The sequence below is a fragment of the Saccostrea echinata genome, unplaced genomic scaffold (assembly GCF_033153115.1).
Source record: "Saccostrea echinata isolate AGI-Se365-2 ecotype Australia unplaced genomic scaffold, CSIRO_AGI_Sech_v1 ptg000029l, whole genome shotgun sequence".
Lineage (NCBI taxonomy): Eukaryota > Metazoa > Mollusca > Bivalvia > Ostreida > Ostreidae > Saccostrea > Saccostrea echinata.
In genome coordinates, this window is record NW_026889778.1 from 42,617,159 (window position 1) to 42,689,247 (window position 72,089).

Genomic DNA, 72,089 nt, shown 5'->3' on the forward strand with positions numbered 1-72,089 from the left:
GTGATTTTCCTCTCTAAGTAATCGGTGACTACTTTGCCTATGTGAAAAAAAGAAAAATTTAAAAATACGAAGCATATAAAATAATAATTAATATTTCCTAAATATTTAAGAAAAATAGAGGAAATTAGGATTAGCTAATTATATTTTAGTTAAATTATTAATGTCAGTTTGGTAGTATCCTGTGATAAACGTGGTATGGTTACATCTTTTTATGCAAAAATAAAAAAATAATCTTTTGAAATAGAAGCAGGCATCATATGATAGGCAACAATATTTTTTTTATTCTTCATGTCAAGGAAAAAGAGAATGACATTAAGCTCACCTTGCTTCGAAAGAAAAAAAAAACCTGTCAAATTTAATTTAATTAGTACCATCATTTAGTGTTAATGTCTTCTTGAATCTCTGAAAATTTCATCAATTTTTTAATACAAGAAAAATTAGAAGAATCCCTCCATAAGCCGTTTCCTGTTTCTATATTTTTTACGAATCACATTTTCTTAAAAAAAACTTCATGAGAAGAACAAAAATCTTGCTGTGGCCTTCAACCTGACATTCAGATATATTGCTCAGTGATCGGGAGGTCGTGAGTTCGAATCTCGGCCACGACTGACCTAAGTCGATAAAAAATGGGTAGCAACTGTTCCTTCGCCATGCGCTCGGCACTTGAAGTGAAAGTTGCGGGTCCTTCGGATGAGACTTTAAAAACCGAGGTCCCGTGTCACGACAGGCGTTGCCACGATAAAGATCCCTCATTGCTCAATGGCCCTGAGTGCCGAGTAAAGGTCCAAATTTGAAGCACTTCACCGGTATATAGTGACGTCTCTATATGAGTGAAAAATTCTCGAATGGGACGTAAAACAACATATAATCAATCAATCAATCAATTAATCAGATATATCGACGACATTTTATCAAATAACAATACTTACTTTCATTCACATGTTGACTCGATATATCCCATTGAACTCTAAATAAAAGATACCAGAGTCTGTCACATCTGTTTCACATTTCGATGTGTTACTGACTATAGACTTTAATGACACTGAAACACGTGTACTACATGTTCAATTCAACTTTGCCCTCGTCAGCTCCCCGTATTCATGTAAATATAGTAATATTCCACCATCATTTGCATATGGTGCAGGTCTCCAATGTGAAGATGATAGCGCAAGAGCATGACTCTACAATCAATTTTTAAAACTGGAACAAACTACTCTCAAATAAGTTGATTTTACAGGGCTCTCATTAACTTCGTAGAAATCCTAAACAAAAAAATTGTTCTAATAACTTTACTTTATAATAGTTAACTATAATTTAGTATATTTCATAAATACTTTAATTTACTATGAAACTTTGATACTTGATTTACGGTTATACTTTGACATTTTACTATCACACTTTATAGCATTTTGAAACGTTTCTCTCGAGCTCCTTCAAAGATTTGGTGCATTTATATTTCTCAAATTAACGATGGACCGCCGATATTTGGGTGAAATACTTCCGATTCGGTGTCAACAATAATCAAACAATAAAGCAAATTAACGATGGAAGCTTAGGAATAAATATTTGAATACACAATTTAAATATTATGTCATCGCCCGCATGGCGCAGTGGTAGAGTGTCTGCTCTAGAGTCGCAGAGTAAGGAGTTGATCCTTAAGTCGGGGGTTCGAATCCCACTGAGGGACGTGGAGACCAGTCCTTCGGATGAGACAGTATAAACCGAGGTCCTATGTCGCAGTAGGTGCTGGCACGAAAAAGATCCCTCACTGCTCAATGGCATTGAGTGCCGAGTATAGGTCAAAATTTGCAGCTCTCCACCGGCAAGTGGTGGCGTCTCCATATGAGTGAAAAATTCTCGAGAGGGACGTTAAACAACAAACAAACAAACAAATATTATGTCTAATATAAAACGTTGCATTGAGAATCGGAATACTAATAATGAAAAGGGTAAAAACGAACAATGATCGAAATGTATAAAAGTATAGTGACTTGGATTCCGTAGTAAAAATACATGTACTTAATTTTGGTAAAAACTTTTATTCTCTGACATTATATGTTTGTAAGGTTACTATAGTTTATATTAGTTATTTTATTTGTTACACAGATGCTTCAGATTGTCTGAGGAAGAGGAGGTAATAAATAAAGAACCCACAATTATGATTATTAATAATTTAATATTTATGAATAGGTACAAGTATAATAGACAAAAATCTTATCATTTGATCGGTAAGGTCAAGGTTATACAAAGCAACAACAAAAGCATCAACAAAAATAACAAAAAAGTCGCATTCAAAATAGGATATAGCAGCATACTAGTATGCCGCAATGGAAGAAAAACGTCAGGAAAAAAAAACAAAGGGGTGAAAATCTAAAAAAAAAACAATGACAAGGATATTTTAGAAATTACTTTCATTTCAAGTAAAAAAAAGTTTTATTCCAGATCATCGATTATGTATGTGGTCTTCAATTGATCAAAAACGTTATTTGGCAGAGTCAGAGTTCGACCAGAAGAAATACACTTGACTTAGTTTTCAACAAGTAGAACCTCACAGATGATGAAAGATGAAGGAGCATATGGTTTGAAATGAAATGAAAAAAATCTAAATGACATACCGTTTTTTAACACTTCAGATCAAATGACATTTGGGATTAACTTTTCATTATATGTAAAAATAATAAAATAATGCAATACGCCACACAAAAATAAATTGTTACGAAGTAATAAACGTTATGTGGTGGGAACTCTAATCAGAAGATTCTAATGTTTGTTAGTGAACACATTCAAAACACTTCAGGCTAGACAATGAAATGGGCGGATAAAATTCGGCACAAGCGTCTGCGAAAACATTGGATTGAAATTCTAGTTTGAAATTCATTTTCAATCTAACTCATTCAGCTATGCTCGTAAGCACAGTGTTACTGATTGATCCAGAAGACAAATAATTTCAGTTTCGAAAAAGTTTGAAATTTATATAAATTAGAATTATTTGTCCAGGGTTTTTAAAGAAATAAAAAGGGTACGACCATTTGATTTCTGTTTGGGGGGAGGGGACTGAAAAGATCTTGGAAATAAAAACGAAAGTTATTGTCTTTGGACAGCCCCTCCTTCCGTGTCAAACATTTTATGTGAACAAGAACAAATATACTACATATTCCGGTGTATTTCCTGTCATTCTAGAAATACATATATCCCATGAACATAAGAAAACTGATAAATAATTTGTAGAACCCCCCTAGAATAACAAGGAATGCAATTTTTTAAGCTGTTGTGTACTCGTAAGTGCACTCTTTAAATCTGGACGCGAGAGAGAAACAATATGATCCCAGATGGAACAGTCTACTTTGTTGTGAAAATCGGACATATTTATCACTTCTATACACCACCATATGTATCTTAAATCTTTAGGCATATTTTCAGTAGAAATATCATCTTTCATTAAAACAATGATAGATTGCTCTTTGTGGTTATGAAAAGCATGAGTAACTGTCATTTGAACAGCGTAAGACTCCCATCCACTCTTCAAGAACTCCTCTGTGACGATAAAAATTACTTTTCGACTGTTATCGATGCACCTTAACATTTCTTCAGCTTTAGAAAGGCCGGGAATAAAATCTTTCTCAGGTAGACTTACACAGATGCGTTGTTTCGTTAATTCTTCGTACAATATATCAATCACCCATGCGTAGTCGTGCTCAGAATACGACAAAAACACATCAAACTCATGATCTTCATTTGATCTATTTTTCATGACACCTTTCCATCTGTTGCGCAATCGTAAGATGACGTAATCTACGTGCACGCGATATCTTTTCACTGCACCCGCTGAAATCAATATGATAATGATGACAAAGAGGACAAAAGTTGTGTATATCAGCCATTCTTTGGATTGGCAGTTCAGTTCAAGTGTTCTGAAGGTATCATCATGAAAAAGGTCCGACAAAGTTTGATTGCTTTGAATGCATTTTGTAATTTGCAGATCTGCAATGTGTATTTGGTTTTCCTTCATCCACTTCAAGGTTAAAAGTTTTGAGCATGCGCAACTAATTGGATTACCTTCGATGAAAACTCTTACTTTTTTCAGCTGATTCAAGATGGCAATATCAGATGACTGGAACGAAGAGAACCTATTGTAACGAAGTGACAGATTTGAAAGGTTTTTCAACAGTGACATTGTAAATGGAATGGACGAAAAGAAATTGTTGTCGAGGTTGATAGTGTGTATTGATTTGTTTTGGTCACGAAGAAGATAAGATGGTAAGAATTTTAGTGAATTCATACTCAAATCCAACGTTTGGAGTTTTGAAAGATTATTGAATAAATATTGACTTTCAGAATATTCTCCAAGTCTCAGCTGAACATTCGACGCTCTTATAGATTTTAAATTAATGGAGAATTTGAATATTTGGAAATGCATTTTGTTACACTGATTAACTGAAATATCTAGATTTTCTAATTTAGGGGTATACATGGAAGTCAAAGAATTGCAGGGAAAGTTTGTATTTCTTAAGAACATTTTTTCCAGATTACTTCCAAAAATTCTTATGTTTAAGTCCTTATACGGTACCTGTATGTTGTGAATGTAATTATTTGAATAATCGAAGAGACGCAAATGCTTTGAAATTCGTATTGTAATTGTTGAAGTATACCAAGGTGAAGATGATACAGAATATGACACTGGTGCCTGTCCTTGGTTGTTTCGTTCGGCTCTTATGACTGCAAGTTTTGGATAATTACTCAACAGATGTAAACCAAGTTCTGCATCTATTTGCACGATATGGTTATACGATATGTCCAATTTTTCTATACATTGGCTCAGCCGTGTATTGCAAGGATCAACAGACACCCCTACTATTGAGTTTCCACTAATATCAAGTGATCTTGCACAAATGTTAAACAAATATTCACTATTCCATTTAGAAAGTATGATATTGCTGCCTAGAAATGTTTTTTTGTTCTCATGCAGGTTGAGATATTCTAAAGATCTGTTTTTAAGGCATTTTAGAGCCCGCAAACAGGGAATTAAGTCACAATCTCCTCCAAAGTCGATATCAACTCCCTTCACAAACGGAAATGAACAAAATAAATCTTCACTTACGTCACAAAATACATGATGTTTAAACTCCATGGTTAGATAGTATATAGGTGACTCTGATAATCCGTAAAACGTTACATTTGTCAAATGAAAAGAAGATCCTATGAGGTTGAATTCAACACTGCGCAATTTTTTCAATTTTTTAAAGGATTCATTAAATTGGAATCCATAAAAAACATCAACAAAAAGGCGCTGTAAAGCGACCAAACGAGATATTTCTATTTCGGGATATCAACCAAATTGAAACTTATTATTATTCAAGTTAAGATACTTCATGTTAAGAGATGCAGCAAAGGCGCCTTCCTCGAAGAAAGTCTTCTGTAGACTACAATTGCTTAAATCCAATGCACAAAGGTTTTGAAATTGTGAAAAGGCACGACTTTTGATCAAATATAATGGGTTTCCTTGTAAATATATGGATTTGACTTTCAGCGAGATATGTTAAGGAATATCATTAAACGTTTCAATAGATATTTCACTAAAGTTGTTTTTAGAAAGGTCTATGCCAAAGTTTTCGATAGTTATTGGGAAATGTTTTGGAATTCTGTTAATTTTGAGACCACTGCAGTTCCACAGACTCCCTATATTTCCACATTCATCGGTAAAGTCTGTTGTTCTACAGAGATGTTGCTGTCCAGTATCGAAATCTTAAATGAAATGAAAATGAATAAATGAAATTTGTCATTATTGTTCACGATATTTGCCGCCAAATCTGACTTTTTTTTCTCATGGTAAAAGGTTATTATATCATTTGTACAAATATCCCAGAAAGTGACATTTTGCAAATATCTAAACGTTCTGATAAGGATTTTTTTTGTATATTAAAGCACATTAGAAGCTAAAGTTGTGCTACATCTATGAATTAAATTTCTACATACTCAACAAAAAAATAATTATTAAATGCAAGTAGTCTAGTGCAATTTCGATTGGATTTTTGTTTTTATATATGACCACGGTTTTAGGATGGGTAAAATGTGAAGGTGATAATGTATGATCCTATGCAATTAATTATTGGTATTGAGTAAAAACAACACTAACGTACCGGAGAAAAGAATATTTCTCAAAACCAATGGTCGATATGCTTACATATGTTTCATATGTAAGCATATCGATCGACTATTGGTTTTGAGAAATATTCTTTCCTCGCGTACATTAGTGTCGTTTTTACTCAATACCAATCAATATCAATATCAATCAATCCACTTGTGACGTCACTCTTTTGTTTGAGCTCTCCATTATTTTTCAGGATCAGAGCGTTGCAAATTACACTGAACACGGTATTAACTCTGTTCAATTTCTCGTTTGCTATGTTCAAATTCTTCTTCCTGTCCCTCTACCGAGGAAAGAACTTAGAAATTTTCAAATAGTTTATTTTCATATAAGAAAAAGAACAACATTGGTTCCGCTGAGAATCGATCCCGGTACCCTCAGCATGGTAGTCAGACACTCATCTCACTACGCTATCGAAGCTGTAGACAGATGACAGATTTAAATTACTTTATAACACTTTTCTCGCCTTTCTCTCTCTCTATATATATTTAATACTACTTATACTACTTATATGTTAAATATATATTAACTGTGTATATTTTATACATTTGTTCCTATATATTAACAAACAATAATAACAAGCATTCAAAACAGTGGATTTTAAACGGGTTAATATACTCGTAGTACTCCATTCCTTAAAAGCAATGGGCCTCGGCTCCTTTGGGGCCTCGGCTCCATTACTTTTAAGGAATGGAGCGCTACTCCATATTGTTCTTCGGTAGCAGCAACTGGTCAATACTTGTTAATTATTTTTTTAATTACTATAAATATATTAACTTGTATTTCATTTTCTCCAATCCGTTGTTTTAAAATATGAAAGTTGTATAATAATAACGTTATTGCATGGAACAATTGTAAACATGCCAACATCCCGTTTTATTTACCGCACGAATTGATGGCAGAAAATAAAGTTATATGACACCAGTATAATATATCGTTGATTCGAAATAATATTGCGTTACATGCACACAAAAGGGTCGCATTATACAAAGTTAGCATAATTTTCACGCCTATATAAATTCGGAACATTCAAGGTGTAAAAATAAAAAAGATAAAACTCAATAAAGGAAACTGAATAGAAAGTTCACCTTAACTCCACATGATAAATAAAAAAAAAAACTTGATGTAATTTTAAAGGGCAGACTGGGGTTTTCATTGCGCAATACTTCGGGCAGCATAGTTAAATAGAGCGTATTTACTCTTTTATAGCAACCTTTTTCACATGATTTTTATTAATTTACAAATTTAGTAAATCTCAGGTTAAAAATTACTGATTTTTAAAAAGATTTTTCAAATAATGTGTATATAGACGTCGTAATAGTATGTTTTTGACATTATGAATAACCGAAGTTTTTTAAGCGGGGCCATTAATTATGTCATAAAATAAAAAGTATAAAATTGATGCTCTTGAAATTTTAATTATAGGAAATTGAGAATCTCACAATCATTTTTATTATTTTTTATGTAAATCATTGGTATCTGTCATATTTTGTTGTATTCCATAAAAACAGGAAAATATCATGAATTTTGACATTTTGAGATGCCCCCTCTGGAAACCAGACGGTAGAATTTTATGCTTCTTGCACAAATGTACAATATAGTATTACCCATCAAATAATGTAATTTGAGCAAAATGTCTATAGTAGCATTTGTATAATTTGCTCCGAAGTGCGAAAAATGGTATTTTCATATATTATCCTAAAGTAAATGTACCTGTATTTTGAGATGGTCCCTAAAAAATTAACCAGACGTTAGATTTTCACTAAACTTGGCATATATATTGAAGTCAATATAAGGTACATATGAAATGAGATAAAAGAGTTTCTCTGTAGTATTTTCAACACAATAAAACCCCAGCCGGCTCCCTTAAATCAGAAAACTCCTCGGAGAGAATTCGTAAGACCCTCCTGCTTATCATATGAACATACATAAAATATTGCTGCTATTTCTTAACAGTCTTTTTTAAGTTTGAGCTTAATCTACAGAAGTGACCTTACAACATACCAGATATAAAGAACATGTGGTTACATACGAACGAGCTCGAGCAAATTTAATCATGTTAAAAATACAACAATAAAATTGATAAATGTACTTACATATTACATGAATAAAGATGAAAAGAGCAAAAAGTTCTATGATTTTGTTTGTGTTGGTCGCCATTTTGCTACAGCCCTCCGATATGTATGGACTTGTGATTTTTGATGAAGTGGAAACCCATCCTTTGCTGTGCATTTTATAAAGTCACGCTCTATTTAGAGATTTAAAGTTAAGCCTTTTTACAATAAATTTACCAATGGCATTTTTACTATTTCATTAAATATTTAAGATGTACAATTTCCTTAGAGATCAAAAAAGCAAAAAGGTCTTCATCCTGTGAGTACAATCAATTGATTTAAACTTTAACGACCCTCTGATAAGTTAAAAGTTAAATTTGGAATTATGTAATTCTAAAAATCTCAGATAGGTCATTTTATAAGGGGGAAATCATATATCCAATTATTTGCTCCGTAAGAAGAATTCTTCATAATTATCACACCTGTTGACATTAAGGAAGAGTGTACGTTTCATTTGTATTTCCTTTTGAAATATTTTGTAGTGATTATCAAATGTCGAATCAGTCCATACAATGTAGCCATTAGCTTGAGCTGTATCAATTCTCGATATCAATTAATGAATTAAGATATTCAAAGTTTATATTTTAGATTTAAATTTAGCGGAGTCTTATTCCTAAATAAATATGAGTTTCTATGATGAATCATAACACTATTTTCTAAATATATAAAGGAGAAGGAATTTTAATTCCAAGTTACATTATATGATGAAAAAGCAGCCTGAAAGTATATTTTCATACAAGAAAAATTGCTTGATGAAACGATAATTGGAAAAAAAATAAACCATAAACATTTTTGACATTGCCATTACAAATCACGTACCGAAAAAAACACAACATTCTGCATTAATATTGATATACAAACAAAATCAATCAAAATTTATAATTGTTTACTTTGTAAATCTTCATTAATTGGAATCGAGAAGTAATACAGCTCAAGCTAATGGCTATGAACTGATTTTGTGGAATCTGATAGATGACATTTTTTTATTGAAAGCCCATCGTACATTTTATATTTAGATTTAAAATCAAAATGCAAAAATAAGAAATTGCAAAACTGACATATTTTGTATAAATTAAAGAGGTCAGGAAAATTTCCTTCAATAAATTATTAGATTGCTATTTTAAGAAATACCAATCAAACACACAATCCGATTAAGCGAATGGCTTTCATTTTGTACAGCAGAGCTGCAACTGTGAATAAAAAAATATTTCTTTTATATGTCAGCAAAAAAGGTCCCTACACTCAGATGAATCAACATTCTCTTTACAAGATAAAATATACACAACAAAATGTGTAACTTTACTTCACGAGAACCTTATTCTAGCATATTTTAAAAAAATGCGAATAATAAAAAATACTATAAGAATAATACCATCTGTTAACTCTATAAATAATCGGTTCGATTCATTTGATAATAGGAGCATGAAATTATCATATCTACATACATGTAGATGTCAACCACTCACTAACTAATGTAGAGCGTCCTATAGCGCCTGAAGGAGACAAATCAGAACAGTCCAAAGCCCCCCCCCCCCCCTTATTATTATCACAAGGCATATGTTTGCCTTTTTGCAGAGGTACTGCTTGGTAACGTGGTACTTTTCCATTATTGATAAAAGTCCACCAATCCACTGTATTTCAGGAAGCACTTGATATCGAAGAGAGGAGTGACATTCTCTTCAAGAAGTTGCAGATGTTTTTGTTAATAAATTTTTGTATGTAAAAATCACTATAGAAAGTTTTTATTTTATAAATAATCAATTGAGAATGACTTCATCTGCGCGTTTTCTATAAGTATTTTCAAAAATAAGAAAAGAAAATATTTATTTTTGAAATTGAATGGTATATGGAGATAACGAACAGTAATCAAGATCAAAGTCCATTCAAACAATACAAATTGGGAGCAGAGTAAACACAAACCTCCAAAAACATCAGAGTGGGATCAGGTGCTATGGAGGAGTGGGCATCCCCTGCCGACCGGTCACACCCGCCGTGTGCTCCTTGTCTTGGTCGGGAACCCCCCCCCCCCCCCCCCCCCCCCGGAAAATCCGTAAAAAAATTCAGTGTGTAAATAATGGCCTAACAATTAATATGAAAAACGTCAGTCAGCATTTGATTTAATGATAGGTTGTATTTGCTGACTAAGTCATTGTATCGACCATAAAACTTGCAAAATGATGACTTCAAACGAGACTGTTGATATCCTTTTTTCATCAACTTGTTTGTCAATAGCTTGCCTCATTTTAGAAATTGTTCATACGTAAAGCGTATATATCGAATCAACTGAGAGACATAAACCCCATATGCAGGTGATAAGGGTATATTCGTACATAAGTAAGGGAAGCTGACGATTGAAAAGTAAAAGTCATCATAAAGCTTTGTCAATTAGTTATAGCGTCTTTTTCTAGTAAAATACCAAATATGAAACAGATGTGTTATACTCCGTGGTATCTTTTATTTCAAGCTCAAGTGGATATATCGAGTCGACATATGAATGGAAGTAACTATTGTTATTTGATAATACGTCGTCAATATATCTAAATGTCGAAGGGAAGGCCACAGCAAATGTTTTCTTCTTCTCATGTAGAAGTTTATGAATAAATTCTGCTTCATATGAATACAGAAATAGGTCTGCTAATAACGGGGTACAATTGGTACCCATAGGAATTCCAACAGATCATTGGAAGACCTTAAAAAACTACACATTGTCAGTCAGAAACTCAAGCATCCTTTTAATATCAACTTCAGAGTACTTGTATGTAGAATGTTTTTAACAAAATACTTTTGCAAATGACCAATGACAAGGTTAGATAATTTACGAATTCCATTTTTATTGAAAAAGCAGGTGTCTATGATGTCAAAAAGCCTGGACTTCAATTCGTCGTGGGGAATGGTTGTATAAAGTGTTGAAATTCGTATACGTTTTGATATTATTGATCTTGGTAAAATTTTGTGATTTCAAATTTTTTAAAAGTGGTTCGGAGGGGGGGGGGTTGATTTGAACTAACTTGAATATATACTTCATAGGGATGCTTTTGAATTCATATGACAAATAATGGCTTTGCTGTTCTAAAGAAGAAAATTTTTATTAATATATCCTTTGTATAACTATGATCCCCCTGTTATTGCCCCTCTATTCTCCTGGGAGGGGAGGGGGGGTCATGAATTGAACAAATTTGAATCTACATTACCTGAGGATGCTTCCATTTAAATCTGACCAATCATGGCTTTGCTGTTCTTGAGAAGAAGATTTTTAAAGATTTTTCCTCTATATTCCTATGTAAAATTTTGATTGCACATTGTGGCCCCACCCTACCCCCGGGGTCATGATTTAAATAAACTTGAATCTACACTATTTGAGGATGCTTCTATTTAGATATGACCAATCATGTCTTTGCTGTTCTTGAGAAGAAGATTTTTAAAGATTTTTCCTATATATTCCTATGTAAAATTTTGATTGCCCATTGTGGCCCCACCCTACCCCGAGGTCATGATTTGAACAAACTTGAATCTACACTATCTGAGGATGCTTCCATATAAATATGACCAATCATGGTTTTGATGTTCTTGAGAAGAAGATCTTAAAAGATTTTTCCTATATATTCCTATGTAAAACTTTGATTGCCCATTGTGGCCCCACCCCGCCCCTGGGGGTCATGATTTGAACGAACTTGAATCTACACTACCTGAGGATGCTTCCACATAAGTTTCATATTTTCAAGCAAAGTGGTTCTTGAGAAGATTTTTAATGATGCCATTAATTTTTCACGAATTAATTATTATCTACCCTTGGAAGAAGACGTGGCCCTTCATTTGAAGAAACTTAAATCCCTTTTACTCAAGGATACTTTGTGGCAAGTTTGGTTGAAATTAGCCAAGTTGTTCTGGAGATGAAGTCGAAAATGTGAAAATTTTACAGACGGACAGACAGACAGATGGACTACAGACAAAATGTGATCAGAAAAGCTCACTTGAGCTTTCGGCTCAGGTGAGCTAAAAAGTGGAATACAATAATAAAAAACAATAAATACTCAACTAATTGATAATAATACAGGAATTTAGTCTCCGGTACTGGCGTCCGCCTTCACAACGACAAATGCTTTTAAACGTGAAATTTGATTGGTCGAAAAAAGTAAGCAAATATATGTTTGGTTAAGAGGGAAAAACCTTAATAAAGCTTTTGGAAATAGGCCTAGATGGCAAAGTTATGTTAAAACATCGTTTGTTATGATAATTTAAAATTTGTTCTTGTACTGTACATGTATGTGAACACCTTTTTTGAAAATTTCTACATCACATTGGGCTTGCGTCACCCTACCAGTGCTAGTACTAGTTTTACCATTATCATTTTTAGCCGGGCTCATTGCTCATAGTGTTACGGTGTTCAACCGGAAATGCTGCTTCCTCACCGCCAAATCTAATTAACGAGTAAGAATATAGTACGTAACCTCAACCACCTTTGAGGCAATACAAACACTAAACTAAACAAATTTAACTTAACTAAGAATTTCTCTAAATAAAACAAAACAAAACATTAATGGTAATATACTTTCTCCATTCTTCTTCGATTAATTATTTGTTAGAAATATGCGAAAGGTTTTCATCAGGTCTCCCTGTCTGCGTCACATTCTATAAATAAAGGTTGTGTTACCAGGCTAACACTAATGCGGGGAGCACGTGACCCGATGTACACCTTGATGCAAAACTCCCCGCTGAGGACTCATCTGTACATAAACGTTTGACCCTCTGCATCAATGTTCATTTACTTATGTATTAAAGTGGTATAAGACCCGAAACAATAAAAAAAAAATGTTAAATTCAAACTACGGTTTATTTAATTTTTTTTTTAACATTTTTAATTTATACCATATGCAATGTATTTTTGTGTTACATATTCTTCCAGTGTCTGAACTTGTTGTTTATCTGTTATCACAATGTGCATGTATGTTTCATGTAAAACGGTCTTGGTTCACTATTCTGTAAATGAGCCCGGCTCTCTGTACTTCTGAGTACTTTGATTAGATTGCACATGCCATGTGACATGGTGCAGTGTTACATGTATATCAGTGGAAATTAATTCATTTTGTGTTTTAATTGGATTATATTTCATGAAGTTGACAAGACCTATGACAGTCGGTAAGTACAAGTTTAAGTATAGAATGGGGTAAAATAAACCGAAATGCAAATGGTTAGGTTAAAGTCTAAAAAGGATCAAAGATCATCGGCAATCTCCTATGCAGAGTTGTCGTTCGTTTCTCACTCAGACACTGAATGTATGAGCCAATGGTAGAGAGTGGATCATCGGATGCCACAATAGACGAATTTCACATTCTGAAGAGTTATCTCCCGTTGTCGATATTACATTCAGTTACAGGCACAGATCCGGGAATTTTTTTCCGGGGGGGGGGGGGGGAGGGGGGGGGGTCCACACCTCAGTCCAAAAAAAATCCAGCCCAGAATTTCCTGAGGAGCAAAAAAAAAACAAACAAACAAACAAACAAACAAAATAAAAACAATGGTGGGGTCCATGTTTTTTAAAGGGGGAGGGCATCCAAAGTCATTTTTTAATTTGCTTCTGTAAATCAGTATATAGTCCTATTTAAATAACTCTGCAAATTCCAGGGGGGAGGGGGTTATGAACCCCTGGAGGTCATCCCCACTCTCTTAATGAACTGGAAATGTTCATGATATGACTACATCAAATTAAATAAAAGTGCATCAATGATAAGATTACTTGACATTTCATTCATGAATTTGGGTCAACCCATGTACCCTCCTAGAATTAGGAATGAAAATCATTCAAAAAGATGGACCATTAAACTATTTGTATATATTCACATTTTTTTTTTATGTCAAACCAAAGTATTAGACTAGTTTGCATACATTGACAAACAGGGGTCTGGGAAGGGGAAGGGGCAAGGGGAAGGAGTTATCTCTTTATGTCTTAATTGTTGAAAACTCCTAAAATGAATGTTTACCTCAAATCCGACTTGTACGTCTTCATTATTTTTAAGTGGTGGTGTCTCCGTATGAGTGAAAAATTCCTAAGAGGGACATTTAACAACAAACAAACATTAATGACTTAAAAAACACAATATACATGTACATGTTTTTTAGTCAACGGATATACTTCTGATCATATCTCTAGTTCTCCCTTGAATCAGAAATGATGATATAAATATTTTAAGAATGATTAAGAGTTGAAAAGGTTGTGCATTTTAAAATTCACTAAGCTCTGTGGTTGAATTAGCTATACCATTTTAGCTTATTTTGCTACTCAAAGCACCTTGATTAACTATTTTTTATCATACTGTTTTCTGAAATGTGAAGTTTTTTCAACATGGATACAAGTCATTCCTTTTCAGCTTCTGAAAACAATGCATGAAAAAAAACAACTGCTTTTCAAATACTGTAACTCTTTCCAAGTACTTGTGATTATCAGTTTTTAGCTCACTTGAGTTTTTCTGGTTTTCTGATCACATTTTGTTTGTCATCCATCTTTCCGCCTGTAAACTTTTCACATTTTTGTCTTCTTCACTAGAACCGCTGGGCCAATTTCAACCAACCCTGCCACAAAGCATCTTCGGGTAAAGGGGATTCAAGTTTGTTCAAGTGAAGGGTCACACCCTCTTTCAAGGGGGGGATAATCAAGAATTAGTGAAAATTTGGTGGTATCATTTTAAAAAAGTCTTATCAAGAACCACTGACTGGGCCCAAAAAGTTGAAACTTTCTTTACATAGACTTAGTGTAGCTTCAAATTTGTTAAAACTATGACCCACTGGGGTAGGGTGGGGCCACATATGGGGATCCAATGATTTACATAGAAAAATGCAGGGGATTTTTTCCATGATAAATCTTCTTCTCATGAACAGCAAGGGCATTATTGTCGTCCGTTTTCACAAAAGGGATCTAAGGGACATTAAGTCTCATTTGTCTGTCAGTCTGTCCGTTTGTCAGTCTGTCCGTTTGTCACAACAAATTTAACCTTGGTCATAACTTCTGAATAATAAGAGATAGGGCTTTCATATTTCACATGTACATTACCTACAAGAACTTTCTAAATATACCATGATTTTTGAACCCATGACCTTGAAGTTTGACCTACTTTTCAAAAAATTTAACATTATTTTAAATGATCATTTTGAAAGAGAAAAGATAGGGCGTTCATATTATACATGTATATTACTTGTGACAAGACCTTTCTAAATATATCATGACTTTTGACTCTGTGACATTGACCTTGAAGTTTAACCTACTTTTCAAATACGTTATATTTCCTTATAACTTTTGATTGAGAAGAGATAGGACTTTTATATTTGACATGTACATTACCTGTAACAAGATGTTTCCAAGCATGCTATGATTTTTTTACCCCTTGACCTTGATGTTTTACCTAATTTTCAAAAAATTTAACTTTGGTGATTACTTTTGATTGACATATGATAAGACCTGCATATTTGAAACAATATGTCATAAATAATGGCATCCCATCCACTAGAACACGGAAAGCAGGGGACCACAATTCTTTGAATTTGCTTGTTAGTCATTTTGATATGGAAATATCCTCATATAGTGTAAATTCAAGTTTTTTTATGCCCTGCCATGAATATGGCCGAGGCATATAGTGTTTGTCATGTCCGACTTCAATAAAACGTCATATGCTGATACATACTGATGTAAGCTTTTCAACTGCATCAAAATTTTTGACCTTGACCTTTCCTTTGACCTTGACCTTAATTTTCTAATTTTTGAATAAACAATTCAAGATATATTTATCAAACTTCATATGCTGATATATACTCCTGAGAGATATCAATTGCATCAACTTTTTTGACCTTGACTTTTCCTTTGACCTTGACCTCAATTTTTTAAATTATTGTTTATCTACGTTTTAAATAAACCATTTCTGATATTTTTATTGAAGTTCTATGCTAATAGTAAATACATACTGATATAAGCTTTTCAACTGCATCAGCATTTTGACCTCAACCTTTCCTTTGACCTTGACCTCTCTTTTCTCAAATAAGTGTTAAGCTCAGTTTTGAATAAATCATTCAAGATATTTTTATCAAACCTAATATGCTGATATGTATTAGTGAGAGCTATTCAACTGCATCAAAAACTTTTCACCTTGCACTTTCCTGTGACCTTGACCTCCCTTCTCTTTAATTTGTATTTTGCTTAGTTTTAAAGAAACAATCTAAGATATTTTTATGTAAGCATGCACTTATACATAATTTTGTGAGAATTTATCATCTATGTCCATTTTTTTTTTTTAGATTTTAGTTTCAATTTTAAAGAAACTGTTCAAGATATTCTCATCAAACTTCATACACTCATACAAATTTTCATGTTGCATTAGTAATATACATTCGGCGGGGCATTTATGTCCCATGACATATTTCTAGTTTTCAAATCATGACCTCCGAGGATAGGGTCAGGCCACAATAAGGGATCAAAGTTTTATAGAGATTTAAAAGGAAAAAAAATCTTCAAAATTCTTTTTTTTAAGAACAACAAAAGCATGATTAATATGGAAACATTCCCAAGAAGTGTAGATTCAAGTTTGTACAAATCATGACCCCATGGGTTAGGGAGGGGCCATTTTTTTCCTGTCCCTATTTGCTATCCACATGGAAATGCAAATTTTAAAACCATTTTACACATCCACAGGACAAAATCAATCATCTTCCAAATGATCATGATTTAAGGCTAGTGCATAAAATATAAGGGAAGTTCTGGGAACCAGGATGTTTAAACATGTAAAATATTTTTTTTTTTAAAATTGACCCCCATTTGACCCCCAGGGGGAAAATAAGAATTCCGAAACCTTACTGCACATCTATAGGACACCACCAACCATCTCCCAAAAGATGAATAGGCTACTGTGTAAAATGTAAGAGGAGTTCAGGGAACCAGGGGCTTTTTGCATAAAAAACATCATTTTTCGACCCCCATTTTACCCCCAGGGTGAAAATGAAAATTCCGAAACCTTACTGCACATCTCCATGACACCACCTACCATCTCCCAAAAGATGATTAGGCTACTGTGTAAAATGTAAGAGGAGTTCAGGGAACCAGGGGCTTTTTGCATAAAAAACGTCATTTTTCGACCCCCATTTGACCCCTAGGGTGAAAATGAAAATTCCGAAACCTTACTGCACATCTACATGACACCACCAACCATCTCCCAAAAGATGATTAGGCTACTGTGTAAAATGTAAGAGGAGTTCAGGGAACCAGGGGCTTTTTGCATAAAAAAAAAAAATCATTTTTCGACCCCCATTTGACCCCTAGGGTGAAAATGAAAATGCCGAAACCTTACTGCACATCTGCAGGACACCACTAACCATCTCCCAAAAGATGATTAGGCTACTGCGTAAAATGTAAGAGTAGTTCAGGGAACCAGGGGCTTTTTGTATAAAAAACGTCATTTTTCGACCCCCATTTGACCCCCAGGGTGAAAATGAAAATTCCGAAACTTTACTGCACATCTACTTGACACCACCAAACATCTCCCAAAAGATGATTAGGCTACTGTGTAAAATGTAAGAGGAGTTTGAGAAATAAGAGTGTGACAGACGGACGGACGGACGGACGGATGGACAGACAGGAGTAACAACAAAATACCCGAACTTTCTTTAGAAAGTGCGGGTATAACAAAGTCAAACTATGTTCTTGCATGTAGTCTTTGGAAACACAGCAATATCATAATCAAAACACTTTTAGCAAGAATCAAGTTTCAAAGAACAGTAAAAGCTTCTATAAATAAAGAAAAGCAAACAATATAAAAATATAAAGAAGAAAACGGAAAACAGCATTAAAAACAAGATCATTTTCAGGGCTGAATTATTCTCAGACGTTTACATGTACCAGCCGCAGATCAGATATGTAAACTTTGTAATTATGGAAGAAAGCATAATGTCTCTTTATCATGAGCTAGTACCCCTTTAAAAAGGTAAGGAAAAACAGTTACTTGATATATTAGGCATTAACACTTTTCTTCCAGAATAGAAGAAAATTTGTTTTTTTAGTAAGAAGTTCTCCTTTTTTCTATATAGTCAATATTTGGGTATGACTCCCGTCTCCTCAACCATTTTAAGTTGGGCTGCACAAAATTATAATTAAGTTTATTTCTAGGATAGACAAAAACTTTATTGTGCGCTCTCATTTTTTTCAAAAATACAATTTTTTATTGAAAAAAAGCAAAGTGCGCCATACCTATATCAGTTAAGAAAAAAGAAGTAAAGAAGAAAATCAAAAATGTAAATTGCAAATATCATGACATATTAGTATTTGATACTCTTCTTGAAAGTCTTCTTGAAAATCATATTTTAAAAAGTAAAAAGGGAGAGCGCCTTATAGATACATGTATATACTCTTCTTAGAGCATGTTTTCAGTTAAATACAAAAACACTATTTACAGTTTACACGTACTTTACATACAGATGTTCAGTAATGTAAATATAATCAAATTCTTCACTTTAGAACAACTTAGTTACTAAGTATATATACGGCGGAGTTAATTGTCGTCACTTTATCTGGAAGGGCCTATAATACATGACAAGGTAAAGCTAACGAACAGTGATCGATCTCATAAACAATCTACAAACAATACAAATTTGTGAAAAGGGCATAAAACACGGACCTCTGGAAAGGTGCGATCAGGTGCCCGGAAGGAGTAAGAATCTCGTGTTGACCCGTCACACCCACCGTGAACCCTATGTATTGAGCAGGTAGACGGAACATTCTGTACTCAAATTTCATATAAAAATGAAGACCTAACAACGTAAGCCAAATTAGGACCCAATGTTATATTTGCTTACAAGATCATTATAACGACCGTAGAGTTTACAAAATGACTTTAAACGAGGCTGTTGAAATCTATGTAATATGAACTTATAACCAATCACTCAGTATTCTGACATAAATAAAAACTTATATTTTCCTCCGAAAAACGTCTTCATGATAGCATCATGACTTACTTGGAAGTGTGACATAGTGACAATAAAATAAATCATATATTTCACGGTTAAAACATTTCAATTTCATTACTCCAGTGTTCTTGTTCGTACGTTTTGATTATGATTTCGCCGTTGGAATCAGTTCTGATATCATGTGAGGGTTCATTACTGGGTACAGCCCACTAATTGTTTTCCCATAGGCGGCAATGTTAACATTTCTTCACATAGCAATGTCCCTAATTTTCGTTCAGCATTGAGTGACCCCTCAAATCAAAGCACATCAAGTTGTCTTTTCTTGGTTAAAATCTCGAGGTGGCATGTCAGATTCGTTTTCCGGCAAAATGCGTCTGTCTGCGTTAACCTCTGAAAATGAAAGTGAAAGTAGGGGATTTCAAGACTTCTCACTGGTGTTATAATACATAAAATAATTCTGCTGATCTTCTTGATAAATTACATCTGCCAAGCTTTTTTGCAAGGGAACATACTCCTTATCAACAAGTATGAGGCTCAGTTTAATACCTTATCACAGTTTTTTTTTACTCAGGTCTGCAAATTAAAGAACTTGTAATTTTTTCTGCACTACTTTCTTCTCCTACCGATTCTAAAAATAATTAGAGGTATGTACCCAATATGAAAAGAATTTTCTGGATTTTACAACATTTAACATCATAAGTCATACTACAGACTATGTAGTGACATTATGCCAAATTTCAGGAAAATTCAATCATTAATAAAGATTTTACAGCATGCACAGTTCTATATGCAAAATTCTTTTAAAATGCTTCCATCTAGCCTCAACTGCACCCAAATTTTAAGTCATCGGTTAGCCTATTAATGTACTTATACCATTTTTATTCTCTTTCATAATTTTAAATACATCAAGCAAAATCATAATCAAGCACTCATACGGGTCCATTTCTCTTATTTTAAAAAATCAATGCATTTTTGCACAAAATTTTATATCCCTCACCCTTGAATTCATTATTTCTCCATGATTGACAAAAAAATTAAGTTTACAAATACCCCGAAAGTAGTAAAAATAGAAAGTACTGATTATTTCCTGTCCATTGATGCATCATTCAGGAAAATTGGTATAGGAATAAAGAAATTATAAGCCCTTATATTCTTGTAAACATTCATCTGTTTCAAAGCAATTTTTACGCCAATGCAAGGTCACTCATCTATGACGTCATAATGACATCATAATAATGGATTGCTTATTACACATGTAGTGTTACTTTTCCCGTACTTTTAATTAAAGTTGAAATTAGAACTAAAATATTCATTTTAACTATAAAATAACAAAAATACTTGCATGAGCAGATCAAATAAATAGTCTACAGAAAATGTTTTGTTTCCATGGTAACCATTTTGTAATTTGTAGGAAAATGAAAGAGAACTTTGAAAGTTTTGAATTTCCTTACAAGTCTCTCATTCTGACTGACAAATATTAAAGAAATTTCAACTCTTATATTTTTTAATCTTAATATTTTATCATACACAACACTATGAATGTAACTGTTTTGAAATTCTCTTTAAAACATATTAGCTGTAAAATATATAGCATACATGTACAGATTAGTTTGATGTTCACTTTCATTGCTCAAATATTCATTTGAAATCTACATTTATTAAGCTTTAACACCCCCCCCCCCCTCCTCCCGCACACACACACATACACACAAAGAAGCTTTAGAAAATTCAACTTACATATTAAAAGTACTGCCATCATTTTATATATGAAGACTCAAGCTGTGTTCAAATGAGTTTGTTTTTCCTGACTGATAGTTTTAAACACTATCTGCATGAACCTCAAAGTTAACCTGTATCACCATGAACCTAAAAAAAAATCAATTTAAAAAATGGTGCAATAATTAATCAGCATCAAAAAGCACCTAAAACATTCACAGACAGACATCAAACACACACAATCCTACAACATTCCCTGATGCCCTTAATTTGATATCAATTGAAAATTATGAATTTGCACTGATTAGTCTCAGCATTGTTAAATTACATGTAAATTAATAATACAGGTAAAAAGCATGTAACTGACAATAATTATACATTAGACAAATACATGTAATCCAGTTAATAAAATATAAAAAAAAAAAATGTTAGTGTGCATGTTCACACACACACTGCTTAACTTCTACACAACTGTAGCCTGACCGACTTCTTTGAAAAAATGCACATGTATCTCCTCGTTCATGTAATTCTATTCCATGAAAATAAAAGTTTTCATTTACAAATATTGTAATAAAGCATGGAAACCTCTTTTTTCTTTACCTCTTTCATAAAATGACAAATGCATATCACCTACATACTGCAAGACTCTGCATTAGGTAGCATAGCTGCACTAAGCAGTGTTGATAACTTATTGCCATTCTACTTTCACTTTGACCTTGAACTTCACTGAATACTGATTCCGACCTCATTTCTGAACTTTTGTGTATTGATGATAATCAATAGTGGTGGATGTACTTCTAAAATAATTGTTCCTTTTCTAAATATCTATTAATGGCTCGGAATTAATAAATTGTATAGAATCGATACATTTAATTTACATGCTACATGTGTACACAATGGGAGATATGCGCATAAGCTGTCTGTTCCTAAAGGGGGGGGGGGAGGGGTATTAACAAATCGATTTGTTTCAAAATATGTATAAACAAATTAAAATTTGCTTCTTTCATAAATTTAAACAATTGGAAATGATAGTAAACACCGAGTTCAAAACAAAGTAAAGATCTATGAGAATTTTCTCTTACCAATAGGCTTCACATATTGAAAAGAATTTTCTGGATTTTACAACATTTAACATCATAAGTCATACTACAGACTATGTAGTGACATTATGCCAAATTTCAGGAAAATTCAATCATTAATAAAGATTTTACAGCATGCACAGTTCTATATGCAAAATTCTTTTAAAATGCTTCCATCTAGCCTCAACTGCACCCAAATTTTAAGTCATCGGTTAGCCTATTAATGTACTTATACCATTTTTATTCTCTTTCATAATTTTAAATACATCAAGCAAAATCATAATCAAGCACTCATACGGGTCCATTTCTCTTATTTTAAAAAATCAATGCATTTTTGCACAAAATTTTATATCCCTCACCCTTGAATTCATTATTTCTCCATGATTGACAAAAAAATTAAGTTTACAAATACCCCGAAAGTAGTAAAAATAGAAAGTACTGATTATTTCCTGTCCATTGATGCATCATTCAGGAAAATTGGTATAGGAATAAAGAAATTATAAGCCCTTATATTCTTGTAAACATTCATCTGTTTCAAAGCAATTTTTACGCCAATGCAAGGTCACTCATCTATGACGTCATAATGACATCATAATAATGGATTGCTTATTACACATGTAGTGTTACTTTTCCCGTACTTTTAATTAAAGTTGAAATTAGAACTAAAATATTCATTTTAACTATAAAATAACAAAAATACTTGCATGAGCAGATCAAATAAATAGTCTACAGAAAATGTTTTGTTTCCATGGTAACCATTTTGTAATTTGTAGGAAAATGAAAGAGAACTTTGAAAGTTTTGAATTTCCTTACAAGTCTCTCATTCTGACTGACAAATATTAAAGAAATTTCAACTCTTATATTTTTTAATCTTAATATTTTATCATACACAACACTATGAATGTAACTGTTTTGAAATTCTCTTTAAAACATATTAGCTGTAAAATATATAGCATACATGTACAGATTAGTTTGATGTTCACTTTCATTGCTCAAATATTCATTTGAAATCTACATTTATTAAGCTTTAACACCCCCCCCCCCCTCCTCCCGCACACACACACATACACACAAAGAAGCTTTAGAAAATTCAACTTACATATTAAAAGTACTGCCATCATTTTATATATGAAGACTCAAGCTGTGTTCAAATGAGTTTGTTTTTCCTGACTGATAGTTTTAAACACTATCTGCATGAACCTCAAAGTTAACCTGTATCACCATGAACCTAAAAAAAAATCAATTTAAAAAATGGTGCAATAATTAATCAGCATCAAAAAGCACCTAAAACATTCACAGACAGACATCAAACACACACAATCCTACAACATTCCCTGATGCCCTTAATTTGATATCAATTGAAAATTATGAATTTGCACTGATTAGTCTCAGCATTGTTAAATTACATGTAAATTAATAATACAGGTAAAAAGCATGTAACTGACAATAATTATACATTAGACAAATACATGTAATCCAGTTAATAAAATATAAAAAAAAAAAAAATGTTAGTGTGCATGTTCACACACACACTGCTTAACTTCTACACAACTGTAGCCTGACCGACTTCTTTGAAAAAATGCACATGTATCTCCTCGTTCATGTAATTCTATTCCATGAAAATAAAAGTTTTCATTTACAAATATTGTAATAAAGCATGGAAACCTCTTTTTTCTTTACCTCTTTCATAAAATGACAAATGCATATCACCTACATACTGCAAGACTCTGCATTAGGTAGCATAGCTGCACTAAGCAGTGTTGATAACTTATTGCCATTCTACTTTCACTTTGACCTTGAACTTCACTGAATACTGATTCCGACCTCATTTCTGAACTTTTGTGTATTGATGATAATCAATAGTGGTGGATGTACTTCTAAAATAATTGTTCCTTTTCTAAATATCTATTAATGGCTCGGAATTAATAAATTGTATAGAATCGATACATTTAATTTACATGCTACATGTGTACACAATGGGAGATATGCGCATAAGCTGTCTGTTCCTAAAGGGGGGGGGGGGGAGGGGTATTAACAAATCGATTTGTTTCAAAATATGTATAAACAAATTAAAATTTGCTTCTTTCATAAATTTAAACAATTGGAAATGATAGTAAACACCGAGTTCAAAACAAAGTAAAGATCTATGAGAATTTTCTCTTACCAATAGGCTTCACATATTGAAAAGAATTTTCTGGATTTTACAACATTTAACATCATAAGTCATACTACAGACTATGTAGTGACATTATGCCAAATTTCAGGAAAATTCAATCATTAATAAAGATTTTACAGCATGCACAGTTCTATATGCAAAATTCTTTTAAAATGCTTCCATCTAGCCTCAACTGCACCCAAATTTTAAGTCATCGGTTAGCCTATTAATGTACTTATACCATTTTTATTCTCTTTCATAATTTTAAATACATCAAGCAAAATCATAATCAAGCACTCATACGGGTCCATTTCTCTTATTTTAAAAAATCAATGCATTTTTGCACAAAATTTTATATCCCTCACCCTTGAATTCATTATTTCTCCATGATTGACAAAAAAATTAAGTTTACAAATACCCCGAAAGTAGTAAAAATAGAAAGTACTGATTATTTCCTGTCCATTGATGCATCATTCAGGAAAATTGGTATAGGAATAAAGAAATTATAAGCCCTTATATTCTTGTAAACATTCATCTGTTTCAAAGCAATTTTTACGCCAATGCAAGGTCACTCATCTATGACGTCATAATGACATCATAATAATGGATTGCTTATTACACATGTAGTGTTACTTTTCCCGTACTTTTAATTAAAGTTGAAATTAGAACTAAAATATTCATTTTAACTATAAAATAACAAAAATACTTGCATGAGCAGATCAAATAAATAGTCTACAGAAAATGTTTTGTTTCCATGGTAACCATTTTGTAATTTGTAGGAAAATGAAAGAGAACTTTGAAAGTTTTGAATTTCCTTACAAGTCTCTCATTCTGACTGACAAATATTAAAGAAATTTCAACTCTTATATTTTTTAATCTTAATATTTTATCATACACAACACTATGAATGTAACTGTTTTGAAATTCTCTTTAAAACATATTAGCTGTAAAATATATAGCATACATGTACAGATTAGTTTGATGTTCACTTTCATTGCTCAAATATTCATTTGAAATCTACATTTATTAAGCTTTAACACCCCCCCCCCCCTCCTCCCGCACACACACACATACACACAAAGAAGCTTTAGAAAATTCAACTTACATATTAAAAGTACTGCCATCATTTTATATATGAAGACTCAAGCTGTGTTCAAATGAGTTTGTTTTTCCTGACTGATAGTTTTAAACACTATCTGCATGAACCTCAAAGTTAACCTGTATCACCATGAACCTAAAAAAAAATCAATTTAAAAAATGGTGCAATAATTAATCAGCATCAAAAAGCACCTAAAACATTCACAGACAGACATCAAACACACACAATCCTACAACATTCCCTGATGCCCTTAATTTGATATCAATTGAAAATTATGAATTTGCACTGATTAGTCTCAGCATTGTTAAATTACATGTAAATTAATAATACAGGTAAAAAGCATGTAACTGACAATAATTATACATTAGACAAATACATGTAATCCAGTTAATAAAATATAAAAAAAAAAAAAATGTTAGTGTGCATGTTCACACACACACTGCTTAACTTCTACACAACTGTAGCCTGACCGACTTCTTTGAAAAAATGCACATGTATCTCCTCGTTCATGTAATTCTATTCCATGAAAATAAAAGTTTTCATTTACAAATATTGTAATAAAGCATGGAAACCTCTTTTTTCTTTACCTCTTTCATAAAATGACAAATGCATATCACCTACATACTGCAAGACTCTGCATTAGGTAGCATAGCTGCACTAAGCAGTGTTGATAACTTATTGCCATTCTACTTTCACTTTGACCTTGAACTTCACTGAATACTGATTCCGACCTCATTTCTGAACTTTTGTGTATTGATGATAATCAATAGTGGTGGATGTACTTCTAAAATAATTGTTCCTTTTCTAAATATCTATTAATGGCTCGGAATTAATAAATTGTATAGAATCGATACATTTAATTTACATGCTACAACCCGTACGAACAAGTGAGGCGTAAACCAGCTGGATGAGACATGGAAACCAGCTGGTTTCTAGACGGAATTCAGAATTACGTGTCTTTACCAGGCGTACATGAGCAGGACACGTATTCCTGCTCTTTGCACACACGGAATACGTGTCATTTTCCGCCTCTTGGGCCAGGCGTAATTCTTGTATCAGGCGTAACTTTTTAAAACCAGGCGTAATGCTGAACTTAGTAAAATTGGTAAGGCGTAATGTTGGACTTAGAAAAATTAGTGAGGCGTAATGTTGGACTTAGAAAAATTGGTGAGGCGTAATGTTGGTCTTAGAAAAAAATAGAAAAGGTACAATGTAGGCAAAACATTATATTTCACTTTTCTTTTGTTAACAATAAGTCCATTGGCAATATTTACAGTGAAATACTTTATAGATTAGAAAACTTTAAGATAAATATTTCAGCATTTGTGTTTGTCCTTCCCAACATCATTGTTGAGCTAAGATAATTTCTAGCTGAAATTACAGTCCCATCACAGATGTCCTTATAAGTTCCACCAGCTATATTTCTGTTAAACCACTCTTGCATTTTGCTTTAAAAAAATCCATCTTGAAAAAAAATAGATTGTGGAGTAGATTTATAACAGGTATTTCCAGAAAGAAGTTTTTGGCTTCTTAAATGGTGTTTGACAAAATACCTTTAGACAGATGACACAATCAACATTTTATTGGCCCCCAAACAACGATGACAATGAAAGTGGTAAGCACCATCACAAAGGTTCCTTAGTTGATTTTTTTTTGGACTTTTACTGTTAAATGCATATATGTCAAATGGTATATGAAATGTGTTCTGCTAGCATCACATCTCAAATTATGTTCAAAAGTTGTTGGATTCATCATCTATTTTTGGTACAAATCACAGCAAGCACTAACATGAATACTCTTATTGAAATACGGATGTTACAGAGCAAAGAATGAAGTTGGAAGTCTTGATCATCATGCTCCGTAACATTGCAATTTCTTCAGTGATATCATCCAAAATGTATTCCTCTTCATCAGATAAATCAGAAAAGAGAATAATATCCTCTTCATTATCAGAAAAATCCTCATCACTAAATTTTATGTATCTTTTTGGCAGTTGGGGTTCTTTGTTTCTTAAATGTTGTCATGTTACTCATCAAATCGTCCAGCTCAGACTCTTCATGGTCAGACATCTAATTCAAGAATAAAACACTACTATTATCCAGTTAATCAAATGCATGCAAGTGAACATTAATTTAATCAACTAAAATAAATATATTTTTAAAAACCAGAAATTGGTGTGGAGGTTGTATTGTTACAAGCTAATCAATATGTACAAAAAAATAATTAATTTTCTTTAAACATATTGAGAAAAAAAAAATCGATGAGAACTCATTCGTATTTTTTTTCTCTTGCTTTACATGTACTGTATGATCATCAACAGCTGATCAAGTAGCAGGGATCTATATACGTCCCTGCAAGTTGCAAGAAGTAAATAATTTGTGATCTAATAGTAAAGCGATACAAACAAAACAAAACAATGTTATTTAAGGTGACCTACCTCGCTCATGATGATTATTTCTGCGCCATCGTCTTCTAACTTTAGAGTCGATTTAGTTCCGAGATAATTCGGGTTGCAATCTGTAAAACGGAAGTAACATTCTATTAAATTGATTGTCGATCCCGATATATGTAGGTCGATCTTTTTTTTCTTTTCTTTTTTTTATTAAAAAAAACTGTAAAATACTTACCGATATCAGTTTCCTAGAATCTTCTACTGTTTTCGCGCAATCAATGATTCCTGTTCTTGTTATTTATGTCGGCAAATTTACACATTTCGATCACAAATTCTGTACCTTGTAATGCATCTCATATTTTAAATCTCCATCGTTCCATAAATTAACTTGAGCTGAAATTTGCTAAATTTTACAAACGCTTTCCGTAAGTAACCTTCTTTATTTTGTTTGGTTATTCCATGATTTTCCAGTGTGCCGAGAACAACTGTAAACTAAGGTGTTTTCTCAGAGGCCAAGGAGTATTCTCTATTGAGAAGTTGCTGGCTCGTTTAATACTCCCCCTCAACCGAGCCAGCAACTTCTCAATAGAGAATAGCCAAGGAGAATCGCCTTACAAAATGACCTCAGTGAAATTTATTGATCTACACATTGATTTTGCATCTTAAAAAAAAAAAAAATCGACAAATTAATACTAAAAGAACGCATTTTTTATTTTGAGAGATTATTTTGGGGAAAATTTGTAATAGCTTTTGTATCGATCCCGTCGTGAACCTCAACAGTAGAGCATCTTCGAACCGGGGCTGCAGAAACTTGATATCCCACGCTATCAAAATCCCGCCCGCATGGTCATTTCAAATTTTGTTGCTTTGAAAGAAACATTGCCCTGCCGATTTCTACTTATTTCTGACAACTTGGTTTTACTTGAAAGTGAAAATACTTCGATGAGGATTGCAGTTTGACTGTCGTGGGAGAAAAAGACAAAACGTTGACAATAAGGACGGAATTCGAAGTGAGATACCATCATTCATGGCCCCATCATCAGTGGTAAGAATTTTTTAGATTTTCATACTCATGATACTCCAGCGAGGTTAACACTTTGAAATATATCATATAGTATTATCTATAAAAATTTAAGAAATGTGCTTTGAAAATCATTTTGTTAACATGTATAATGATTAGATTACATGTAGCATTCGTGTTTGTTTACGCATGGAGACCTGTCGTATTTGTAAACTACTGCTGTTCTATACTCCATGATTTTTTTTTAAAATTATCTTTCTATCGCATAATTATCATTTTTAGTATTTATCATTTCGAAAAAATATATACAAAACAAAAAATATACGAGGCATTTTCCACTTTTTTTTTTTTTTAAAGTCGGGTTCAAGATTAGGGAAATATAAAGTCGCATGGATCACAACATGGTATGATGGTATGAATTATAAATTTGCCACACGGCGCGGTGGCTGTCTTAAAAATTTTACTAGACAAAATAATTACAGTAATTTTAATCAAAAGCTGTCCTGATAACAAATAGAGTGCACTTTCTGATAAGCTGACCATGTTAATATGGTTAAGGTGATGTTTAATGGGTTGCTACAATGCATAGGTGGATCGGAAACTTTTCATACCCAATCAATATATATATATATATATATATATATATATATATATATATATATATATATATATATATATATATATATATATATATATATTCTCATAAGTTTCTTGTATTCGTTCCTTCCTACTGACTTACAAGGGGTCTGTTTTGTGTTTCTTAAAAAGGGGGGGGGGGGTCAAGCTCAGATATGCTACACAAAGCTCACATTTCTTGGTGATAATTTTTTTTATATGTGTGTGTATTTGTAGATGATGAAGAGGAACTAACAAAGTTTGCTATTCGGCATGCAGCAAATTATTAGGAAACTTGCAGGAGAAAGCAAAAGATATTCCAGAGAGACTGTTTAATTTCTCAATCTAAACACAGAGAAAGCAAATGGGAAGAGAACAAGGGCTCCAACAGACAAAATAAAAGAAATTAAGGAACATGATGAAGAGTTTATCCCAAATAAGAAGAAGAAAAACACTGAGGATACAAGAGAGAAGAAACAGGAGCTAAGTCCCAAGGAAAAGAAGATACCAAGTCACAAAACTCCTCCCTTGAGAAAACACTCTACTACCAACATTCTTTCATTGGTAGTAGTAGTAGATATTAGCATTTCATCCCATGGAGGATTGTGTTGAGGTTAGATAATAATAAAAAAATAAAAACCTAAATAAAGTATTTGTAAAATACGCATTCAATATTTGATATATTTAACTATATGCACGACTTTAATATATTTCTATTCCTATCATCCAGATAATCAAGAAGCAAGCTTCCTGTGTCCAAATCCTCCTTCTTCAGAAAAACCAAGGGAGAATGACCAGGATATTTCACCCCCTGGAATATCTGAAAGGGTAAGATTTTCATGCCCCCAATTGAAGGATTGGGGATATATAGTGTTTGGTCTGTCTGTTTGTTTTCCTGTCAACCCATTATGTAATACAACAATTTTTTTTCTCTAATTGTAAATACTGATCTTGTTGGACATAATGCATGTGATTTCAGACCTACATTAAAGCATGGCTACAATTTTCCTTCAGGTTATGCCCTTTAGTGGTGTGGAGAAAATGAAGGAAAAAAGTGAACCAAGAACTGAACAATGCCATCACAGAGCAAGTCTCATTGCAGGACAAAAATTTAAAAAGGAACATGGGAAAGAAAAATATGAGAATGCTAAGAAGAGCTCAGTGCATGATACAAGCTAAGCTAATGTAAAACACACTTATTGCGAAGTACAATGAATGAACAATTTTGATTAGGCGTAGTTCATTATATCCATTAAGTTCACAGCAATATTCTAAAATTTAAGGAAATGAAAATCACTATAACCATGAATTCATTATAAGCATCTCTGCTGTAATACAAAGTCATCAGAGATTGGTACACTGTATTTTCAAGATAATTTATAATTTTTGTATAATACAAATTTTGAGTTTTCCTTAAATGGGAAGATTTATTAATGTAAAGTTTATTTGAATGACATTTTGTTGTCCATCAAAATGTTAAGAAAAACTGCCTTTGAATGTTATTTAAATTGATAAAAAGATATGGGTGTTTTGATAAAATAAATACTTAGTTTTCAAAACATGTAATGTATTTTGTATATATCATTGTGTATTGCATGCCTGGAATTTTTTACGCCTGGACATTTTTACGCCTGGACAGTACGATCCTTAACGCCTGGTCTATTGAAGAGACGTAAAATTTGCATATTACGCCTCTTTTTACGCCTGGTTTCCGTCTCATTTGACGCCTGGTTTACTTATATGGTATTGAGTCAAAATCCGCCTGGTTTTTGCAGAGCATGACGCCTGGTTTACGTGTTATTACCAGGCGTACAATTTCGTACAGGATGTGTACACAATGGGAGATATGCGCATAAGCTGTCTGTTCCTAAAGGGGGGGGGGAGGGGTATTAACAAATCGATTTGTTTCAAAATATGTATAAACAAATTAAAATTTGCTTCTTTCATAAATTTAAACAATTGGAAATGATAGTAAACACCGAGTTCAAAACAAAGTAAAGATCTATGAGAATTTTCTCTTACCAATAGGCTTCACATATTGAAAAGAATTTTCTGGATTTTACAACATTTAACATCATAAGTCATACTACAGACTATGTAGTGACATTATGCCAAATTTCAGGAAAATTCAATCATTAATAAAGATTTTACAGCATGCACAGTTCTATATGCAAAATTCTTTTAAAATGCTTCCATCTAGCCTCAACTGCACCCAAATTTTAAGTCATCGGTTAGCCTATTAATGTACTTATACCATTTTTATTCTCTTTCATAATTTTAAATACATCAAGCAAAATCATAATCAAGCACTCATACGGGTCCATTTCTCTTATTTTAAAAAATCAATGCATTTTTGCACAAAATTTTATATCCCTCACCCTTGAATTCATTATTTCTCCATGATTGACAAAAAAATTAAGTTTACAAATACCCCGAAAGTAGTAAAAATAGAAAGTACTGATTATTTCCTGTCCATTGATGCATCATTCAGGAAAATTGGTATAGGAATAAAGAAATTATAAGCCCTTATATTCTTGTAAACATTCATCTGTTTCAAAGCAATTTTTACGCCAATGCAAGGTCACTCATCTATGACGTCATAATGACATCATAATAATGGATTGCTTATTACACATGTAGTGTTACTTTTCCCGTACTTTTAATTAAAGTTGAAATTAGAACTAAAATATTCATTTTAACTATAAAATAACAAAAATACTTGCATGAGCAGATCAAATAAATAGTCTACAGAAAATGTTTTGTTTCCATGGTAACCATTTTGTAATTTGTAGGAAAATGAAAGAGAACTTTGAAAGTTTTGAATTTCCTTACAAGTCTCTCATTCTGACTGACAAATATTAAAGAAATTTCAACTCTTATATTTTTTAATCTTAATATTTTATCATACACAACACTATGAATGTAACTGTTTTGAAATTCTCTTTAAAACATATTAGCTGTAAAATATATAGCATACATGTACAGATTAGTTTGATGTTCACTTTCATTGCTCAAATATTCATTTGAAATCTACATTTATTAAGCTTTAACACCCCCCCCCCCCCTCCTCCCGCACACACACACATACACACAAAGAAGCTTTAGAAAATTCAACTTACATATTAAAAGTACTGCCATCATTTTATATATGAAGACTCAAGCTGTGTTCAAATGAGTTTGTTTTTCCTGACTGATAGTTTTAAACACTATCTGCATGAACCTCAAAGTTAACCTGTATCACCATGAACCTAAAAAAAAATCAATTTAAAAAATGGTGCAATAATTAATCAGCATCAAAAAGCACCTAAAACATTCACAGACAGACATCAAACACACACAATCCTACAACATTCCCTGATGCCCTTAATTTGATATCAATTGAAAATTATGAATTTGCACTGATTAGTCTCAGCATTGTTAAATTACATGTAAATTAATAATACAGGTAAAAAGCATGTAACTGACAATAATTATACATTAGACAAATACATGTAATCCAGTTAATAAAATATAAAAAAAAAAAAAAATGTTAGTGTGCATGTTCACACACACACTGCTTAACTTCTACACAACTGTAGCCTGACCGACTTCTTTGAAAAAATGCACATGTATCTCCTCGTTCATGTAATTCTATTCCATGAAAATAAAAGTTTTCATTTACAAATATTGTAATAAAGCATGGAAACCTCTTTTTTCTTTACCTCTTTCATAAAATGACAAATGCATATCACCTACATACTGCAAGACTCTGCATTAGGTAGCATAGCTGCACTAAGCAGTGTTGATAACTTATTGCCATTCTACTTTCACTTTGACCTTGAACTTCACTGAATACTGATTCCGACCTCATTTCTGAACTTTTGTGTATTGATGATAATCAATAGTGGTGGATGTACTTCTAAAATAATTGTTCCTTTTCTAAATATCTATTAATGGCTCGGAATTAATAAATTGTATAGAATCGATACATTTAATTTACATGCTACATGTGTACACAATGGGAGATATGCGCATAAGCTGTCTGTTCCTAAAGGGGGGGGGGGGGAGGGGTATTAACAAATCGATTTGTTTCAAAATATGTATAAACAAATTAAAATTTGCTTCTTTCATAAATTTAAACAATTGGAAATGATAGTAAACACCGAGTTCAAAACAAAGTAAAGATCTATGAGAATTTTCTCTTACCAATAGGCTTCACATATTGAAAAGAATTTTCTGGATTTTACAACATTTAACATCATAAGTCATACTACAGACTATGTAGTGACATTATGCCAAATTTCAGGAAAATTCAATCATTAATAAAGATTTTACAGCATGCACAGTTCTATATGCAAAATTCTTTTAAAATGCTTCCATCTAGCCTCAACTGCACCCAAATTTTAAGTCATCGGTTAGCCTATTAATGTACTTATACCATTTTTATTCTCTTTCATAATTTTAAATACATCAAGCAAAATCATAATCAAGCACTCATACGGGTCCATTTCTCTTATTTTAAAAAATCAATGCATTTTTGCACAAAATTTTATATCCCTCACCCTTGAATTCATTATTTCTCCATGATTGACAAAAAAATTAAGTTTACAAATACCCCGAAAGTAGTAAAAATAGAAAGTACTGATTATTTCCTGTCCATTGATGCATCATTCAGGAAAATTGGTATAGGAATAAAGAAATTATAAGCCCTTATATTCTTGTAAACATTCATCTGTTTCAAAGCAATTTTTACGCCAATGCAAGGTCACTCATCTATGACGTCATAATGACATCATAATAATGGATTGCTTATTACACATGTAGTGTTACTTTTCCCGTACTTTTAATTAAAGTTGAAATTAGAACTAAAATATTCATTTTAACTATAAAATAACAAAAATACTTGCATGAGCAGATCAAATAAATAGTCTACAGAAAATGTTTTGTTTCCATGGTAACCATTTTGTAATTTGTAGGAAAATGAAAGAGAACTTTGAAAGTTTTGAATTTCCTTACAAGTCTCTCATTCTGACTGACAAATATTAAAGAAATTTCAACTCTTATATTTTTTAATCTTAATATTTTATCATACACAACACTATGAATGTAACTGTTTTGAAATTCTCTTTAAAACATATTAGCTGTAAAATATATAGCATACATGTACAGATTAGTTTGATGTTCACTTTCATTGCTCAAATATTCATTTGAAATCTACATTTATTAAGCTTTAACACCCCCCCCCCCTCCTCCCGCACACACACACATACACACAAAGAAGCTTTAGAAAATTCAACTTACATATTAAAAGTACTGCCATCATTTTATATATGAAGACTCAAGCTGTGTTCAAATGAGTTTGTTTTTCCTGACTGATAGTTTTAAACACTATCTGCATGAACCTCAAAGTTAACCTGTATCACCATGAACCTAAAAAAAAATCAATTTAAAAAATGGTGCAATAATTAATCAGCATCAAAAAGCACCTAAAACATTCACAGACAGACATCAAACACACACAATCCTACAACATTCCCTGATGCCCTTAATTTGATATCAATTGAAAATTATGAATTTGCACTGATTAGTCTCAGCATTGTTAAATTACATGTAAATTAATAATACAGGTAAAAAGCATGTAACTGACAATAATTATACATTAGACAAATACATGTAATCCAGTTAATAAAATATAAAAAAAAAAAAAAATGTTAGTGTGCATGTTCACACACACACTTGCTTAACTTCTACACAACTGTAGCCTGACCGACTTCTTTGAAAAAATGCACATGTATCTCCTCGTTCATGTAATTCTATTCCATGAAAATAAAAGTTTTCATTTACAAATATTGTAATAAAGCATGGAAACCTCTTTTTTCTTTACCTCTTTCATAAAATGACAAATGCATATCACCTACATACTGCAAGACTCTGCATTAGGTAGCATAGCTGCACTAAGCAGTGTTGATAACTTATTGCCATTCTACTTTCACTTTGACCTTGAACTTCACTGAATACTGATTCCGACCTCATTTCTGAACTTTTGTGTATTGATGATAATCAATAGTGGTGGATGTACTTCTAAAATAATTGTTCCTTTTCTAAATATCTATTAATGGCTCGGAATTAATAAATTGTATAGAATCGATACATTTAATTTACATGCTACATGTGTACACAATGGGAGATATGCGCATAAGCTGTCTGTTCCTAAAGGGGGGGGGGGGGAGGGGTATTAACAAATCGATTTGTTTCAAAATATGTATAAACAAATTAAAATTTGCTTCTTTCATAAATTTAAACAATTGGAAATGATAGTAAACACCGAGTTCAAAACAAAGTAAAGATCTATGAGAATTTTCTCTTACCAATAGGCTTCACATATTGGGTACAGCCCACTAATTGTTTTCCCATAGGCGGCAATGTTAACATTTCTTCACATAGCAATGTCCCTAATTTTCGTTCAGCATTGAGTGACCCCTCAAATCAAAGCACATCAAGTTGTCTTTTCTTGGTTAAAATCTCGAGGTGGCATGTCAGATTCGTTTTCCGGCAAAATGCGTCTGTCTGCGTTAACCTCTGAAAATGAAAGTGAAAGTAGGGGATTTCAAGACTTCTCACTGGTGTTATAATACATAAAATAATTCTGCTGATCTTCTTGATAAATTACATCTGCCAAGCTTTTTTGCAAGGGAACATACTCCTTATCAACAAGTATGAGGCTCAGTTTAATACCTTATCACAGTTTTTTTTTACTCAGGTCTGCAAATTAAAGAACTTGTAATTTTTTCTGCACTACTTTCTTCTCCTACCGATTCTAAAAATAATTAGAGGTATGTACCCAATATGAAAAGAATTTTCTGGATTTTACAACATTTAACATCATAAGTCATACTACAGACTATGTAGTGACATTATGCCAAATTTCAGGAAAATTCAATCATTAATAAAGATTTTACAGCATGCACAGTTCTATATGCAAAATTCTTTTAAAATGCTTCCATCTAGCCTCAACTGCACCCAAATTTTAAGTCATCGGTTAGCCTATTAATGTACTTATACCATTTTTATTCTCTTTCATAATTTTAAATACATCAAGCAAAATCATAATCAAGCACTCATACGGGTCCATTTCTCTTATTTTAAAAAATCAATGCATTTTTGCACAAAATTTTATATCCCTCACCCTTGAATTCATTATTTCTCCATGATTGACAAAAAAATTAAGTTTACAAATACCCCGAAAGTAGTAAAAATAGAAAGTACTGATTATTTCCTGTCCATTGATGCATCATTCAGGAAAATTGGTATAGGAATAAAGAAATTATAAGCCCTTATATTCTTGTAAACATTCATCTGTTTCAAAGCAATTTTTACGCCAATGCAAGGTCACTCATCTATGACGTCATAATGACATCATAATAATGGATTGCTTATTACACATGTAGTGTTACTTTTCCCGTACTTTTAATTAAAGTTGAAATTAGAACTAAAATATTCATTTTAACTATAAAATAACAAAAATACTTGCATGAGCAGATCAAATAAATAGTCTACAGAAAATGTTTTGTTTCCATGGTAACCATTTTGTAATTTGTAGGAAAATGAAAGAGAACTTTGAAAGTTTTGAATTTCCTTACAAGTCTCTCATTCTGACTGACAAATATTAAAGAAATTTCAACTCTTATATTTTTTAATCTTAATATTTTATCATACACAACACTATGAATGTAACTGTTTTGAAATTCTCTTTAAAACATATTAGCTGTAAAATATATAGCATACATGTACAGATTAGTTTGATGTTCACTTTCATTGCTCAAATATTCATTTGAAATCTACATTTATTAAGCTTTAACACCCCCCCCCCCTCCTCCCGCACACACACACATACACACAAAGAAGCTTTAGAAAATTCAACTTACATATTAAAAGTACTGCCATCATTTTATATATGAAGACTCAAGCTGTGTTCAAATGAGTTTGTTTTTCCTGACTGATAGTTTTAAACACTATCTGCATGAACCTCAAAGTTAACCTGTATCACCATGAACCTAAAAAAAAATCAATTTAAAAAATGGTGCAATAATTAATCAGCATCAAAAAGCACCTAAAACATTCACAGACAGACATCAAACACACACAATCCTACAACATTCCCTGATGCCCTTAATTTGATATCAATTGAAAATTATGAATTTGCACTGATTAGTCTCAGCATTGTTAAATTACATGTAAATTAATAATACAGGTAAAAAGCATGTAACTGACAATAATTATACATTAGACAAATACATGTAATCCAGTTAATAAAATATAAAAAAAAAAAAAAATGTTAGTGTGCATGTTCACACACACACTGCTTAACTTCTACACAACTGTAGCCTGACCGACTTCTTTGAAAAAATGCACATGTATCTCCTCGTTCATGTAATTCTATTCCATGAAAATAAAAGTTTTCATTTACAAATATTGTAATAAAGCATGGAAACCTCTTTTTTCTTTACCTCTTTCATAAAATGACAAATGCATATCACCTACATACTGCAAGACTCTGCATTAGGTAGCATAGCTGCACTAAGCAGTGTTGATAACTTATTGCCATTCTACTTTCACTTTGACCTTGAACTTCACTGAATACTGATTCCGACCTCATTTCTGAACTTTTGTGTATTGATGATAATCAATAGTGGTGGATGTACTTCTAAAATAATTGTTCCTTTTCTAAATATCTATTAATGGCTCGGAATTAATATATTGTATAGAATCGATACATTTAATTTACATGCTACATGTGTACACAATGGGAGATATGCGCATAAGCTGTCTGTTCCTAAAGGGGGGGGGGGGAGGGGTATTAACAAATCGATTTGTTTCAAAATATGTATAAACAAATTAAAATTTGCTTCTTTCATAAATTTAAACAATTGGAAATGATAGTAAACACCGAGTTCAAAACAAAGTAAAGATCTATGAGAATTTTCTCTTACCAATAGGCTTCACATATTGGGTACAGCCCACTAATTGTTTTCCCATAGGCGGCAATGTTAACATTTCTTCACATAGCAATGTCCCTAATTTTCGTTCAGCATTGAGTGACCCCTCAAATCAAAGCACATCAAGTTGTCTTTTCTTGGTTAAAATCTCGAGGTGGCATGTCAGATTCGTTTTCCGGCAAAATGCGTCTGTCTGCGTTAACCTCTGAAAATGAAAGTGAAAGTAGGGGATTTCAAGACTTCTCACTGGTGTTATAATACATAAAATAATTCTGCTGATCTTCTTGATAAATTACATCTGCCAAGCTTTTTTGCAAGGGAACATACTCCTTATCAACAAGTATGAGGCTCAGTTTAATACCTTATCACAGTTTTTTTTTACTCAGGTCTGCAAATTAAAGAACTTGTAATTTTTTCTGCACTACTTTCTTCTCCTACCGATTCTAAAAATAATTAGAGGTATGTACCCAATATGAAAAGAATTTTCTGGATTTTACAACATTTAACATCATAAGTCATACTACAGACTATGTAGTGACATTATGCCAAATTTCAGGAAAATTCAATCATTAATAAAGATTTTACAGCATGCACAGTTCTATATGCAAAATTCTTTTAAAATGCTTCCATCTAGCCTCAACTGCACCCAAATTTTAAGTCATCGGTTAGCCTATTAATGTACTTATACCATTTTTATTCTCTTTCATAATTTTAAATACATCAAGCAAAATCATAATCAAGCACTCATACGGGTCCATTTCTCTTATTTTAAAAAATCAATGCATTTTTGCACAAAATTTTATATCCCTCACCCTTGAATTCATTATTTCTCCATGATTGACAAAAAAATTAAGTTTACAAATACCCCGAAAGTAGTAAAAATAGAAAGTACTGATTATTTCCTGTCCATTGATGCATCATTCAGGAAAATTGGTATAGGAATAAAGAAATTATAAGCCCTTATATTCTTGTAAACATTCATCTGTTTCAAAGCAATTTTTACGCCAATGCAAGGTCACTCATCTATGACGTCATAATGACATCATAATAATGGATTGCTTATTACACATGTAGTGTTACTTTTCCCGTACTTTTAATTAAAGTTGAAATTAGAACTAAAATATTCATTTTAACTATAAAATAACAAAAATACTTGCATGAGCAGATCAAATAAATAGTCTACAGAAAATGTTTTGTTTCCATGGTAACCATTTTGTAATTTGTAGGAAAATGAAAGAGAACTTTGAAAGTTTTGAATTTCCTTACAAGTCTCTCATTCTGACTGACAAATATTAAAGAAATTTCAACTCTTATATTTTTTAATCTTAATATTTTATCATACACAACACTATGAATGTAACTGTTTTGAAATTCTCTTTAAAACATATTAGCTGTAAAATATATAGCATACATGTACAGATTAGTTTGATGTTCACTTTCATTGCTCAAATATTCATTTGAAATCTACATTTATTAAGCTTTAACACCCCCCCCCCCCTCCTCCCGCACACACACACATACACACAAAGAAGCTTTAGAAAATTCAACTTACATATTAAAAGTACTGCCATCATTTTATATATGAAGACTCAAGCTGTGTTCAAATGAGTTTGTTTTTCCTGACTGATAGTTTTAAACACCATCTGCATGAACCTCAAAGTTAACCTGTATCACCATGAACCTAAAAAAAAATCAATTTAAAAAATGGTGCAATAATTAATCAGCATCAAAAAGCACCTAAAACATTCACAGACAGACATCAAACACACACAATCCTACAACATTCCCTGATGCCCTTAATTTGATATCAATTGAAAATTATGAATTTGCACTGATTAGTCTCAGCATTGTTAAATTACATGTAAATTAATAATACAGGTAAAAAGCATGTAACTGACAATAATTATACATTAGACAAATACATGTAATCCAGTTAATAAAATATAAAAAAAAAAAAAAATGTTAGTGTGCATGTTCACACACACACTGCTTAACTTCTACACAACTGTAGCCTGACCGACTTCTTTGAAAAAATGCACATGTATCTCCTCGTTCATGTAATTCTATTCCATGAAAATAAAAGTTTTCATTTACAAATATTGTAATAAAGCATGGAAACCTCTTTTTTCTTTACCTCTTTCATAAAATGACAAATGCATATCACCTACATACTGCAAGACTCTGCATTAGGTAGCATAGCTGCACTAAGCAGTGTTGATAACTTATTGCCATTCTACTTTCACTTTGACCTTGAACTTCACTGAATACTGATTCCGACCTCATTTCTGAACTTTTGTGTATTGATGATAATCAATAGTGGTGGATGTACTTCTAAAATAATTGTTCCTTTTCTAAATATCTATTAATGGCTCGGAATTAATATATTGTATAGAATCGATACATTTAATTTACATGCTACATGTGTACACAATGGGAGATATGCGCATAAGCTGTCTGTTCCTAAAGGGGGGGGGGGGAGGGGTATTAACAAATCGATTTGTTTCAAAATATGTATAAACAAATTAAAATTTGCTTCTTTCATAAATTTAAACAATTGGAAATGATAGTAAACACCGAGTTCAAAACAAAGTAAAGATCTATGAGAATTTTCTCTTACCAATAGGCTTCACATATTGGGTACAGCCCACTAATTGTTTTCCCATAGGCGGCAATGTTAACATTTCTTCACATAGCAATGTCCCTAATTTTCGTTCAGCATTGAGTGACCCCTCAAATCAAAGCACATCAAGTTGTCTTTTCTTGGTTAAAATCTCGAGGTGGCATGTCAGATTCGTTTTCCGGCAAAATGCGTCTGTCTGCGTTAACCTCTGAAAATGAAAGTGAAAGTAGGGGATTTCAAGACTTCTCACTGGTGTTATAATACATAAAATAATTCTGCTGATCTTCTTGATAAATTACATCTGCCAAGCTTTTTTGCAAGGGAACATACTCCTTATCAACAAGTATGAGGCTCAGTTTAATACCTTATCACAGTTTTTTTTTACTCAGGTCTGCAAATTAAAGAACTTGTAATTTTTTCTGCACTACTTTCTTCTCCTACCGATTCTAAAAATAATTAGAGGTATGTACCCAATATGAAAAGAATTTTCTGGATTTTACAACATTTAACATCATAAGTCATACTACAGACTATGTAGTGACATTATGCCAAATTTCAGGAAAATTCAATCATTAATAAAGATTTTACAGCATGCACAGTTCTATATGCAAAATTCTTTTAAAATGCTTCCATCTAGCCTCAACTGCACCCAAATTTTAAGTCATCGGTTAGCCTATTAATGTACTTATACCATTTTTATTCTCTTTCATAATTTTAAATACATCAAGCAAAATCATAATCAAGCACTCATACGGGTCCATTTCTCTTATTTTAAAAAATCAATGCATTTTTGCACAAAATTTTATATCCCTCACCCTTGAATTCATTATTTCTCCATGATTGACAAAAAAATTAAGTTTACAAATACCCCGAAAGTAGTAAAAATAGAAAGTACTGATTATTTCCTGTCCATTGATGCATCATTCAGGAAAATTGGTATAGGAATAAAGAAATTATAAGCCCTTATATTCTTGTAAACATTCATCTGTTTCAAAGCAATTTTTACGCCAATGCAAGGTCACTCATCTATGACGTCATAATGACATCATAATAATGGATTGCTTATTACACATGTAGTGTTACTTTTCCCGTACTTTTAATTAAAGTTGAAATTAGAACTAAAATATTCATTTTAACTATAAAATAACAAAAATACTTGCATGAGCAGATCAAATAAATAGTCTACAGAAAATGTTTTGTTTCCATGGTAACCATTTTGTAATTTGTAGGAAAATGAAAGAGAACTTTGAAAGTTTTGAATTTCCTTACAAGTCTCTCATTCTGACTGACAAATATTAAAGAAATTTCAACTCTTATATTTTTTAATCTTAATATTTTATCATACACAACACTATGAATGTAACTGTTTTGAAATTCTCTTTAAAACATATTAGCTGTAAAATATATAGCATACATGTACAGATTAGTTTGATGTTCACTTTCATTGCTCAAATATTCATTTGAAATCTACATTTATTAAGCTTTAACACCCCCCCCCCCTCCTCCCGCACACACACACATACACACAAAGAAGCTTTAGAAAATTCAACTTACATATTAAAAGTACTGCCATCATTTTATATATGAAGACTCAAGCTGTGTTCAAATGAGTTTGTTTTTCCTGACTGATAGTTTTAAACACCATCTGCATGAACCTCAAAGTTAACCTGTATCACCATGAACCTAAAAAAAAATCAATTTAAAAAATGGTGCAATAATTAATCAGCATCAAAAAGCACCTAAAACATTCACAGACAGACATCAAACACACACAATCCTACAACATTCCCTGATGCCCTTAATTTGATATCAATTGAAAATTATGAATTTGCACTGATTAGTCTCAGCATTGTTAAATTACATGTAAATTAATAATACAGGTAAAAAGCATGTAACTGACAATAATTATACATTAGACAAATACATGTAATCCAGTTAATAAAATATAAAAAAAAAAAAAATGTTAGTGTGCATGTTCACACACACACTGCTTAACTTCTACACAACTGTAGCCTGACCGACTTCTTTGAAAAAATGCACATGTATCTCCTCGTTCATGTAATTCTATTCCATGAAAATAAAAGTTTTCATTTACAAATATTGTAATAAAGCATGGAAACCTCTTTTTTCTTTACCTCTTTCATAAAATGACAAATGCATATCACCTACATACTGCAAGACTCTGCATTAGGTAGCATAGCTGCACTAAGCAGTGTTGATAACTTATTGCCATTCTACTTTCACTTTGACCTTGAACTTCACTGAATACTGATTCCGACCTCATTTCTGAACTTTTGTGTATTGATGATAATCAATAGTGGTGGATGTACTTCTAAAATAATTGTTCCTTTTCTAAATATCTATTAATGGCTCGGAATTAATAAATTGTATAGAATCGATACATTTAATTTACATGCTACATGTGTACACAATGGGAGATATGCGCATAAGCTGTCTGTTCCTAAAGGGGGGGGGGGGGGAGGGGTATTAACAAATCGATTTGTTTCAAAATATGTATAAACAAATTAAAATTTGCTTCTTTCATAAATTTAAACAATTGGAAATGATAGTAAACACCGAGTTCAAAACAAAGTAAAGATCTATGAGAATTTTCTCTTACCAATAGGCTTCACATATTGGGTACAGCCCACTAATTGTTTTCCCATAGGCGGCAATGTTAACATTTCTTCACATAGCAATGTCCCTAATTTTCGTTCAGCATTGAGTGACCCCTCAAATCAAAGCACATCAAGTTGTCTTTTCTTGGTTAAAATCTCGAGGTGGCATGTCAGATTCGTTTTCCGGCAAAATGCGTCTGTCTGCGTTAACCTCTGAAAATGAAAGTGAAAGTAGGGGATTTCAAGACTTCTCACTGGTGTTATAATACATAAAATAATTCTGCTGATCTTCTTGATAAATTACATCTGCCAAGCTTTTTTGCAAGGGAACATACTCCTTATCAACAAGTATGAGGCTCAGTTTAATACCTTATCACAGTTTTTTTTTACTCAGGTCTGCAAATTAAAGAACTTGTAATTTTTTTCTGCACTACTTTCTTCTCCTACCGATTCTAAAAATAATTAGAGGTATGTACCCAATATGAAAAGAATTTTCTGGATTTTACAACATTTAACATCATAAGTCATACTACAGACTATGTAGTGACATTATGCCAAATTTCAGGAAAATTCAATCATTAATAAAGATTTTACAGCATGCACAGTTCTATATGCAAAATTCTTTTAAAATGCTTCCATCTAGCCTCAACTGCACCCAAATTTTAAGTCATCGGTTAGCCTATTAATGTACTTATACCATTTTTATTCTCTTTCATAATTTTAAATACATCAAGCAAAATCATAATCAAGCACTCATACGGGTCCATTTCTCTTATTTTAAAAAATCAATGCATTTTTGCACAAAATTTTATATCCCTCACCCTTGAATTCATTATTTCTCCATGATTGACAAAAAAATTAAGTTTACAAATACCCCGAAAGTAGTAAAAATAGAAAGTACTGATTATTTCCTGTCCATTGATGCATCATTCAGGAAAATTGGTATAGGAATAAAGAAATTATAAGCCCTTATATTCTTGTAAACATTCATCTGTTTCAAAGCAATTTTTACGCCAATGCAAGGTCACTCATCTATGACGTCATAATGACATCATAATAATGGATTGCTTATTACACATGTAGTGTTACTTTTCCCGTACTTTTAATTAAAGTTGAAATTAGAACTAAAATATTCATTTTAACTATAAAATAACAAAAATACTTGCATGAGCAGATCAAATAAATAGTCTACAGAAAATGTTTTGTTTCCATGGTAACCATTTTGTAATTTGTAGGAAAATGAAAGAGAACTTTGAAAGTTTTGAATTTCCTTACAAGTCTCTCATTCTGACTGACAAATATTAAAGAAATTTCAACTCTTATATTTTTTAATCTTAATATTTTATCATACACAACACTATGAATGTAACTGTTTTGAAATTCTCTTTAAAACATATTAGCTGTAAAATATATAGCATACATGTACAGATTAGTTTGATGTTCACTTTCATTGCTCAAATATTCATTTGAAATCTACATTTATTAAGCTTTAACACCCCCCCCCCCCTCCTCCCGCACACACACACATACACACAAAGAAGCTTTAGAAAATTCAACTTACATATTAAAAGTACTGCCATCATTTTATATATGAAGACTCAAGCTGTGTTCAAATGAGTTTGTTTTTCCTGACTGATAGTTTTAAACACCATCTGCATGAACCTCAAAGTTAACCTGTATCACCATGAACCTAAAAAAAAATCAATTTAAAAAATGGTGCAATAATTAATCAGCATCAAAAAGCACCTAAAACATTCACAGACAGACATCAAACACACACAATCCTACAACATTCCCTGATGCCCTTAATTTGATATCAATTGAAAATTATGAATTTGCACTGATTAGTCTCAGCATTGTTAAATTACATGTAAATTAATAATACAGGTAAAAAGCATGTAACTGACAATAATTATACATTAGACAAATACATGTAATCCAGTTAATAAAATATAAAAAAAAAAAATGTTAGTGTGCATGTTCACACACACACTGCTTAACTTCTACACAACTGTAGCCTGACCGACTTCTTTGAAAAAATGCACATGTATCTCCTCGTTCATGTAATTCTATTCCATGAAAATAAAAGTTTTCATTTACAAATATTGTAATAAAGCATGGAAACCTCTTTTTTCTTTACCTCTTTCATAAAATGACAAATGCATATCACCTACATACTGCAAGACTCTGCATTAGGTAGCATAGCTGCACTAAGCAGTGTTGATAACTTATTGCCATTCTACTTTCACTTTGACCTTGAACTTCACTGAATACTGATTCCGACCTCATTTCTGAACTTTTGTGTATTGATGATAATCAATAGTGGTGGATGTACTTCTAAAATAATTGTTCCTTTTCTAAATATCTATTAATGGCTCGGAATTAATAAATTGTATAGAATCGATACATTTAATTTACATGCTACATGTGTACACAATGGGAGATATGCGCATAAGCTGTCTGTTCCTAAAGGGGGGGGGGGGAGGGGTATTAACAAATCGATTTGTTTCAAAATATGTATAAACAAATTAAAATTTGCTTCTTTCATAAATTTAAACAATTGGAAATGATAGTAAACACCGAGTTCAAAACAAAGTAAAGATCTATGAGAATTTTCTCTTACCAATAGGCTTCACATATTGAAAAGAATTTTCTGGATTTTACAACATTTAACATCATAAGTCATACTACAGACTATGTAGTGACATTATGCCAAATTTCAGGAAAATTCAATCATTAATAAAGATTTTACAGCATGCACAGTTCTATATGCAAAATTCTTTTAAAATGCTTCCATCTAGCCTCAACTGCACCCAAATTTTAAGTCATCGGTTAGCCTATTAATGTACTTATACCATTTTTATTCTCTTTCATAATTTTAAATACATCAAGCAAAATCATAATCAAGCACTCATACGGGTCCATTTCTCTTATTTTAAAAAATCAATGCATTTTTGCACAAAATTTTATATCCCTCACCCTTGAATTCATTATTTCTCCATGATTGACAAAAAAATTAAGTTTACAAATACCCCGAAAGTAGTAAAAATAGAAAGTACTGATTATTTCCTGTCCATTGATGCATCATTCAGGAAAATTGGTATAGGAATAAAGAAATTATAAGCCCTTATATTCTTGTAAACATTCATCTGTTTCAAAGCAATTTTTACGCCAATGCAAGGTCACTCATCTATGACGTCATAATGACATCATAATAATGGATTGCTTATTACACATGTAGTGTTACTTTTCCCGTACTTTTAATTAAAGTTGAAATTAGAACTAAAATATTCATTTTAACTATAAAATAACAAAAATACTTGCATGAGCAGATCAAATAAATAGTCTACAGAAAATGTTTTGTTTCCATGGTAACCATTTTGTAATTTGTAGGAAAATGAAAGAGAACTTTGAAAGTTTTGAATTTCCTTACAAGTCTCTCATTCTGACTGACAAATATTAAAGAAATTTCAACTCTTATATTTTTTAATCTTAATATTTTATCATACACAACACTATGAATGTAACTGTTTTGAAATTCTCTTTAAAACATATTAGCTGTAAAATATATAGCATACATGTACAGATTAGTTTGATGTTCACTTTCATTGCTCAAATATTCATTTGAAATCTACATTTATTAAGCTTTAACACCCCCCCCCCCCTCCTCCCGCACACACACACATACACACAAAGAAGCTTTAGAAAATTCAACTTACATATTAAAAGTACTGCCATCATTTTATATATGAAGACTCAAGCTGTGTTCAAATGAGTTTGTTTTTCCTGACTGATAGTTTTAAACACCATCTGCATGAACCTCAAAGTTAACCTGTATCACCATGAACCTAAAAAAAAATCAATTTAAAAAATGGTGCAATAATTAATCAGCATCAAAAAGCACCTAAAACATTCACAGACAGACATCAAACACACACAATCCTACAACATTCCCTGATGCCCTTAATTTGATATCAATTGAAAATTATGAATTTGCACTGATTAGTCTCAGCATTGTTAAATTACATGTAAATTAATAATACAGGTAAAAAGCATGTAACTGACAATAATTATACATTAGACAAATACATGTAATCCAGTTAATAAAATATAAAAAAAAAAAATGTTAGTGTGCATGTTCACACACACACTGCTTAACTTCTACACAACTGTAGCCTGACCGACTTCTTTGAAAAAATGCACATGTATCTCCTCGTTCATGTAATTCTATTCCATGAAAATAAAAGTTTTCATTTACAAATATTGTAATAAAGCATGGAAACCTCTTTTTTCTTTACCTCTTTCATAAAATGACAAATGCATATCACCTACATACTGCAAGACTCTGCATTAGGTAGCATAGCTGCACTAAGCAGTGTTGATAACTTATTGCCATTCTACTTTCACTTTGACCTTGAACTTCACTGAATACTGATTCCGACCTCATTTCTGAACTTTTGTGTATTGATGATAATCAATAGTGGTGGATGTACTTCTAAAATAATTGTTCCTTTTCTAAATATCTATTAATGGCTCGGAATTAATAAATTGTATAGAATCGATACATTTAATTTACATGCTACATGTGTACACAATGGGAGATATGCGCATAAGCTGTCTGTTCCTAAAGGGGGGGGGGGGAGGGGTATTAACAAATCGATTTGTTTCAAAATATGTATAAACAAATTAAAATTTGCTTCTTTCATAAATTTAAACAATTGGAAATGATAGTAAACACCGAGTTCAAAACAAAGTAAAGATCTATGAGAATTTTCTCTTACCAATAGGCTTCACATATTGAAAAGAATTTTCTGGATTTTACAACATTTAACATCATAAGTCATACTACAGACTATGTAGTGACATTATGCCAAATTTCAGGAAAATTCAATCATTAATAAAGATTTTACAGCATGCACAGTTCTATATGCAAAATTCTTTTAAAATGCTTCCATCTAGCCTCAACTGCACCCAAATTTTAAGTCATCGGTTAGCCTATTAATGTACTTATACCATTTTTATTCTCTTTCATAATTTTAAATACATCAAGCAAAATCATAATCAAGCACTCATACGGGTCCATTTCTCTTATTTTAAAAAATCAATGCATTTTTGCACAAAATTTTATATCCCTCACCCTTGAATTCATTATTTCTCCATGATTGACAAAAAAATTAAGTTTACAAATACCCCGAAAGTAGTAAAAATAGAAAGTACTGATTATTTCCTGTCCATTGATGCATCATTCAGGAAAATTGGTATAGGAATAAAGAAATTATAAGCCCTTATATTCTTGTAAACATTCATCTGTTTCAAAGCAATTTTTACGCCAATGCAAGGTCACTCATCTATGACGTCATAATGACATCATAATAATGGATTGCTTATTACACATGTAGTGTTACTTTTCCCGTACTTTTAATTAAAGTTGAAATTAGAACTAAAATATTCATTTTAACTATAAAATAACAAAAATACTTGCATGAGCAGATCAAATAAATAGTCTACAGAAAATGTTTTGTTTCCATGGTAACCATTTTGTAATTTGTAGGAAAATGAAAGAGAACTTTGAAAGTTTTGAATTTCCTTACAAGTCTCTCATTCTGACTGACAAATATTAAAGAAATTTCAACTCTTATATTTTTTAATCTTAATATTTTATCATACACAACACTATGAATGTAACTGTTTTGAAATTCTCTTTAAAACATATTAGCTGTAAAATATATAGCATACATGTACAGATTAGTTTGATGTTCACTTTCATTGCTCAAATATTCATTTGAAATCTACATTTATTAAGCTTTAACACCCCCCCCCTCCTCCCGCACACACACACATACACACAAAGAAGCTTTAGAAAATTCAACTTACATATTAAAAGTACTGCCATCATTTTATATATGAAGACTCAAGCTGTGTTCAAATGAGTTTGTTTTTCCTGACTGATAGTTTTAAACACCATCTGCATGAACCTCAAAGTTAACCTGTATCACCATGAACCTAAAAAAAAATCAATTTAAAAAATGGTGCAATAATTAATCAGCATCAAAAAGCACCTAAAACATTCACAGACAGACATCAAACACACACAATCCTACAACATTCCCTGATGCCCTTAATTTGATATCAATTGAAAATTATGAATTTGCACTGATTAGTCTCAGCATTGTTAAATTACATGTAAATTAATAATACAGGTAAAAAGCATGTAACTGACAATAATTATACATTAGACAAATACATGTAATCCAGTTAATAAAATATAAAAAAAAAAAATGTTAGTGTGCATGTTCACACACACACTGCTTAACTTCTACACAACTGTAGCCTGACCGACTTCTTTGAAAAAATGCACATGTATCTCCTCGTTCATGTAATTCTATTCCATGAAAATAAAAGTTTTCATTTACAAATATTGTAATAAAGCATGGAAACCTCTTTTTTCTTTACCTCTTTCATAAAATGACAAATGCATATCACCTACATACTGCAAGACTCTGCATTAGGTAGCATAGCTGCACTAAGCAGTGTTGATAACTTATTGCCATTCTACTTTCACTTTGACCTTGAACTTCACTGAATACTGATTCCGACCTCATTTCTGAACTTTTGTGTATTGATGATAATCAATAGTGGTGGATGTACTTCTAAAATAATTGTTCCTTTTCTAAATATCTATTAATGGCTCGGAATTAATAAATTGTATAGAATCGATACATTTAATTTACATGCTACATGTGTACACAATGGGAGATATGCGCATAAGCTGTCTGTTCCTAAAGGGGGGGGGGGGAGGGGTATTAACAAATCGATTTGTTTCAAAATATGTATAAACAAATTAAAATTTGCTTCTTTCATAAATTTAAACAATTGGAAATGATAGTAAACACCGAGTTCAAAACAAAGTAAAGATCTATGAGAATTTTCTCTTACCAATAGGCTTCACATATTGAAAAGAATTTTCTGGATTTTACAACATTTAACATCATAAGTCATACTACAGACTATGTAGTGACATTATGCCAAATTTCAGGAAAATTCAATCATTAATAAAGATTTTACAGCATGCACAGTTCTATATGCAAAATTCTTTTAAAATGCTTCCATCTAGCCTCAACTGCACCCAAATTTTAAGTCATCGGTTAGCCTATTAATGTACTTATACCATTTTTATTCTCTTTCATAATTTTAAATACATCAAGCAAAATCATAATCAAGCACTCATACGGGTCCATTTCTCTTATTTTAAAAAATCAATGCATTTTTGCACAAAATTTTATATCCCTCACCCTTGAATTCATTATTTCTCCATGATTGACAAAAAAATTAAGTTTACAAATACCCCGAAAGTAGTAAAAATAGAAAGTACTGATTATTTCCTGTCCATTGATGCATCATTCAGGAAAATTGGTATAGGAATAAAGAAATTATAAGCCCTTATATTCTTGTAAACATTCATCTGTTTCAAAGCAATTTTTACGCCAATGCAAGGTCACTCATCTATGACGTCATAATGACATCATAATAATGGATTGCTTATTACACATGTAGTGTTACTTTTCCCGTACTTTTAATTAAAGTTGAAATTAGAACTAAAATATTCATTTTAACTATAAAATAACAAAAATACTTGCATGAGCAGATCAAATAAATAGTCTACAGAAAATGTTTTGTTTCCATGGTAACCATTTTGTAATTTGTAGGAAAATGAAAGAGAACTTTGAAAGTTTTGAATTTCCTTACAAGTCTCTCATTCTGACTGACAAATATTAAAGAAATTTCAACTCTTATATTTTTTAATCTTAATATTTTATCATACACAACACTATGAATGTAACTGTTTTGAAATTCTCTTTAAAACATATTAGCTGTAAAATATATAGCATACATGTACAGATTAGTTTGATGTTCACTTTCATTGCTCAAATATTCATTTGAAATCTACATTTATTAAGCTTTAACACCCCCCCCCCCTCCTCCCGCACACACACACATACACACAAAGAAGCTTTAGAAAATTCAACTTACATATTAAAAGTACTGCCATCATTTTATATATGAAGACTCAAGCTGTGTTCAAATGAGTTTGTTTTTCCTGACTGATAGTTTTAAACACTATCTGCATGAACCTCAAAGTTAACCTGTATCACCATGAACCTAAAAAAAAATCAATTTAAAAAATGGTGCAATAATTAATCAGCATCAAAAAGCACCTAAAACATTCACAGACAGACATCAAACACACACAATCCTACAACATTCCCTGATGCCCTTAATTTGATATCAATTGAAAATTATGAATTTGCACTGATTAGTCTCAGCATTGTTAAATTACATGTAAATTAATAATACAGGTAAAAAGCATGTAACTGACAATAATTATACATTAGACAAATACATGTAATCCAGTTAATAAAATATAAAAAAAAAAAAAAATGTTAGTGTGCATGTTCACACACACACTGCTTAACTTCTACACAACTGTAGCCTGACCGACTTCTTTGAAAAAATGCACATGTATCTCCTCGTTCATGTAATTCTATTCCATGAAAATAAAAGTTTTCATTTACAAATATTGTAATAAAGCATGGAAACCTCTTTTTTCTTTACCTCTTTCATAAAATGACAAATGCATATCACCTACATACTGCAAGACTCTGCATTAGGTAGCATAGCTGCACTAAGCAGTGTTGATAACTTATTGCCATTCTACTTTCACTTTGACCTTGAACTTCACTGAATACTGATTCCGACCTCATTTCTGAACTTTTGTGTATTGATGATAATCAATAGTGGTGGATGTACTTCTAAAATAATTGTTCCTTTTCTAAATATCTATTAATGGCTCGGAATTAATAAATTGTATAGAATCGATACATTTAATTTACATGCTACATGTGTACACAATGGGAGATATGCGCATAAGCTGTCTGTTCCTAAAGGGGGGGGGGGGAGGGGTATTAACAAATCGATTTGTTTCAAAATATGTATAAACAAATTAAAATTTGCTTCTTTCATAAATTTAAACAATTGGAAATGATAGTAAACACCGAGTTCAAAACAAAGTAAAGATCTATGAGAATTTTCTCTTACCAATAGGCTTCACATATTGGGTACAGCCCACTAATTGTTTTCCCATAGGCGGCAATGTTAACATTTCTTCACATAGCAATGTCCCTAATTTTCGTTCAGCATTGAGTGACCCCTCAAATCAAAGCACATCAAGTTGTCTTTTCTTGGTTAAAATCTCGAGGTGGCATGTCAGATTCGTTTTCCGGCAAAATGCGTCTGTCTGCGTTAACCTCTGAAAATGAAAGTGAAAGTAGGGGATTTCAAGACTTCTCACTGGTGTTATAATACATAAAATAATTCTGCTGATCTTCTTGATAAATTACATCTGCCAAGCTTTTTTGCAAGGGAACATACTCCTTATCAACAAGTATGAGGCTCAGTTTAATACCTTATCACAGTTTTTTTTTACTCAGGTCTGCAAATTAAAGAACTTGTAATTTTTTCTGCACTACTTTCTTCTCCTACCGATTCTAAAAATAATTAGAGGTATGTACCCAATATGAAAAGAATTTTCTGGATTTTACAACATTTAACATCATAAGTCATACTACAGACTATGTAGTGACATTATGCCAAATTTCAGGAAAATTCAATCATTAATAAAGATTTTACAGCATGCACAGTTCTATATGCAAAATTCTTTTAAAATGCTTCCATCTAGCCTCAACTGCACCCAAATTTTAAGTCATCGGTTAGCCTATTAATGTACTTATACCATTTTTATTCTCTTTCATAATTTTAAATACATCAAGCAAAATCATAATCAAGCACTCATACGGGTCCATTTCTCTTATTTTAAAAAATCAATGCATTTTTGCACAAAATTTTATATCCCTCACCCTTGAATTCATTATTTCTCCATGATTGACAAAAAAATTAAGTTTACAAATACCCCGAAAGTAGTAAAAATAGAAAGTACTGATTATTTCCTGTCCATTGATGCATCATTCAGGAAAATTGGTATAGGAATAAAGAAATTATAAGCCCTTATATTCTTGTAAACATTCATCTGTTTCAAAGCAATTTTTACGCCAATGCAAGGTCACTCATCTATGACGTCATAATGACATCATAATAATGGATTGCTTATTACACATGTAGTGTTACTTTTCCCGTACTTTTAATTAAAGTTGAAATTAGAACTAAAATATTCATTTTAACTATAAAATAACAAAAATACTTGCATGAGCAGATCAAATAAATAGTCTACAGAAAATGTTTTGTTTCCATGGTAACCATTTTGTAATTTGTAGGAAAATGAAAGAGAACTTTGAAAGTTTTGAATTTCCTTACAAGTCTCTCATTCTGACTGACAAATATTAAAGAAATTTCAACTCTTATATTTTTTAATCTTAATATTTTATCATACACAACACTATGAATGTAACTGTTTTGAAATTCTCTTTAAAACATATTAGCTGTAAAATATATAGCATACATGTACAGATTAGTTTGATGTTCACTTTCATTGCTCAAATATTCATTTGAAATCTACATTTATTAAGCTTTAACACCCCCCCCCCCCTCCTCCCGCACACACACACATACACACAAAGAAGCTTTAGAATATTCAACTTACATATTAAAAGTACTGCCATCATTTTATATATGAAGACTCAAGCTGTGTTCAAATGAGTTTGTTTTTCCTGACTGATAGTTTTAAACACTATCTGCATGAACCTCAAAGTTAACCTGTATCACCATGAACCTAAAAAAAAATCAATTTAAAAAATGGTGCAATAATTAATCAGCATCAAAAAGCACCTAAAACATTCACAGACAGACATCAAACACACACAATCCTACAACATTCCCTGATGCCCTTAATTTGATATCAATTGAAAATTATGAATTTGCACTGATTAGTCTCAGCATTGTTAAATTACATGTAAATTAATAATACAGGTAAAAAGCATGTAACTGACAATAATTATACATTAGACAAATACATGTAATCCAGTTAATAAAATATAAAAAAAAAAAAAAATGTTAGTGTGCATGTTCACACACACACTGCTTAACTTCTACACAACTGTAGCCTGACCGACTTCTTTGAAAAAATGCACATGTATCTCCTCGTTCATGTAATTCTATTCCATGAAAATAAAAGTTTTCATTTACAAATATTGTAATAAAGCATGGAAACCTCTTTTTTCTTTACCTCTTTCATAAAATGACAAATGCATATCACCTACATACTGCAAGACTCTGCATTAGGTAGCATAGCTGCACTAAGCAGTGTTGATAACTTATTGCCATTCTACTTTCACTTTGACCTTGAACTTCACTGAATACTGATTCCGACCTCATTTCTGAACTTTTGTGTATTGATGATAATCAATAGTGGTGGATGTACTTCTAAAATAATTGTTCCTTTTCTAAATATCTATTAATGGCTCGGAATTAATAAATTGTATAGAATCGATACATTTAATTTACATGCTACATGTGTACACAATGGGAGATATGCGCATAAGCTGTCTGTTCCTAAAGGGGGGGGGGGGGGAGGGGTATTAACAAATCGATTTGTTTCAAAATATGTATAAACAAATTAAAATTTGCTTCTTTCATAAATTTAAACAATTGGAAATGATAGTAAACACCGAGTTCAAAACAAAGTAAAGATCTATGAGAATTTTCTCTTACCAATAGGCTTCACATATTGGGTACAGCCCACTAATTGTTTTCCCATAGGCGGCAATGTTAACATTTCTTCACATAGCAATGTCCCTAATTTTCGTTCAGCATTGAGTGACCCCTCAAATCAAAGCACATCAAGTTGTCTTTTCTTGGTTAAAATCTCGAGGTGGCATGTCAGATTCGTTTTCCGGCAAAATGCGTCTGTCTGCGTTAACCTCTGAAAATGAAAGTGAAAGTAGGGGATTTCAAGACTTCTCACTGGTGTTATAATACATAAAATAATTCTGCTGATCTTCTTGATAAATTACATCTGCCAAGCTTTTTTGCAAGGGAACATACTCCTTATCAACAAGTATGAGGCTCAGTTTAATACCTTATCACAGTTTTTTTTTACTCAGGTCTGCAAATTAAAGAACTTGTAATTTTTTCTGCACTACTTTCTTCTCCTACCGATTCTAAAAATAATTAGAGGTATGTACCCAATATGAAAAGAATTTTCTGGATTTTACAACATTTAACATCATAAGTCATACTACAGACTATGTAGTGACATTATGCCAAATTTCAGGAAAATTCAATCATTAATAAAGATTTTACAGCATGCACAGTTCTATATGCAAAATTCTTTTAAAATGCTTCCATCTAGCCTCAACTGCACCCAAATTTTAAGTCATCGGTTAGCCTATTAATGTACTTATACCATTTTTATTCTCTTTCATAATTTTAAATACATCAAGCAAAATCATAATCAAGCACTCATACGGGTCCATTTCTCTTATTTTAAAAAATCAATGCATTTTTGCACAAAATTTTATATCCCTCACCCTTGAATTCATTATTTCTCCATGATTGACAAAAAAATTAAGTTTACAAATACCCCGAAAGTAGTAAAAATAGAAAGTACTGATTATTTCCTGTCCATTGATGCATCATTCAGGAAAATTGGTATAGGAATAAAGAAATTATAAGCCCTTATATTCTTGTAAACATTCATCTGTTTCAAAGCAATTTTTACGCCAATGCAAGGTCACTCATCTATGACGTCATAATGACATCATAATAATGGATTGCTTATTACACATGTAGTGTTACTTTTCCCGTACTTTTAATTAAAGTTGAAATTAGAACTAAAATATTCATTTTAACTATAAAATAACAAAAATACTTGCATGAGCAGATCAAATAAATAGTCTACAGAAAATGTTTTGTTTCCATGGTAACCATTTTGTAATTTGTAGGAAAATGAAAGAGAACTTTGAAAGTTTTGAATTTCCTTACAAGTCTCTCATTCTGACTGACAAATATTAAAGAAATTTCAACTCTTATATTTTTTAATCTTAATATTTTATCATACACAACACTATGAATGTAACTGTTTTGAAATTCTCTTTAAAACATATTAGCTGTAAAATATATAGCATACATGTACAGATTAGTTTGATGTTCACTTTCATTGCTCAAATATTCATTTGAAATCTACATTTATTAAGCTTTAACACCCCCCCCCCCTCCTCCCGCACACACACACATACACACAAAGAAGCTTTAGAAAATTCAACTTACATATTAAAAGTACTGCCATCATTTTATATATGAAGACTCAAGCTGTGTTCAAATGAGTTTGTTTTTCCTGACTGATAGTTTTAAACACTATCTGCATGAACCTCAAAGTTAACCTGTATCACCATGAACCTAAAAAAAAATCAATTTAAAAAATGGTGCAATAATTAATCAGCATCAAAAAGCACCTAAAACATTCACAGACAGACATCAAACACACACAATCCTACAACATTCCCTGATGCCCTTAATTTGATATCAATTGAAAATTATGAATTTGCACTGATTAGTCTCAGCATTGTTAAATTACATGTAAATTAATAATACAGGTAAAAAGCATGTAACTGACAATAATTATACATTAGACAAATACATGTAATCCAGTTAATAAAATATAAAAAAAAAAAAAATGTTAGTGTGCATGTTCACACACACACTGCTTAACTTCTACACAACTGTAGCCTGACCGACTTCTTTGAAAAAATGCACATGTATCTCCTCGTTCATGTAATTCTATTCCATGAAAATAAAAGTTTTCATTTACAAATATTGTAATAAAGCATGGAAACCTCTTTTTTCTTTACCTCTTTCATAAAATGACAAATGCATATCACCTACATACTGCAAGACTCTGCATTAGGTAGCATAGCTGCACTAAGCAGTGTTGATAACTTATTGCCATTCTACTTTCACTTTGACCTTGAACTTCACTGAATACTGATTCCGACCTCATTTCTGAACTTTTGTGTATTGATGATAATCAATAGTGGTGGATGTACTTCTAAAATAATTGTTCCTTTTCTAAATATCTATTAATGGCTCGGAATTAATAAATTGTATAGAATCGATACATTTAATTTACATGCTACATGTGTACACAATGGGAGATATGCGCATAAGCTGTCTGTTCCTAAAGGGGGGGGGGGGGAGGGGTATTAACAAATCGATTTGTTTCAAAATATGTATAAACAAATTAAAATTTGCTTCTTTCATAAATTTAAACAATTGGAAATGATAGTAAACACCGAGTTCAAAACAAAGTAAAGATCTATGAGAATTTTCTCTTACCAATAGGCTTCACATATTGGGTACAGCCCACTAATTGTTTTCCCATAGGCGGCAATGTTAACATTTCTTCACATAGCAATGTCCCTAATTTTCGTTCAGCATTGAGTGACCCCTCAAATCAAAGCACATCAAGTTGTCTTTTCTTGGTTAAAATCTCGAGGTGGCATGTCAGATTCGTTTTCCGGCAAAATGCGTCTGTCTGCGTTAACCTCTGAAAATGAAAGTGAAAGTAGGGGATTTCAAGACTTCTCACTGGTGTTATAATACATAAAATAATTCTGCTGATCTTCTTGATAAATTACATCTGCCAAGCTTTTTTGCAAGGGAACATACTCCTTATCAACAAGTATGAGGCTCAGTTTAATACCTTATCACAGTTTTTTTTTACTCAGGTCTGCAAATTAAAGAACTTGTAATTTTTTCTGCACTACTTTCTTCTCCTACCGATTCTAAAAATAATTAGAGGTATGTACCCAATATGAAAAGAATTTTCTGGATTTTACAACATTTAACATCATAAGTCATACTACAGACTATGTAGTGACATTATGCCAAATTTCAGGAAAATTCAATCATTAATAAAGATTTTACAGCATGCACAGTTCTATATGCAAAATTCTTTTAAAATGCTTCCATCTAGCCTCAACTGCACCCAAATTTTAAGTCATCGGTTAGCCTATTAATGTACTTATACCATTTTTATTCTCTTTCATAATTTTAAATACATCAAGCAAAATCATAATCAAGCACTCATACGGGTCCATTTCTCTTATTTTAAAAAATCAATGCATTTTTGCACAAAATTTTATATCCCTCACCCTTGAATTCATTATTTCTCCATGATTGACAAAAAAATTAAGTTTACAAATACCCCGAAAGTAGTAAAAATAGAAAGTACTGATTATTTCCTGTCCATTGATGCATCATTCAGGAAAATTGGTATAGGAATAAAGAAATTATAAGCCCTTATATTCTTGTAAACATTCATCTGTTTCAAAGCAATTTTTACGCCAATGCAAGGTCACTCATCTATGACGTCATAATGACATCATAATAATGGATTGCTTATTACACATGTAGTGTTACTTTTCCCGTACTTTTAATTAAAGTTGAAATTAGAACTAAAATATTCATTTTAACTATAAAATAACAAAAATACTTGCATGAGCAGATCAAATAAATAGTCTACAGAAAATGTTTTGTTTCCATGGTAACCATTTTGTAATTTGTAGGAAAATGAAAGAGAACTTTGAAAGTTTTGAATTTCCTTACAAGTCTCTCATTCTGACTGACAAATATTAAAGAAATTTCAACTCTTATATTTTTTAATCTTAATATTTTATCATACACAACACTATGAATGTAACTGTTTTGAAATTCTCTTTAAAACATATTAGCTGTAAAATATATAGCATACATGTACAGATTAGTTTGATGTTCACTTTCATTGCTCAAATATTCATTTGAAATCTACATTTATTAAGCTTTAACACCCCCCCCCCCCTCCTCCCGCACACACACACATACACACAAAGAAGCTTTAGAAAATTCAACTTACATATTAAAAGTACTGCCATCATTTTATATATGAAGACTCAAGCTGTGTTCAAATGAGTTTGTTTTTCCTGACTGATAGTTTTAAACACTATCTGCATGAACCTCAAAGTTAACCTGTATCACCATGAACCTAAAAAAAAATCAATTTAAAAAATGGTGCAATAATTAATCAGCATCAAAAAGCACCTAAAACATTCACAGACAGACATCAAACACACACAATCCTACAACATTCCCTGATGCCCTTAATTTGATATCAATTGAAAATTATGAATTTGCACTGATTAGTCTCAGCATTGTTAAATTACATGTAAATTAATAATACAGGTAAAAAGCATGTAACTGACAATAATTATACATTAGACAAATACATGTAATCCAGTTAATAAAATATAAAAAAAAAAAAAAATGTTAGTGTGCATGTTCACACACACACTGCTTAACTTCTACACAACTGTAGCCTGACCGACTTCTTTGAAAAAATGCACATGTATCTCCTCGTTCATGTAATTCTATTCCATGAAAATAAAAGTTTTCATTTACAAATATTGTAATAAAGCATGGAAACCTCTTTTTTCTTTACCTCTTTCATAAAATGACAAATGCATATCACCTACATACTGCAAGACTCTGCATTAGGTAGCATAGCTGCACTAAGCAGTGTTGATAACTTATTGCCATTCTACTTTCACTTTGACCTTGAACTTCACTGAATACTGATTCCGACCTCATTTCTGAACTTTTGTGTATTGATGATAATCAATAGTGGTGGATGTACTTCTAAAATAATTGTTCCTTTTCTAAATATCTATTAATGGCTCGGAATTAATAAATTGTATAGAATCGATACATTTAATTTACATGCTACATGTGTACACAATGGGAGATATGCGCATAAGCTGTCTGTTCCTAAAGGGGGGGGGGGAGGGGTATTAACAAATCGATTTGTTTCAAAATATGTATAAACAAATTAAAATTTGCTTCTTTCATAAATTTAAACAATTGGAAATGATAGTAAACACCGAGTTCAAAACAAAGTAAAGATCTATGAGAATTTTCTCTTACCAATAGGCTTCACAATATGAAAAGAATTTTCTGGATTTTACAACATTTAACATCATAAGTCATACTACAGACTATGTAGTGACATTATGCCAAATTTCAGGAAAATTCAATCATTAATAAAGATTTTACAGCATGCACAGTTCTATATGCAAAATTCTTTTAAAATGCTTCCATCTAGCCTCAACTGCACCCAAATTTTAAGTCATCGGTTAGCCTATTAATGTACTTATACCATTTTTATTCTCTTTCATAATTTTAAATACATCAAGCAAAATCATAATCAAGCACTCATACGGGTCCATTTCTCTTATTTTAAAAAATCAATGCATTTTTGCACAAAATTTTATATCCCTCACCCTTGAATTCATTATTTCTCCATGATTGACAAAAAAATTAAGTTTACAAATACCCCGAAAGTAGTAAAAATAGAAAGTACTGATTATTTCCTGTCCATTGATGCATCATTCAGGAAAATTGGTATAGGAATAAAGAAATTATAAGCCCTTATATTCTTGTAAACATTCATCTGTTTCAAAGCAATTTTTACGCCAATGCAAGGTCACTCATCTATGACGTCATAATGACATCATAATAATGGATTGCTTATTACACATGTAGTGTTACTTTTCCCGTACTTTTAATTAAAGTTGAAATTAGAACTAAAATATTCATTTTAACTATAAAATAACAAAAATACTTGCATGAGCAGATCAAATAAATAGTCTACAGAAAATGTTTTGTTTCCATGGTAACCATTTTGTAATTTGTAGGAAAATGAAAGAGAACTTTGAAAGTTTTGAATTTCCTTACAAGTCTCTCATTCTGACTGACAAATATTAAAGAAATTTCAACTCTTATATTTTTTAATCTTAATATTTTATCATACACAACACTATGAATGTAACTGTTTTGAAATTCTCTTTAAAACATATTAGCTGTAAAATATATAGCATACATGTACAGATTAGTTTGATGTTCACTTTCATTGCTCAAATATTCATTTGAAATCTACATTTATTAAGCTTTAACACCCCCCCCCCCTCCTCCCGCACACACACACATACACACAAAGAAGCTTTAGAAAATTCAACTTACATATTAAAAGTACTGCCATCATTTTATATATGAAGACTCAAGCTGTGTTCAAATGAGTTTGTTTTTCCTGACTGATAGTTTTAAACACTATCTGCATGAACCTCAAAGTTAACCTGTATCACCATGAACCTAAAAAAAAATCAATTTAAAAAATGGTGCAATAATTAATCAGCATCAAAAAGCACCTAAAACATTCACAGACAGACATCAAACACACACAATCCTACAACATTCCCTGATGCCCTTAATTTGATATCAATTGAAAATTATGAATTTGCACTGATTAGTCTCAGCATTGTTAAATTACATGTAAATTAATAATACAGGTAAAAAGCATGTAACTGACAATAATTATACATTAGACAAATACATGTAATCCAGTTAATAAAATATAAAAAAAAAAAAAAATGTTAGTGTGCATGTTCACACACACACTGCTTAACTTCTACACAACTGTAGCCTGACCGACTTCTTTGAAAAAATGCACATGTATCTCCTCGTTCATGTAATTCTATTCCATGAAAATAAAAGTTTTCATTTACAAATATTGTAATAAAGCATGGAAACCTCTTTTTTCTTTACCTCTTTCATAAAATGACAAATGCATATCACCTACATACTGCAAGACTCTGCATTAGGTAGCATAGCTGCACTAAGCAGTGTTGATAACTTATTGCCATTCTACTTTCACTTTGACCTTGAACTTCACTGAATACTGATTCCGACCTCATTTCTGAACTTTTGTGTATTGATGATAATCAATAGTGGTGGATGTACTTCTAAAATAATTGTTCCTTTTCTAAATATCTATTAATGGCTCGGAATTAATAAATTGTATAGAATCGATACATTTAATTTACATGCTACATGTGTACACAATGGGAGATATGCGCATAAGCTGTCTGTTCCTAAAGGGGGGGGGGGGGAGGGGTATTAACAAATCGATTTGTTTCAAAATATGTATAAACAAATTAAAATTTGCTTCTTTCATAAATTTAAACAATTGGAAATGATAGTAAACACCGAGTTCAAAACAAAGTAAAGATCTATGAGAATTTTCTCTTACCAATAGGCTTCACATATTGAAAAGAATTTTCTGGATTTTACAACATTTAACATCATAAGTCATACTACAGACTATGTAGTGACATTATGCCAAATTTCAGGAAAATTCAATCATTAATAAAGATTTTACAGCATGCACAGTTCTATATGCAAAATTCTTTTAAAATGCTTCCATCTAGCCTCAACTGCACCCAAATTTTAAGTCATCGGTTAGCCTATTAATGTACTTATACCATTTTTATTCTCTTTCATAATTTTAAATACATCAAGCAAAATCATAATCAAGCACTCATACGGGTCCATTTCTCTTATTTTAAAAAATCAATGCATTTTTGCACAAAATTTTATATCCCTCACCCTTGAATTCATTATTTCTCCATGATTGACAAAAAAATTAAGTTTACAAATACCCCGAAAGTAGTAAAAATAGAAAGTACTGATTATTTCCTGTCCATTGATGCATCATTCAGGAAAATTGGTATAGGAATAAAGAAATTATAAGCCCTTATATTCTTGTAAACATTCATCTGTTTCAAAGCAATTTTTACGCCAATGCAAGGTCACTCATCTATGACGTCATAATGACATCATAATAATGGATTGCTTATTACACATGTAGTGTTACTTTTCCCGTACTTTTAATTAAAGTTGAAATTAGAACTAAAATATTCATTTTAACTATAAAATAACAAAAATACTTGCATGAGCAGATCAAATAAATAGTCTACAGAAAATGTTTTGTTTCCATGGTAACCATTTTGTAATTTGTAGGAAAATGAAAGAGAACTTTGAAAGTTTTGAATTTCCTTACAAGTCTCTCATTCTGACTGACAAATATTAAAGAAATTTCAACTCTTATATTTTTTAATCTTAATATTTTATCATACACAACACTATGAATGTAACTGTTTTGAAATTCTCTTTAAAACATATTAGCTGTAAAATATATAGCATACATGTACAGATTAGTTTGATGTTCACTTTCATTGCTCAAATATTCATTTGAAATCTACATTTATTAAGCTTTAACACCCCCCCCCTCCTCCCGCACACACACACATACACACAAAGAAGCTTTAGAAAATTCAACTTACATATTAAAAGTACTGCCATCATTTTATATATGAAGACTCAAGCTGTGTTCAAATGAGTTTGTTTTTCCTGACTGATAGTTTTAAACACTATCTGCATGAACCTCAAAGTTAACCTGTATCACCATGAACCTAAAAAAAAATCAATTTAAAAAATGGTGCAATAATTAATCAGCATCAAAAAGCACCTAAAACATTCACAGACAGACATCAAACACACACAATCCTACAACATTCCCTGATGCCCTTAATTTGATATCAATTGAAAATTATGAATTTGCACTGATTAGTCTCAGCATTGTTAAATTACATGTAAATTAATAATACAGGTAAAAAGCATGTAACTGACAATAATTATACATTAGACAAATACATGTAATCCAGTTAATAAAATATAAAAAAAAAAAAAAATGTTAGTGTGCATGTTCACACACACACTGCTTAACTTCTACACAACTGTAGCCTGACCGACTTCTTTGAAAAAATGCACATGTATCTCCTCGTTCATGTAATTCTATTCCATGAAAATAAAAGTTTTCATTTACAAATATTGTAATAAAGCATGGAAACCTCTTTTTTCTTTACCTCTTTCATAAAATGACAAATGCATATCACCTACATACTGCAAGACTCTGCATTAGGTAGCATAGCTGCACTAAGCAGTGTTGATAACTTATTGCCATTCTACTTTCACTTTGACCTTGAACTTCACTGAATACTGATTCCGACCTCATTTCTGAACTTTTGTGTATTGATGATAATCAATAGTGGTGGATGTACTTCTAAAATAATTGTTCCTTTTCTAAATATCTATTAATGGCTCGGAATTAATAAATTGTATAGAATCGATACATTTAATTTACATGCTACATGTGTACACAATGGGAGATATGCGCATAAGCTGTCTGTTCCTAAAGGGGGGGGGGGGAGGGGTATTAACAAATCGATTTGTTTCAAAATATGTATAAACAAATTAAAATTTGCTTCTTTCATAAATTTAAACAATTGGAAATGATAGTAAACACCGAGTTCAAAACAAAGTAAAGATCTATGAGAATTTTCTCTTACCAATAGGCTTCACATATTGGGTACAGCCCACTAATTGTTTTCCCATAGGCGGCAATGTTAACATTTCTTCACATAGCAATGTCCCTAATTTTCGTTCAGCATTGAGTGACCCCTCAAATCAAAGCACATCAAGTTGTCTTTTCTTGGTTAAAATCTCGAGGTGGCATGTCAGATTCGTTTTCCGGCAAAATGCGTCTGTCTGCGTTAACCTCTGAAAATGAAAGTGAAAGTAGGGGATTTCAAGACTTCTCACTGGTGTTATAATACATAAAATAATTCTGCTGATCTTCTTGATAAATTACATCTGCCAAGCTTTTTTGCAAGGGAACATACTCCTTATCAACAAGTATGAGGCTCAGTTTAATACCTTATCACAGTTTTTTTTTACTCAGGTCTGCAAATTAAAGAACTTGTAATTTTTTCTGCACTACTTTCTTCTCCTACCGATTCTAAAAATAATTAGAGGTATGTACCCTACTGCCAGGGTCTTCTTCGATTAGAATTTCGCCGTTGGAGTCAGTCCTGGCATCATGTGAATATTCACAATTTTTAGAGTCTTCATGAGTTTGCTCTTCGACAAAATCAATATCAGCAACTGGCCATACTTCACTATAGTTACGGATGACCTCATTCAATAAATTGCTAAAGGAGACACTACTGATGTCAAGTTCCAATTCATTCGGAGGCTTGAACAAAATGTTCCTAAAGATCCATGGTAAAAATCCTCCAGCTAGTGTTGCCAACATCTGATTAAAACCTGATATTGAATATTCATTTCCAAACGCCATCACAACAACCATCACAAATAAAAGAAATAGAATGATGATACAAAATTGACGCAGTGCCTGACATAGATTTTTGAATAGACTTCCTGGACATCCCTTATGCTTCATGTACGCTACTTTGAAAAAGAAATCACGAGATGTTAATGGTTTGTCCTCGTTATCCAAAAACAGAAGAACTCGACCAATTTTTGTTTTTAGTGTGCCATCTGATACAAAATATTCCTAACGTATGCATGTTTTATTAGATCCATGGTCATCCACCTTAATCTGGAAAGCTGTATTTTGTTGTTCATCTGCTGACTGCCAAGTGATAGCGTTAACTTCATTCCTGGCTTTTTCGAAAAGAGCCTTATTAATAGCTTGGTTAAAAAATTGATATTTCTTAGACACACTACCGAAGCAGTCTCTTGCATACAAAAATAGCATGAAAAATAATGACACAAACTTAAGCGTTTGAGAGGCATTCAAAATAATGCCGATCAGAGTGTATACAGTTACCTCAAGGAGAAACGCAAAGTGTTCCACTGCCAAGATAACACTAGACATCATCGCTAATAAACACAATAGAACGGGTATAAATTGAAAAAAATGGAAACATCTTGTCGAATGAGGAGGCAAGCGTGCGATTTCTTGATTTCGCCAGAAGCTATTATTTTCTTTCAATAAAAATTCAGGGAGTCTTGTTTTAGGAATCAAGATTAATACCATATGGCATATTAGACGCAGGAAGATATTGAGAGTTGGAAAACAATAAAAGCACAAAACGAAAATACAGACAGGTATTAAAATAGCCCAGTATATTCCAAAGAAAAGAAAAGCTAAAATTCCATACTTTCCAAATGGATATAGAAGGATTTGCGTAGTCCATCCAAATGCGTCTTTAAAAGAATATTCATTCATATCTCTGAAACACTTTCGGACAATGGTTTCTATATTTTGTTCAAGCTCCCAAACTATGAATCCATTTCCTTCAATATTGCGAGAAAATCCTAAAATTTTGTACAGCATCAGGGCTATGCCTACGACAGTATAACAAGCTATGAACAAAAAATGCACAGGCGTAAGAATACTTACTAAGCTTCCCGGAAAATATACGAAATGAAGCTCCAGATTTCGTTTTTTGGCTTCTTCTTCCTTCGTCTCAAACTCTCCATTTTCAAATTTGTAAAAGATAATAATTCTGATGATCCATGGAGTTATGATCAGCAGGAACTTGACGAAGGACATCAGTAATTTAAAACAACTACACCATGTCTTTCCTTTGGAATTTGGACATAGATTTATCAATGGACCACAAATACTACTCTCACAACAAGTCGAATAAGATTTCGTTTCTCTGATCTTGCAACGGAAAGATGAATTATAGAGAGACTCAAGAATACCAACAGGAACATCATTTGGTGGAATTAGCCGATGGGGTCTCACGCGTAAGCAAAGTTCTGAAACTTCGCATAGATTTGGAACATTTTCCCTCATGGCTATGGCATGTCAAACGTTGCAATATTCGATCTTTTCCATTTGTGTTGTATAACTTTCCATTTGTATTGTATAATTTTTATTTGTATTGTATATTTTTTCATTTGTATTGTATAATTTTCCATTTGTATCGTATGATTTTTATTTGTATTCTATAATTTTCCATTTGGATTCTATAATTTTCCAATTGGACTGTATAACGTTTATTTGTATTCTATATTTTCCATTTGTATTGTAAAAAAAATATTTGTATTGTATAATTTTTCACTTGTATTCTATATTTTCCATTTGCATTGTATAATTTCTTATTTGTATTGTATGATTTCTTATTTGTATGCAATAATTTTTCATTTGTATTGTATCCGAGGATTGTTTATTTATTTCGTTACGAAGGATGTCATTGGTCACTAGCCTGTACAAAGGTTTCAGGTGCCCAACACAAACTTAGTCTAGTACCCTTCCAACAATTCCGATCGCGCACTCTCTACAAACACAATCTCGGCTCCTCTATTTGCGTGCATGCTGAGGGACTACCAAACCCGAAAACCCAGTTTCTTGGGGGGGGGGGGGTGGTAGGTACACTACTCAAGGTTAATTTATTTATTTTCTCAGTCAACATTTCTATTAGGACAGATTATTTATTTGCCATCTGCCAGCGCTCCCTTTTAGAATTCAATGACCGTCTAACATGCACGCAAATACATATGAGCCGCAGGCACTTCTTTCCTATACGGGGCACCCCCTACTTATTATTTTTACCACAGTGGTAAAAATAAGTAGGGGTGCCCCGTATACGAAACAAGTGCCTGTGATATGAGCCCTATTTGTTTGAGCACCCGAAACATCTTCAACCCGATACAGGCTGAAACTTGACCAATAAAATCCTTCGTAACGAAACAAATAAACAATCTGCGGATACAATACAAATGAAAAATTATCGCATACAAATAAGAAATTTTACAATACAAATAAGAAATTATACAATGCAAATGAAAAATTATGGAATACAAATAAAAATTATACAAAACAAATGAAAAATTATACAATACAAATGAAAAATTATACAATACAAATACAAATTATACAATACAAATGAAAAATTATACAATACAAATAAAAATTATACAATACAAATGAAAAATTATACAATGCAAATAGAAAATTATAGAATACAAATAAAAATTATAGAATACAAATAAAAATTATACAATACAAATGGAAAATTATACAATGCAAATGGAAAAGATCGAATATTGCAACGTTTGACATGCCATACATGGCAGTTACGTGCTTTTTAAATTCTTCATTGTTGACAGCTTATTGATGTCTAAATAGTCTGTTTTCTCTGGATTAGATTGTTTCATAATTTTGATTGTTCCTTTAAATTTTTGTGTTCCTTCAGTATAGCTCACATTGTATGTTAGAGTTTGATACTTGATATTGTATAAAGATTTGGGTATAAGATATGGGCAAAACATGATTGCTATAACGTTCAGAAGATATATACAGTAAAATAAAATTTGTACCCATATATCCTGTGCCAGTTCTGCACATTCAATGTCATCTTTCATGGTTTTATGACAACAGACGTGGTAATAAACAGCGCGACCGTTAATATTTTTAATGTGCATGTTGCATACATTTTCATTACCATTCAAGCTACCACCAGAACCGTCTGGAGAGATTTCCTGGAAATCATTCAATAGGATACGCCTGATGTGTATTTCTATTTCTTTTATATCCCTTTGTAATAAGCATGCTATGGGATCTTCCTGTAATTCTATCTCCATGGTTTCTGTGCCGAGGGTTAAAGTTGAAAGCGGAAGTATTTCAAAACCTGTCTTCAAAAATAATAAGCCTTGTCCATGTCGACCTGTTGTTCTCTCCCACATAAAAGGTTTATAAATATCAGACTCCATTTCTCCTGATAAGGATCCGGTATGATTAATGAAGCTAAGCTGCATGTATATCAATTTCGCTCCAGAGTCGAGTTTCTGTTTAATATCATGTCGTACTAAATCAGAGACAGGACTAACTTAACAGTTTTTCGAGATTTTCATTTTGTAATCTACCTGTTTGGTGTTTTCAGTAGAGTTGTTTTGAAAATCCACTTCTACATTATTAATTTGTAAACAGCCTATTCTTTCAACAGAAAAACTTAACATAAGCAATAGAATTAACACATCCATGTCGAATAAGGGCTTTCCAATTAAATTGTGCAATCTGTTTACTTTTAAACACTAGACAAGAGATTACGTGACTTGATAATGTACGCCGTCTAGTCTGAAGTGGAAACATGATAAATGTCTTTAAATAGAAGAATATTGAATTTTAATCTTTAAAGAAGAAATCAATGCCTCATTGCATACATAAAAGTTAGGTATTTTATGCTCAAATCACATTGAATCTGGAAAATGTTAAAAAATCATGTTTCAATTTGTTTCATTTTCGGTATTTGGCAAACCTCCAGACATATTTATGGAAATAATCTTGCCTTGGGATCTTTGTCCAGACTTATTCACATTGAAAGATTTTTAAAACCACAGAGACTGAGAGGTAGGTTTAGAACCTTTATGTTATTGTGCATACTGAATCCTGTATCTCATATCAAAATATTTACATTCAACATGTATTTTGCTTATAAAGTGTGAGGAAAGCTACGGCATTCAAAACACCGTAACACGGACAGGGGGTCAAATGGTTAAAGTATGCGTTTTATTTTGACGTCACAAACGTTGAACGCCGTGGAAGTGCAACGTCATAAGCGAAAATCAAAATTCACGCTCACATTGAACAGAAGCTGTTGCAACGGCTCTTCCATTAATTATAACTTACCCGAAGGATAATATAGGGATTTTGAAATATAAATCACACTTGCAGTCAAGGCAGGAGTTAAAAAATGTAAATATAAGCATTGAATAATTATTTTTGAAAAATATAGTCTCATTACTGCAACGGTGTGTGCAAACAAATTTTCATAACGAGCTAACGCGCGTTACTCAATTTGTTTGCACACACCGTTGCAGTTATGAGGCTATATCTTTCAAATAATAACGATTCAGTGCTTAATTAAATGATGAAATAATATTGCCTTTTTGCTTTGAACTTATATCCCTGTTGCATAAATATATCAAATACAATCGTTCGAGTTTGACGTTACATGACATAAAATATATGCACTGTAAAGCCAATCCAAGGTGGATTGAATAATAAGTATCTATAACCATTAATGGCTCACTGGAGTTCTCAGAAAATGATCAGTTCTTGGAACCTTGAATATAAAAAATAGAGAGGTTTAGTTACAAGTGACGTAACAAAGTGTACGCGAAACTTTGACGTACACATAATATTTGACGTCAACGTCAATGATATGATTTAGTTGGAAGGAGTTATCTCTGCATGTCTTCATTGTTGAAAACTTCTAAAACTTGTGAATATAAACCCCACTTCTGTCTTGTATACATGTACATGTTTATTAGTCAATAGATATAAACTTTTGGTCATATTCCTGTTCTCCCTTAAATCTACAATGATGATAAATATTTCAGAATGATTAAGACTATAACAGGTATTGCATCTTAAAATTGATTAAGGTCTGTTGTTGAATCAAGGTATACCGATATAGCTTGATTTTGCTCTTCAAAACACCTTGATAAGCTATTCATAATCATGCTGTTTTCTAAAATATGCAATTTTTAAACATGGATAAGTGTCATATTATGGTGACATGGTATACATTTTTCTGCTGAATTTTTCTGAAAACAATGCATGAAAAAAATTGCTTTTCAAATATTATAGCTCTTTTCAAGCATTTGCGATTATAAGTTTTTAGTTTTGCATAAGGCTATAAACCTGGGGTATTTTCTCTATCTCTCCTTTTCTTTCTCTCTTTCTGACATCTACTTGGGCCAAGAATTAAAATGGAGTAATATCAGAAAGTTTTTTTTACTTGATAAACTCTTTAGGAATTTATACCGTGTAATTCATATTGCAGCTAGAATGATATCCCTCCCAGGTATGTAAAAAAAGTTTGTTCACAATCTCTTTGATCTACATCTTATTACAAAAGGACACAACCAGAAGTCTTTTTCATGATTTGTTACAAATGTCACATGGAGAGTATGCAAAAATGAATTAGATTACGTTTAATAATTTGAAAACAACTCACTGAACCCTCCACTGATTAGCTGAAACAGTTAAAACATACCCCTCTGGGTATAATTATGAACTTTACAAAAAGTTTTAACTTAATATTTGAAATTTCACAACATACTGTTCATCAGGTTTGTCCAAATCATGACTTCCATAGGTAGGGAGGGGCCACAATAGGTGATCAGAGTTTTACATGGGAATGTATAGGACAAAATCTTCAAAAATCTCAAGAACCACTGGGCAAGAAAAAAATAAACTTATATGAAAACTTCATAACATAATGTAGAATCAAATTTGTTCTTTCAAAACTCTACTCCTCCTATAGCTTTGACCCTGGACTTCATTAATACATGGAGCTCAAGTACACTAGTATAGCAAGATACATAATTATGTTTATCGGTTTTTGATTTCCTTGAACACGGTTAGTAAAAAAGATATTTTTGTGAAATACATTCAAACCGCTATTCCTCCTAAAGTCTTGGTTCGATTTCAATTGACTTTGTGCACAATCAGCCTTAAATTATGTACATAATTCAATGTTTATCATTTTTTTTGATTTCCATGAATGATGTTGCCATGGCTACTATAAAATTAGATTAAAAATGCAGAAAAAACGTCATTTTCCGACCCTATTTAGAACCGAGGAAAATAAAAATTCCGAAACCTCATTGCACATGAACAAGACATCATCAATCCTCTTCCAAAAGATGATTAGGCTACTACGTAAAATGTATAATAGGAGTTTTTGGAACCGGAGTGTTTTTGTATTAAAATACCCGGCATTTTTCGACCCTTACTTGACCCTTAGGATGAAAATGAAACTCGGATACCTTATTGCACGTCCACAGGACACCACCAATCATCTTCCAAAAGATGATTAGGCTACTGCTTAAAATGTAATAGGA

At 31.9% G+C, this 72,089-nt stretch overlaps 1 protein-coding gene, 2 long non-coding RNA genes and 1 pseudogene across 4 annotated transcripts; 1 reads left to right on the plus strand and 3 right to left on the minus strand.

Annotated features, from left to right (window-relative positions):
- Positions 1-3,235: 3,235 nt before the first annotated feature.
- Positions 3,236-4,361, minus strand: LOC133194285 (toll-like receptor 4). Its single transcript, XM_061330273.1, has one exon. The coding sequence runs from the start codon at positions 4,277-4,279 to the stop codon at positions 3,236-3,238; it is 1,044 nt and encodes a 347-aa protein (XP_061186257.1). The 5' UTR covers positions 4,280-4,361.
- A 24,184-nt stretch (positions 4,362-28,545) lies between these two features.
- On the plus strand, positions 28,546-30,069 carry LOC133194850 (uncharacterized). Its single transcript, XR_009722191.1, has 3 exons — positions 28,546-28,683; positions 29,512-29,887; positions 30,005-30,069. It is a non-coding gene; the product is annotated as an uncharacterized LOC133194850 (long non-coding RNA).
- Positions 30,070-38,285: 8,216 nt separating this feature from the next.
- LOC133195971 (uncharacterized) lies at positions 38,286-51,605 on the minus strand. Of its 2 annotated transcripts, XR_009722257.1 has the most exons (7): positions 51,519-51,605; positions 49,362-49,490; positions 47,207-47,335; positions 45,049-45,177; positions 42,424-42,552; positions 39,802-39,930; positions 38,286-38,454 (listed from the first exon to the last, which is right to left on the minus strand). It is a non-coding gene; the product is annotated as an uncharacterized LOC133195971 (long non-coding RNA). The 2 variants fall into 2 exon arrangements; XR_009722258.1 differs by lacking the exons at positions 38,286-38,454; positions 39,802-39,930 and adding an exon at positions 40,909-41,077.
- Positions 51,606-63,814: 12,209 nt separating this feature from the next.
- LOC133194286 (uncharacterized) lies at positions 63,815-69,221 on the minus strand (annotated as a pseudogene).
- Between the last annotated feature and the right edge of the window lie 2,868 nt (positions 69,222-72,089).

Excerpts from the sequence above, each read along its gene's own strand:
- LOC133194285 (XM_061330273.1), bottom strand. The coding sequence starts at position 4,279 with ATGAATTCACTAAAATTCTTACCATCTTATCTTCTTCGTGACCAAAAC.